The sequence below is a fragment of the Schistocerca cancellata genome, chromosome 1 (assembly GCF_023864275.1).
Source record: "Schistocerca cancellata isolate TAMUIC-IGC-003103 chromosome 1, iqSchCanc2.1, whole genome shotgun sequence".
Lineage (NCBI taxonomy): Eukaryota > Metazoa > Arthropoda > Insecta > Orthoptera > Acrididae > Schistocerca > Schistocerca cancellata.
The window spans coordinates 639,208,859-639,280,947 of record NC_064626.1 but is presented as its reverse complement, the minus strand read 5'-3'; positions in this window follow the sequence as shown (position 1 = coordinate 639,280,947).

Genomic DNA, 72,089 nt, shown 5'->3' with positions numbered 1-72,089 from the left:
TGCTGTCTTTTGGAAATGAAGCACAAATTAATGACAATAATAAAATAATCTTTATTTGTATTTGATTCCAAATATTATTTTCGAGGTCGATTTCCTTTAAGCAGATATTCCTTTATAGCAAGTGAAGCGGGCGGATGACGAATGCAGGTGACACGCCATGGGGCACAGTGCAACCACTGTGGTGCCTCTGAATTATCATTTCAGACGGCAGGATTGCTTTGTAGCAGCGCATTCACAAGGCGGGAGCCGGATGCCGAAATCCCAAAGCCTGCCTACACCCGCGAGCTCGGGATTCACATCATGCTATCGGCTCTGAAACTACAACTCTGCCGGGGCAGTAACCGGCGTTTCGAGTAACTCTGGCGGTGTTTGCAGGCCGTGTGCGTGACCTTAGCTGCAACAGATCCTACCCGAACGCGTATAAAAGCTGTCCGTCCGGCCAGGCAGGGCATGTGGAAACAGCTGGATTTCAAATAGGCATCCGCGGTGTGTTGGCTTCCCCTGTGAGGCCGCCTACTTTTTTCTTACGAGTGACTGCTATCGCTGAGGGGCGAAACATTGTCTTCCTAGACACAAAGCCTGTCGACGCACGTCACTCGTCATAGCAGGGCGGAACACAGCTGCCCTGTCAGCAGCTTAGTACATACAGCCGCCTGATCTGAAGCAACATTGCCGAGGTAAGCCGACCATGCAAGGGCACTAAATGGACTCCTGGGCACCCCGTGGAACACAGACGCTGGGACTCGTTGCCACACAACAGCGCGCACCTGTAGTTGATGTACCTTCTTGCTTGCAGCGACCTTCACCTCGCGACAGCCTTCAGTAGCCTTTGAAAATCGTCATCACCTTAGGACATGGTGTAAAAAAGATCTGAGGATGGTCATTACAGACTGAAACCGGTAATCGTCTAAAGAATTCATTTGTGATCAGAGACTGGAATAAAAAAGCACTTTTTAAAACCATCACAGACACAGTGTTCGCCTTAGAGAACCGTAGCCGTCTAAGCACTGCTAGAATTGTTCTCCCACCCTCCGTAGCGACCATTGCACCCCCGACCTGCTAAAGCTTACAGTACACTTTTTATGTATAATTTACGATAGAAACTTGCAGAAGAATAAAGTGATTCGCCTGAGGATGTGTTAGTGTGTTCAACTTAACTTTTTTTCAAGAAATTATATACTTGGATAGGAACAGCTAAAGAAAATTTATAGACTATACACTCTCTGAATGCTGTCAAATTATTTGCTTGTAACAAATTTGTATCCTCAGTAATTATTAATCTGCTCGCTGATGCTCACTGCGCATATGCCACTTGCTGCAGATACAAATAGGAAATGTGAGGAAAGGCTATCATAAAGCACTTTCTTCAAACAATAAAAACGCTGTTGAAAGTTGTCAGCAATGATGTCTTTTGGAGCCTATCGATGCCTTTGGATATTCGTCAAGGTATGACACTCTGAACGTTATGCGTAGTATTAGTTCGTTACCGCGGTATTTTTTATGTTGTGTTCTTGAAATACGATATTACCCACTACTCTAGAAGTTTTTTTCTTTTTTTGAGTCATCAGTCTTGTGACTAGTTTGTTGCGTCCCGCCATGAATTACTGGGCCAGCTTTTTCATCTCTGAGGAGCACTGAGCACTTGCAACCTATGTCCTCAATTATTTGCTGCGTTTATTAAAATCTTTGTCTTCCTCTAAAGATTTTACCCTCTACAGCTCCATCTATTAGTGTTATTTAAGCACCGATCGTTGTCACATCTGATATTATGTATAGAATTTTTAAAAACTATCGATGTATCTATTAACAAGTGACTGTTTTGGCAGGTTTTTCAAATGAAAAACAGCCTTCGATGAATTTTTATTGGTTAAAATACAAAATTCAAAAATATGTAAATTTTGTTATAAAAATTGCTGTATTTAAGTTCTGGTCCTTTCGTATCTTGCTTAATATACAACATTAAAAGATACACGTTACATGTTTAAATTCTTCTCCTTTAGTCTGTTGCGTTTTTAAGTAATTATTTATCCTGCCATGGAGAAAACCCTCTCTGCAGGAACTGAAGTCGCTGGACACCACAAACATTTAATGACCATTACACGCCACATACTATTAGATTTTGAAAAATATTCTAATACACAAGCTTGCTTGTCTATTACAGGTTTTCAAAATATTGATGTAGGCCAATCATGGAATCAGTGACTGGTGTAACGGCATCAACGTTAAGCTGTCGCTAATTGAGCAAAAAAGTAGACCATCCGATGTCAAAATGTAGCACGTATCAGTAGATGTATTAGCACTGCTCATGGATACTTCTGTTTTAGATATTATTCTTGTAGTTGATGCCATGATAGCAGTATACTCTTTGTAAAGTACTTGTACAACCTTCTCTGCCTCTTGAAATGCCCTGAAGCAAGTTTCTTTAAGCCTAGCATCTAATAATGTCACAAGCATATTAACAGTCAATGTGTTAAATGGTATCACTCTTTCACTGAATGATCTAATCAAGGAATCCAGAATACTTCATCCTTCATTAGTTGTTAAAGTGCTTCACAAGTCTGAAAAATTTGCAGCAATACCTTAAAAGGTTTCTGTTGGATTCCTTTCATGTTAATTTCTCAAATCTGTTGTCATTTACGGCATACATTCCACTTCTAAATTTACTGTGGTGTTTCGGACTCTATGTGGGAGGAGACTGAGCAGTGGAACGTGTTACCTTTACACGTAATCAAGAACGATCTGTCACACTACTACACTTTAAAACACAGTTTATATGTAATTCATGTTACACAGTCTCATACGGAACCTACATCCGCTTTCTTTTATATACTGTATATGATAAGATACTGTCATCCCCCTTCCCTTCTGTGTGAAAGAATGAATGTGCAAATGCATTTGTAGTTGCATGCCTGATGGTAGCAGAGAAGCCTGTCTGCTCGTAGGACCAACGTCGAAACGGGTAGCTACGCTTACTAAAAGCAAAGAGGTTTCTATTCTTAATATGGTCCTGTCCGTCCCTTTTTATGTTGGTATAGGAAGCTGCCTCTCTGGTCACTTCCGTTTGTATCTGTGAAGCACCCTCGATAGGGGCCCATGGCAGTCTGTCTGCGGCGAGCGTCTGAAGTGGTAAGATCTTGGGCTAACCATGTCTCTGCTAACTCCGTAGGACAATGGATTTTTTAAGTTCAGCCAACTGAAAATTTAATCACCTTCATTTCAGGTTTAGATCTAAAATATCTAATGTTATCTTAAATTGCAACGCAGTGTAATTCGAGTTTGAAGTTCAGAATGTCTTCTAGTAGTTGCTTTGTCACTACTTTGTGAGTAAAGTGGAACCACATGTGGATGATCCGTAACTCTAACTAAGATCATCAATCTTAAATGCGAATGTGCGTGAGATTATAATGTCTCGTCTTGACAATATTTTTCAATATAGCAACTTTTCTTTATGTTCAACCCACGTGGGGTGTACTTTGTGAGACCAGTACCACATGCTTATACAATTGTTTGACCCATCAGGTTAATAGTAGGACGATAGTAACCAGTTCGAGGTTTTTCTTTTGTAAGTTTCGTTTCGATGTAATTTATTTTAATTATCAAAATTAATGTGGAGTTACACTCTTTGTGTAAACCAAGTTAACCACATGAAGCATGTGATGTAATCATCAAATTAGCCCTCAGCTATTCTTTTCGGGAAGATTTCACAGAGAGTTAGTATGAATTTAGTATACCAGTGTGTGGTGATTTCATGACGGAGAGGATTGCGCTTTGAACGTAACTTCTTTGGGTGAAATTTGAATCGGTTGGTTCTGGTTAATTTCCTCTTGCTTATGTTTCAACGTTCTTAGTGTGTTATTTTATGAATGCAGTGTTGTATAAAGTCTCCCAATGTTGGCTCCATATTTGATGTGTTCCATAAGATTACAAACTCACATTTTCACAATCCTAAACAAGGCACCAGTTTAGTTATGAATCAAGTTTAATATGCTGAAATTTTAGCGGAACAATGATCAATGTTAAAATAAATGTCCAAATATAAACTGATTTATTTCTTTTTATTTAAATTCGCTTTATACATACTACATCATCGGTTATCGTAAGAAGACTATTAAAAGATTATAACTAATATTAGTCTGATTGGGAATTCGGTAAGCTAGACTGGATACTTGGTGAAACAGTTCCTCAGTAATTTAAGGTTAGCTTCCCCAGATACCTCACAGCTTTTAACCCGCTTTTATTGTCTTGAATATCAGCACCGCTTTCAGAACAACTTAGTACGCAACATCACAACCTCGTATAATAGGTATAATCAAGGAAGCAGTGATGTATGACTCCCCTGAGATTGTGTGTTGTATTTGCTTCAAAAGGTTCATGATTATCTATTATCTCTTGTACAGCTGAGTAATTTTCTGCTGTGAGGATAGGTAGGGCTTTTGAATTTCTACAGATCGCAATTTCAAGCTCTCTTCCTACCTGCAAAATTATTTTGAGAGTGTGGCATGAGCTGTTCCATTGAGTTGGTACCTCTGGTATCAGTCTCATTCTTTTTTGTTTGCTCTTTTTTGTACACTGCGCAGTTTGTGACTGATTCGTGTAGAGTTAGGAAAGAAAGTCACCAAAGGCTTTGTTTTCAATGAAATTTTAGAAAATGTTTCTGCTTTGAAACAATCTTGTACAGCTAATTTGATGCAGTGGGCAAAATAGGGTGAATGTCCAATCCTTAAGATTTAGGCAGCTCTTTCGAAACTGCAGCGTTGTGTTTAATCACTACTACTGTCTTATCACGGATATTGTACTCTAATAAGATTTGATTAATGACTTGCAAGAAAGTGTAATGTTAAACTAAACTTCCATTATGTCTGAAATTTTGAATTATATTGTCAAAAAATTTCTTTTTTCCAGCGTCTTGTTATCTGAAAAACTACTTTCATTTGTAAAAGAAATAATTCTCGTAAAATTCGACCAATATATTACTTGTCAATGTTAATTGAGCTTAAGCGTCTTAAAAGCATGGGGAAGCAAGAAGAAGAAGAAGAAGAAGAAGAGGAAGGTCACCATAAGGAATAGGTATGCGAGAGAAGTGTTTGCTGATCTGCCACGCAATGTTGCTACCTTAGATGTGCGTGCTTGCTGATGAATTGCAGCAGATACGGTATAAACTGCAAATGGGAATAACAAGATTGAAACTGCGTTGAAGATATCAAAGGTGGCTTCTTCACTTATTATTATTTTTTCTCAGTTGAGCAGAAAACAAAAGGGCCATCACTCTACTGCAGTGCTACAGCTGCTACATCGCTGAGATCGGCAGCACTTGTGATCTTAGGGCCGGCCGTGGTGACCGAGCTGTTCTAGGCGCTTTAGTCCGGAACCGCACGATTGCTGCGGTCGCAGGTTCGAATCCTGCCTCGGGCAAGGATGTGTGTGCTGTCCTTAGGTTAGTTAGGTTTAAATAGTTCTGAGTTCTAGGGGACTGATGACCTCAGATGTTAAGTCCCATAGCGCTCAGAGCCCTTTGAACCATTTGTGATCTTAAGGCAGTTGACATGACGTGTAGCTTGACGTTTTGTTGGGGAAGCGCACGGAGCACTATGAAGAGCACCATACGGTAGTAATTAAAGATAAGGAAAGGTGCGGCGAGAGTCAGTACTTCTAACACCCTCACCCTCATACCATTGTATTCCTATAATATACGCTCGACGCTCAAAGTTTGCACTTGACAGAAGCTGATAAGATAGCCTTTCGTCGATTCCACTGCAGTGGTAATACAACAGCTTCCATTACACATTAGCTCAGCTTCCATTACACATTAGCTGAGTGTTTTCCATTGTCACTGGAAACTTCGGATTCTGTTAATAAGACCTATATTTATCATTTGCTATGGTTAGTGTTTTTTGGGCAAGTATGTGCATTATTATGGATGCTTTTCTATAAGCATCGACAGTTTGAATTCTGTTCCGATTCACTAACACAATGGATGCCTTTCCACATAATTCTCCCCAAAAGCAAGTTGTTTATATACTTGGAAGACAGTAGCACAGTAATTGTAACGCTACTTCCAGCTCATTTTCCTATGCTATATTAATTTTGGTTCACACGGTGTTGGGGTTCACGTTCGTTTCTCCCCTGCCGGTCTGGTATCGCACGAACTCTCAAGTGGAAACTGGGGGCGGAAGCAAAACAATTTTTTGAGGTAGTACCTTATAGAGACATCTATGTTCAAATGTGTTGCTTATTTGTAGTAATGAATAAGAAAATGTATTAAGCCTCTTGGAACGCAATTATTCAATGATTTGTTATGGTTAGCAGTGTCCGTAAACAGAACACAAATGACACGATGGCTTCAGATTTCTGTAGACAAGAGGGTGAGGTGGAGTGGGGGCGGGGAGGCGAGGGGTGAAACTACAAACAAATACCTTACGAGTTACGCCCACTTCACTTACACTGACATTTGCCGATCACAAGAATGAAACGAAACTCAGCATGGCATTGACGACTTAAGGAAGGTAACATTTTTAAAAAACGTTAGTTACATGTGTATAGATTCTGCGTTGTGATGACCTTCAGTTTTTATCACTTTTAATATGGATGTAACTAATTTTTCCTTTATTATAAAGTGACAAGTCAATTGCATCATGCCTTCATTCGCCTTGATTTTCCACATGCCCGTTGCAACAAAAATTACATTTTCTGAGATTTTTCTAATTCAGTTTTTATCTCTTCTTATAGGTTATCTCAAACCTGTTTAAGTGTGGTTTTATCTGGCAACTCATATCTGCTGTCTAAAGGCATAAACAAATTTTTTCAAACCTTGATGCTCGGAAGTTGCGTACAGCATCATATCGATAGCAATCACTTGTGCGTAAAGAGAATCAAGTTCTTTTCTTAATCTTGAACTGGCATAGTACAACTGACTTCTGTTCAAATATTTTTTTATAGAACTTCTAGATTCCTTCGGCTGCACCACTTGCACTTGATCTAGCTTGTAAGTTGATCCCTCACCTCTCTCTTCTATTACTAATTCGTTGTTCCTAGTTTTTCACCATGTTTTAGTTTTAGTGGTCTCTTAAATTAGTACTATTCCCTAATCATGTTTATAATCTTTAATGCAGATGGTACACTTTACAAACTGACTATTATCTCCCACTTTCTTGAAAACATTCCACACAGTTAACTGATTTTTACGGTTCATTTTCAGAACAATAACAAAAAACTCTATTACGCACCTCTTACATAAACAAAATAATCTTGGAAGTGGTCGAGCGGCTATTCATAAGCCACACATCATGCTGGTAAATTTCAAACGACGCCTTGCTTAGTGTAAGGAGAGTAAACACTGGACGATTCAACAATGGAAAAACGGTGTGTGGAGTGACGAATCACGATACACAATGTGGCTATTCGATGGCAGAGTGTGGGTATGGCAAATGCGTGATGAACATCACTTGACAGCGTGTGTAGCGCCAACAGTAAAATTCGGAGGAGGTGGTGATATGGTGTGGTCGTGTTTTTCGTTGGAGGAGGCTTACACCCCTTGTTGTTTTGAGTGGTACTATCGCAGCACAGGCCTACATTGACGTTTTAAGCACCTTCTTACTTTCCACCGTTGAAGAGCAATTGGGGATGGCGATTGCATCTTTCAGCACGATCTAGCACCTATTCATAATGCACGGCCTCTGTCGGAGTGCTTACACGATAATAACATTCCTATAATGGACTGGCCTGCACAGAGTACTGACTGAAATCCTATAGAAGTCATCTGGGATGTTTTAGAACCCCGACTTCGTATAAGACCCCACCGACCGATATCGATACCTCTCCTCAGTGCAGCACTCCATGAAGAATGGGTTGCCATTCCCCAAGGAAACTTCCAGCATCCGACTGAACGTGTGCCTGCGAGAGTGGAAGCTGTCATCAAGGCTAAGGATTGGCAACCACCATATTGAATTCCGCCATTACCGATGGAGGCCGCCACGAACTTATAACTCATTTTCAGCCACATGTCCGGATACTTTTGATCACATAGCTACTTCCATTACGACTGGTTTGCTAATGTTACTGAATGAGCACTCGCACATTTGTTATAAGGTTACCACTAGTCGCTCTTTATATCTTTTAAGAAAAACAAAGGCACTTCTGCGAATTTGTAGGAGGAGCTTTTAGCTAAGATTTGGATAAAGCTCAAAACTAAATGAAGAGTTCCAAATCTGATACTACTTCACAGAATCAGTTGTCTCGGATATCGTTCCAAATGGTTACTGCTGTTCGTCATCTATTAAGACTACTTTTTAACAACTACACACGTTCTTAACTGTTCACACACCTGCTCGCAGAAACTCAGCACAGACAACAATGCGACCTACAAACAGTCACTACATATATTAACACTTTTCAGACGCTCGTTCTCGTTAATGATTCAATATTCTTAATGCCGGCCGCGGTGGTCTAGCGGTTCTAGGGGCGCAGTCCGGAACCGCGCGACTGCTACGGTCGCAGGTTCGAATCCCGCCTCGGGTATGGATGTGTGTGATGTCCTTAGGTTAGTTAGGTTTAAGTAGTTCTAAGTTCTAGGGGACTGATGACCACAGATGTTAAGTCCCATAGTGCTCAGAGCCATTTGAACCATTTCTTTGAATATTCTTAATTCTTTACGATTTTTATTGTTTCGGGCGCAACCTACGGGCCTATGCCTTCATCGTACCCTTCCTTCCTGACGGAACACATCCGACAGTCTGCTGTTGCATACGGCAGAAATGGCTACCTATTGAAAGCAGTAGAAAACACGAAATTAAAAATGATGAGTACTAGTTTTCTTAATTTACCGTGACCCCTAATTGGAAGGTCGTACAAATAAAGATTTAAATAAGTATTAGGTAAATATAAGTAAACCTACACTGCACTGATAGCACCAAGTGTCACATAATGTGTTGACTGTTAGCGGGAAAGTTGTATCTAGGTCTGCAATTTCTCTGGCAGTTTTCATCCATACTGAATCCTGTCTGGCATTCAGTTTGAGCGACGCAGGTTAGCAAGACACCTGTCGACTACATACATGTTTCTAAATGACGACGTTATCATTGTCTATCATAATCCTTTACACCTGCGATGTCAGTCAGAGAGATTCCGATTTTGTGCCAGCGAACATTGTACTTCATCGAAATTTCGCTGTGCCTGTTGACGGCCAACACAAATGTCACACGTCAGCAAGAGTTTTAAAAGTCTATTGAAGTGTATGCTTTTTTTGATTCCTCACTATCATAGTTTTAGGAAAGACTGCAAATGTGTCATCCATGGTATAAAAAAGGAAAAACTGCAGTTACGTACTTTTTCCCTACTTAGCACGATGAATTTCGAGAGTTTATTCTGATTGTCAGTTGTAAATATCTACAATACTTAAGCAAAAAAATACTTGGCAATGAGGAATGTCCGAAAATCGTCGAGCAAAGCATCAAAACTACCTAAGAAAGCAGCGTTTCATTATTTAAATCATATATACTTTTTTCCGTATTAATATAACTCGAAACCTAATATTCATTACCTTCGCAGCTGGAAAAGTTGCTCCGGATTAAGGAGCTGAACGGTACTCGGAGTCTTATGACACATCTTTCCATGTTGCGGGGATATTGTATCTTCGTAAGGGGCAAAATAGAAAAAAGTTCTTTTTTTGCTTATAAACAAGTTTTCTAAGGACATTTTAGTCATTAAAGGCTTTAAACATTCATTTACCTCCAGGACAGCACATGTTTCCACCTCCCCCCCCCCCCCACCTCCACCATCTTTTGCCTTCTTGAACTTGAGAAACCAAATCTGATTATGTGTGAAAATATTTCGTGCTCACAGGTGACTGCCCTGTTCGCCAGTTACATTAATTTGTTCCTTGTCCTTCCAGAACCCAATTGAATCATCTAACAGAGCGATATGGTCTAGAATTCCTAAAACAGTATTTGTAGGTAAAGATACACTGAATTCGGGTGTTTATGATGCAGTTCTTTCATTTAATGATGGCACACAGTTTTAATCTGTCTGGAAGTTTCAATATGGGGAGAGTTAGGCTGCTTCATAAGTTAGGCATACAACCTGGGGAAAATAATAATGTGGCGGCATGTTCCGAATTGTACACCGTCCGTGTGAAGAAAGCAGATCATGAAGTACTATGATAGCTAGGAAGGCAAGAATGCACTCAAGGAACGCTAAGAGAGCCAAGGAGGATGAAGAAAATGGAGAAGACCCAGGATATCGTGCAAGAATGTTCTAAGGTCAGTAACAATTTATGTTCATCTTTAAAGCCGGATTCCTGAGATTTTATTTTTTTAGTGATTAGTTACATTTTTTTCAGGAACTTACCATCACAGAACAGTGAAAATTACACATTTTAGAGAAACTGGGCTGAACATCAATGAGGCATTTTTAAAAGACGTTGAGTTAAATATTGTAGAAATTGTGAGTTAATAAAGCGAAAATGTGTGGAAAAAATTTTACAACTTGCAAAAAATTCTCTAAAAAATAAGTTATGCAAGCGACTAATCTATAAAAATTGGTCAATGGGAAGACTCTTCCTCCACCCGCTATTAAAATTTTATGACATCATAAACCGTTAACGAGATAAATGTACCCAAAATTGACAAATTTAACACTGTAAGTACATAATGTACAATCTCCACCTAACCTTCCTGCGCGAATTATGAATCCAAGCTGCCACGTATAGCGATCAGCATTTGAACCCTGTAGGAGCACGTTTCATTTCTTCCCTCTCCACAGATGCAAAATACCTGGGAGTGAATCAGGATAGAGCTCCCATCTACACCAAACAGAACTTCAACATCAAGCACATGCCAGTAGCTCGGAAGAGCGTTGTGCGGACTTGACCGGTATTACCTGAGGAACACAGTCGAAAAACATTTCCGACGACATCCTCACTAGCAGTTCACTATTCTGGTGCTGAAAATACATGTCTGGTATATTGCAGCTGTAGCAAAGCCAGACAAATGGATGTAGCACCTGATGGCACCTGTTGCATCGCATGAGGCCATTTACAAACAGCAACAGAGACGCTGTAGCATGTGGAATCGCTGTCGTGAGATTCGTCGAGAAGAAGTGACAATGAAGGTGAGGAAGATGATTTTAACTTGTTACCAGCTAGAATGTCTACGAAAATTTTCATCAGAACAGTACAGTTTTTTGCTGAGAAACTTTAGCAAGTCTGACTTCGTATTTTTTTATTTTTATTTAACTCTCCTCGCTCCATAGTTTCACGGTATAGGTTGTTAGCGGTAACTGTAACGTAGTTCTTCCAGTAAAATTGAAGATGTAAAAGAAAGTGATTTAAAATCTACAGAGTGCCAATTATTGAACTATATGAAAAAAAAGTAAATGATTTACAAATAAGGCATGCACACACTTTATTCACCAAGTAAATGTCACTACAGATATTCAGATATAGGTTATGACATGTTCGATGTGCCTGCCGTCATTGACGATGATGAGACGCAGACGATTATTGAAATTATGCATGAACCGCTGAAGTGTCGGAACATGGATGCTGCCGATGAGCTCCTGAATGGCTGTTTTCATCTCAATCATTGTTTCGGGGTGTTGCTGTTCATCGTGTCTCTAATAAAGCCGACAAAAAGGAGTCGCATGTGTTGACATCCGGAGAATATGGCGGCCAATAGAGACCCATGCCAGTGGCCTCTGGGTTATGCCAGAGTCAGAATGCGGTCCCCAGAGTGCTCCTCCACGGCATCAAACATTCTCCTGCTTCGAATGGGTTGAGATCCATCTTGTATGAACCACATCTTGTCGAAATCATAGTCGCTTTCGATAATGGGGATGAAATCATCATCCAAAACCTTCACGTACAGTTCGTTAGTCACTGTGCCATCAAGGAACATAGCTCTGATTATTCGGTGACTGGACATTGCACACACAACCAAAATGCGGATTCTCAGTCTCCCAAATGCGCCAGTTCTGCTTGTTGATGAACCCATCCAAATGAAAGTGTGCTTCGTTGCTAAATCAAACAATACCACGCATATTAATTCCCATCATCCCCGCGCCCACCCGTGGAGTCTGAAAGTCTTAATGCAAACCCTTCAGTAGTTATGTCGATTTTATTTCATATAGTTCAATAATCGTCACCCTGTGTTAACACATATCGTTAAGATGAAGTACGAATTTGTTGGAAGATAATCGCGATTTTTTATGACTCATAAGTAAAACATATCTTGCATTAGTGTTCGGTACTGTTGGTGCTGATGATGGTCACGTCTTGTGGCTGTTGGGAAATTTTAAGTTTGAAAGCATGTTCTGGATGCCATCAGTTAAGTAAAAGATTTCAGTCCTTCACAGAATGGCTAACAACAAACGAGAAACGTCTTCCTGACTAATTTTCGTGTACGTACAAACAGCTACAATGTTCTGCGAACATTATATCCTTATTTTAATATAAAATTTGTACCTGCAATGTATAGAATCTGGTTTTAGTAATCCTTTTCTCCGTGTTAACGTGGGAATAGAAATGAGGCTGCAGTTAATTTGAAGATTTGTCCATTTTGTTTGTAAATGTAAAATTCCTGTATGTATAAAAAAACTGCAATTTTCTGCAAATATTATAACTTTATTTTCGAGCATTGTGTTAAGACCAGCTTTCATTAAATATTTGCCTATACATCGACTAAATTATACACAAACATAAACAAATAACGTGCCTGAGCAAAGTATTATTTCTTCTGCATAACGTAACAAGCACAATTGTATTCCACATGCCGAATATATCATTTCTACGGTTAAATGATTTTAGTGATGTTACCGACTGTGTATCACAACGGAAGCTGGAAGATGTGACATGGATACCAATAACATAGCTGCCTATACTGTCACAATCAGTACAGAATTCATCTTTGGATCCAAATCGCCTTGTAAACAATACTCATTGAGATATATTATAGCATGTTCTAGCTTCCTGTCACAGAGCCAGCACGCAGCGTTATGCTTTCAAATAATCAATTAGCCTCCTCTACACCATCTGAAGGTCGGGCTGAAAAGACTTCAAAACCGGGTTATGCAATTAAGTAGACTTTTAAAATATTTACGCGTTGAAGTTTTCTGGTTTTACATTGAATAAACAGTCACTGCCCAATCCTTTGTTATCATCCACGTGTATCGAAATAATAATGATACGGATTATTTTTACGGTTTGTAGCTTTTGAGTTATTTACCGCCCCGTACGCTAAATATAAATATCTTATTGTCATGGGCAAGAAAATTGGCATTTTTCTGTTTGACTTCAGAAAAGATTAAAGCGTCAGAGAGGTAGTGCTGACGTTGCGCTTGATAATAAAAAGACACGAAGAATCACGACACGTTCATATAGTTTGCCGATTTAGAAAGAGCATTCGACAACTTAAATGGTGCAAGACGTCCGAGATTCTCAGGAAAGTAAGCTTAAGCTAAAGGCAAATGCAGGTAATATACTATATGTACAAGAATCAAGAGATAAAATAAACATGGAAAACCAATAACTAAGTGGTTGGACTAGAAAGCTGGTAAGACAGGGCTCTGATAGTCCGATAATGCCGTTCAGTCCGCACATTGAAGACCCAATCTATGACAGAAGGTTTCAATAGTGCGACTAAAGTACAGGGTAATTGGAATTCAGGGTGAAAGGATATTAATGGTAATATTCGGTAATCAGAAAGCTGTAGTCAGTGAAGGTGGTGAGTAATAAAAGACTTACGGAATGAAAAGCGTCTAATGAGAGTAGTATATCGATTGAGAGTAAACTGAAGAATGTGTAGCAGAAATCAAATTAATAATAAACTTAACTCCAACATTGGGACCATTACGTAGATCAAGTGAGGGAATTCTGCTACTATGAATTAAATTGACCCATGGTGACCGGCCGTTGTGACCGAGCGGTTCGAGATGCTTCATTCCGGAACCGCGCTGCTGCTACTGTCGCAGGTTCTAATCCTGCCTCGGGCAGGGATGTGCGTGACCTTAGGCTAGTTAGGTTTAAGTAGTTCTTAGTCTATGGGACTGATGATCTCAGATGTTAAGTCTCATAGTGCTTAGAGCTATTTGAACCACTTGACCCATGGCGGACGAAACAAGGACATCGAAGCACACTAGCACAGACAAATAGGGAATTCCTGACCAAAATGTCTTCTAGTATCAAACAGTCATTAATTTGAGGAAATAATTTCTGATAATGCATGTTTGGTTCGCAGTGTCGTATGGATGTGAATCTTGACATGTGGGAAAACCGGAGCAGAACAGAATGGAGGCGCTTGAGATGTGGTGCGAACTCGAAAACCTACGTTGTCTTTAACGGAGAGTAGTGTAACTCAAATCTTGGAGTAATGTCGGAACGCTGGTCTCAAAAAAATTCTCTAAGCACTATAGGACTTAACATCTGAGGTCATCAGTCCCCTAGAACTCAGAACTACTTAAACCTAACTAACCTAAGGACATCACACACACATCCATGCCCGAGGCAGGATTCGAACCTGCGATCTTAGCGGTCGCGCGGTTTCAGACTGCAGCGCCTAGAACCGCTCGGCCACTTCGGCAGGCCTCATCAGCCAGATGATTGATGACAAAAGGACGTCTCTTTGAACTGAGTACAATTTTTGATATGTTCTCTGATATTGCTCAAATTGTTTACTGTCAAGTCTCTGTATCGATACGTTATTAAATCTAGGAGGACAGGACGTGGGGAATATAATGAAGGCAGTGGAGGAAACGAATAATAAGTAAGCCGCCAAGTGGTCGCCCTCGGTGGAAGCCGACCAGCAGCGCAGCCTGTGGTCTGCAGGAAGACTGGAAACACTCGAGAAACGTGGCTGCGGAAGGGGCTTGGTGTGGTTGGGGGGGGGGGGGAGGAGGGGCGGGGGAAAGGCGCACTGCAGACAGGCAGCACGAGTGGCCGCTACTACAGGATGTTCACTACACCGAGACCCCACTTGTCTGCTGCATGGCGGCTCCACGTCTACACTCTGGCAACCTCCAGAGCTAGCCTCGCTCCCATAAGCTCTCTGGAACCGTTCCTTCACGTTCTTTCACAGCGTATATGGAAGAACAGTACAGAATACAATGGACGTTCGTTGATTACTGCAGTTGTTTACAAATATCTGTATCGTGAACTTTCTGAAACGGTTACTTCGCTTCAAGTACAGTCTCTGAGAATACTGTACCACTCTGTCGTCCGTGTTAGTTCGATTTATAATCCAAACGGCGACATAAGACTAGCAAAACGCAGGTAGGCCTGCGAAGAATTATTATTACGACTTATATATGGACAGGAATTTATCGTAGAATGTAAATGTGTGTAGCGTAATTCACATAAGCAGGTGAAGAGATTCACTGTCAAACAATTGGGAAAAATAATTACACCAAAATGCTTAGGTGTAAATATCCATAGTGACATAAAGTTTAATGAACACCTAAAATTAATTGCAGAAAAAGGCACTAGTACAGTGACAGGTAAACATCATCAACTAGACCTCATATGGATAGTTCCTGTGAATTATTATGGGTGGACGTTACATTCGACACCCGGACTAGGTCAATGACGGGCTCCTTTTACCGACCTAACGACTCAGCAGCGTTAGTGGCAGAACAACTGAGAGAAAATCTGGAATACGTTTCACATAAATTCTCATACTTAAATGTAGACTTTCACGGCCGGAAATATCATGTCCATTATAATTAGCCGGGCTATTATGCCGAGGTCGGTTGATTAATTCTGTGTCAATTCCCAACGTTTCGTCTCCGACTGCGGGAGACATCTTCAAGGGGGTAGGTAGCTCGATGGAAGGTCTAACACACCCACTGGCTCGGGACCCCCTTGAAGATGTCTCCCGCAGTCGGTGACGAAACGTTGGGAACTGACACAGAATTCATCAACCGACCACGGCATAACAGCCCGGATAATTATAATGGGCATGATAAAGTTTCTCAGCATGTTATAGTCTTAGGTGGAGATTTCAATTTACCAGGTATAGGCGGGACACTTAGATGTTTAGGACGGGTGGTAGGGACAGAGCATCGAGTGACGTTATACTGAGTGCACTATTAGAAAATTACCTCGAGCAATTAAACAGAGAACCCACTCGTGGAGATAACATCTTGGACCTACTGATAACAAACAGACCCGAACTTTTCGACTCTGTAAGCGCAAAACAGGGAATCAGTGATCATAAGGCCGTTGCAGCATCCCTGAATATGGAAGTAAATAGGGATATAAAAAAGGGAGGAAGTTTTATCTGTTTAGCAAGAGTAATAGAAGGCAAATTTCAGACTACCTAACAGATCATAACGAAAATTTCTGTTCCGACACTGACAATGTTGAGTGTTTATGGAAAAGTTCAAGGCAATCGTAAAATGCGTTTTAGACAGGTACGTGCCGAGTAAAACTGTAATGGACGGAGAAACCCACCGTGGTTCAACAACAAAGTTAGGAAACTACTACGAAAGAGAACTTCACTGCAAGTTGAAACGCAGCCAAACCCTCTCAGACAAACAGAAGCTAAACGATGTCAAAGTTAGCGTAAGGAGGGCTATGCGAGAAGTGTTCAGTGAATTCGAAAGTAAAATTCTATGTACCGACTTGACAGAAAATCCTAGGAAGTTCTGGTCTTACGTAAAATCAGGAAGTGGCTCGAAACAGCATATCCAGACACTCTGGGATGATTATGGCCTAGAAACAGAGGATGACACGCGTAAAGCTGAAATACTAAACACCTTTTTCGAAAGCTGTTTCACAGTGGAAGATCGCACTGCAGTTCGTTCTCTAAATCCTCGCACAAACGAAAAAATGGCTGACATCGAAATAAGTGTCCAAGGAATAGAAAAGCGACTGGAATCACTCAACAGAGGAAAGTCCACTGGACCTGACGGGATACCAATTCGATTCTACACAGAGTACGCGAAAGAACTTGCCCCCCTTCTAACAGCGGTGTACCGCAAGTCTCTAGAGGAACGGAAGGTTCCAAATGATTGGAAAAGAGCACAGGTAGTCCCAGTCTTCAAGGAGGGTCGTTGAGCAGATGCGCAAAAGTATAGACCTATATCTCTGACATCGATCTGTTGTAGAATTTTAGAACATGTGTTACGCTCGCGTATTATGTCGTTTCTGGAAACCCAGAATCTACTCTGTAGGAATCAACATGGATTCCGGAAACAGCGATCGTGTGAGACCCAACTCGCTTTATTTGTTCATGAGACCCAGAAAATATTAGATACAGGCTCCCAGGTAGATGCTATTTTCCTTGACTTCTGGAAGGCGTTCGATACAGTTCCGCACTGTCGCCTGATAAACAAAGTAAGAGCCTACGGAATATCAGACCAACTGTGTGGCTGGATTGAAGAGTTTTTAGCAAACAGAACACAGCATGTTGTTCTCAATGGAGAGACGTCTACAGACGTTAAAGTAACCTCTGGCGTGCCACAGGGGAGTGTTACGGGACCATTGCTTTTCACAATATATATAAATGACCTAGTAGATAGTGTTGGAAGTTCCATGCGGCTTTTCGCGGATGATGCTGTAGTATACAGAGAAGTTGCAGCATTTGAAAATTGTAGCGAAATGCAAGGAGATCTGCAGCGGATAGGCACTTGGTGCAGGAGTGGCAATTGACCCTTAACATAGACAAATGTAATGTATTGCGATTACGTAGAAAGAAGGATCCTTTATTGTATGATTATATGATAGCGGAACAAACACTAGTAGCAGTTACTTCTGTAAAATATCTGGGAGTATGCGTGCGGAACGATTTGAAGTGGAATGATCATATAAAATTAATTGTTGGTAAGGCGGGTACCAGGTTGAGATTGATTGGAAGAGTCCTCAGAAAATGTAGTCCATCAACAAAGGAGATGGCTTACAAAACACACGTTCGACCTGTACTTGAGTATTGCTCATCAGTGTGGGATCCGTACCAGATCGGGTTGACGGAGGAGATAGATAAGATCCAAAGAGGAGCGACGCGTTTCGTCACAGGGTTATTTGGTAAGCGTGATAGCGTTACGGAGATGTTTAGCAAACTAATGTGGCAGACTCTGCAAGAGAGGCGCTCTGCATCGCGGTGTAGCTTGCTGTCCAGGTTTCGAGAGGGTGCGTTTCTGGATGAGGTATCGAATATATTGCTTCCCCCTACTTATACCTCTCGAGGAGATCACGAATGTAAAATTAGATAGATTCGAGCGCGCACAGAGGCTTTCCGGCAGTCGTTGTTCCCGCGAACCATAAGCGACTGGAACAGGAAAGAGAGGTAATGACAGAGGCACGTAAGTGCCCTCCGCCACACACCGTTGGGTGGCTTGCGGAGTATGAATGTAGATGCAGAAGTAGATCTAAAGGAGAGGAAAAGGAATACATGCAAGTGATCAGCCCCAGCAAACAATCCCGCACGAAAATTTGGGCCATACTGGCAGCAGTCTTCAGTTAGGATCTGAATGTAATGCATTCTTGTCACTTGCTCGATCCCCGCTGGAGCCACTTCATCCACGACAGCGAAGTTTGTACAGTGACCTGAGTACGACGTTTTTGTTTGTAATATCTGTGAAGCAATCAGCGATAGTCCGGCACCACAAGGAATGGTACGGATAGACTGTCAATCTGCCAAGTCAAAAAACGGTAACTCGTGAAAGTCATGACTAGTAAACATAATCATACGTGTCTATTCGACTACCTTTTATAGAGGGCAAATGAAAGTGTATGGGGATTTCTCTGTGCTGTTATTTACATCTTTCAGTTCTATTATAACTACATAGAAATAACGCTGCTATTCCACTTGCAACCTCCCCCTTTGTAATCGGCCTACTGGATTGCGATATAACTGACCATGATCGCATATGCCTAATGAATTTTTACAGTGAATAAGGCTATCGCTATCGAAGGAAAATAACGGCGGTTAGTTGGAGGAAAGTGTACAACACACTCTTCTGAAGGAAGAATCTATTCTAAACTTAAGCTAAATAACTGATGATAATTTTGAAATGGGTTGAATATAGTGCAGTCGCTCACGAACTATACAGGGGGAAAAAGGGTACCACGTAATATTTACTACAAAAATCACTAATAACACAAAGAAAACACTGATTAGCTAAAAAGAAGCGATATTGAAACTCGATAGGCAGTCAATCTCCAGAATCTTGAGAAAAGCAGTGGCAAATAAATTTAAGCCAGTAAACACTGGCGTGGCAACAGAAGGTTGTCAAGCTTTCCATAGCACAACACTTCACGAGAAAATAATGAATCAGAAAGCACTGAGTTTGCTTTTACTTATTCTGAAATAGTGAATCGTGAAAGAAAAATTAAATGAAGCTACTGGTTAAATGAATAACTGGCTTACCTTAAACTCTGTTGTGTAAAACAATTAATTTCAGTAGCCTCACTGTAACGTAATGTAAAATTTAGACAGAGACAGGCAAACTACTTTTGATTATTGAAAGAATGAACTGAATTTACATCAAAGAAATGAGCAATTGATTTTACTTGTAAAATAACAACAATAAAATACATACCAAGCCATCAGAATAAATCATGTACCTATAGTTATTAGTTTTGATAGCGAAATTTTACTTTAAGTGCCCCTGTTACGCAATATAGGAATAAGCAGTTACTGAGACAGAAAATTTAGTCTGAAACTGGTCATTAGCAGACACACAAAACTAGCAGGAAATAAATAATCAATTTTCACATTCTTACGACACTCGGTGATTGCATAGAAAGGAAAGGGACCCACTTGGTAATAATGTATGAAGACTATGACAACATAGCTGCCCTACAAGTTTTAACTATTGCAAGTCATTAATCAAGTTATTCATACTCTGTGAAACAAAAGTTGCTGGGCAATGCAAACGTAAGTACATAATTTTTCACTTTACAATCTTATGGTGTTGTAGCGGTGCTGACGACGAAGAATGTAGCTGACGACAATGCGGAGCTACAACTTTTACTGCTGCTGCTTTTCCATGAGAATCCCGAGTCGTCTCCAGAGCCACAGCTAATTATGGGAGAGGCAACAGTTGGAATGCAGACTCCTTCGCCTGTCCACTCCTACCGTGCGGTCAATACTTGTGTGTTAACAAATCAGCCGCGTCTACCTTGGTACGAGCACTGCAACACATAGCGCCGGAGGAAGCGCCCAAGAAACACTTCCGCACTCTTCCATGACGCACGCTGCTCTGACTCCTCTCTGCTCGCAACACAGCAGAGAGTCTCCATACACAAAGATTAACAATGGCACAGCTACTGCCATTTAGTCGTTACTATCGATACATTAAATAAAGTTCCCTTGGCTCTTAGCCAACAGTTGACAATACTTTCACTATAATTACAATCAGTTATATACATTCAGAAAGGAACACACTACTACATGGAGTACTTATTAAATATAGTTCTGTAATACCGCTTAAAGCTTCAGAATTATAAATACAGTACAGATTATCAACGCATATTAAACGGCAAAATTTGTTTCATTTTTCGATGTTACACACTGCATGAAGATTTATGAAAACAGAATGTTACAGAAAATCAGGAATAAGGCAGACACATTTAAGAGAATAGCAACCAGAATTTCGACATAAATAAGGTACAGATGCTACATTCACAGCAAGACAAGTTGCAGAAAAGGAATTTGAATTTGGGGAAGACATAGTAGTTGCATTCAAAGAAGTGTGCTCTCGCCATTGCTCTTTAATATAATCATGGACGACTACATAGGGAATTTTCGCCAAGGGTCAACAGCAGATTATATGGAAGTGATAGCATATGCAGACGATGTGATGACTCAGGAACAAAATGAGCAAAACTTGGATGAACTAAAAATCTGGCAGAAAGCAATTGAAGAACACGCATAGAAATAAGATTAACGAAAAATGAAGTAATGAAAATCAACAGGAAAGATACAAAACATGAAGGATGTAAATTTAAATGGAGAAATTAATAAAGAAGTATGTGCTTTCAAGGATCTAAGAAGCAAATTCATCGAGAAAAGAAATATAGTTCATGAAATTTTGGGGATAACTGAAAATTGTTCAAAATTTTATTGTTGTTGCATCGTACATCATTGTAAAATGCAAAATACCTGGCAAAGCAAAGAGGATGTACGCAATTAAAGATAGCAAGTATCTTTTCTGTTACAGTAAGAAAGAAAATTTCAAGCATACCTGTGTCATACAGTTTGTTATGTGCAATATGATCAACACAGAATTTGTTATGAATGAGCCCTTTTAACACGCTTCTACACCTGCAACGACTAGCCCGCAGTTCACATTTAAGTGCTTAGCTGAGAGGTTTTCCAACCACCTCCACACTATTTTTCTACCATTACAGTGAGTAACAGCACAGGGAAGAAATGAACACAAATTTTCTGTATGAACTCTGATTCTCTCATTTCATTATTCTTCCTGCGTAGGCTGGCAACAATAAAATATTTTCGCCTTGAGAAAAGATAGGTGGTGTTTGAAATTTTGTGAAAACATCTGGTGGCCTTTGTGTTAACGATTCTCACCTTAACTCACTAATCACATCCGTAACAATCTCCCCCTATTTTGCTATAATACAATATGAGCCGCCCTTCTGTTGATTCTTTCGATGTCCTCCAGCCATCCAATCTGGTAAGGAGCCCATAGTGCACATCAATATTCTAGCAGAGGATGGACTAATGTAGTGTCGACATCTCTATAGTAGACCTGTTGCATCATAAGAGCTCCATCCATGGACGTATAATGAGGGGAGATGGCGCCACTGTATAATGCTTTGAATCGGGCGCCGCCATTTTTTACTTCAAAATGTTAGCAGACTAATGTTTACAATTGTTTGTTGTTTTTTACTTCCGTCGTGTGCACATGACGGTTATTTCAAATAGAAAATATTAAAGTGCTTTCGTGGATAACATAGTGTCAGGAAGTGATTTTCGGAGTTTTTCTGATCTTACATGCATATTTCATTCAGTAACGCTACCAGTTTGGCCTCCGTAATAGTAAGCATCCAGTGGCAGTATTTCTGCATCAAATGGTAATCAATGTGTTACTTTACTTGATCTAGGCTAGGCAAAGCTACATGTGTGGGACAGTGCGTTCTGTACCTGATAAAGATGTCGAAATCTCGCCATTGAGCTCCCAGAAGCCAAACAGACGTACACACACACACACACACACACACACACACACACACACACACATATATATATATATATATATATATATATATATATATATATATATATATATATATATATACTCCTGGAAATGGAAAAAAGAACACATTGACACCGGTGTGTCAGACCCACCATACTTGCTCCGGACACTGCGAGAGGGCTGTACAAGCAATGATCACACGCACGGCACAGCGGACACACCAGGAACCGCGGTGTTGGCCGTCGAATGGCGCTAGCTGCGCAGCATTTGTGCACCGCCGCCGTCAGTGTCAGCCAGTTTGCCGTGGCATACGGAGCTCCATCGCAGTCTTTAACACTGGTAGCATGCCGCGACAGCGTGGACGTGAACCGTATGTGCAGTTGACGGACTTTGAGCGAGGGCGTATAGTGGGCATGCGGGAGGCCTGGTGGACGTACCGCCGAATTGCTCAACACGTGGGGCGTGAGGTATCCACAGTACATCGATGTTGTCGCCAGTGGTCGGCGGAAGGTGCACGTGCCCGTCGACCTGGGACTGGACCGCAGCGACGCACGGATGCACGCCAAGACCGTAGGATCCTACGCAGTGCCGTAGGGGACCGCACCGCCACTTCCCAGCAAATTAGGGACACTGTTGCTCCTAAAGGTATCGGCGAGGACCATTCGCAACCGTCTCCATGAAGCTGGGCTACGGTCCCGCACACCGTTAGGCCGTCTTCCGCTCACGCCCCAACATCGTGCAGCCCGCCTCCAGTGGTGGCGCGACAGGTGTGAATGGAGGGACGAATGGAGACGTGTCGTCTTCAGCGATGAGAGTCGCTTCTGCCTTGGTGCCAATGATGGTCGTATGCGTGTTTGGCGCCGTGCAGGTGAGCGCCACAATCAGGACTGCATACGACCGAGGCACACAGGGCCAACAACCGGGCTTCATGGTGTGGGGAGCGATCTCCTACACTGGCCGTACACCACTGGTTATCGTCGAGGGGACACTGAATAGTGCACGGTACATCCAAACCGTCATCGAACCCATCGTTCTACCATTCCTAGACCGGCAAGGGAACGTGATGTTCCAACAGGACAATGCACGTCCGCATGTATCCCGTGCCACCCAACGTGCTCTAGAAGGTGTAAGTCAACTACCCTGGCCAGCAAGATCTCCGGATCTGTCCCCCATTGAGCATGTTTGGGACTGGATGAAGCGTCGTCTCACGCGGTCTGCACGTCCAGCACGAACGCTGGTCCAACTGAGGCGCCAGGTGGAAATGGCATGGCAAGCCGTTCCACAGGACTACATCCAGCATCTCTACGATCGTCTCCATGGGAGAATAGCAGCCTGCATTGCTGCGAAAGGTGGATATACACTGTACTAGTGCCGACATTGTGCATGCTCTGTTGCCTGTGTCTATGTGCCTGTGGTTCTGTCAGTGTGATCATGTTATGTATCTGACCCCAGGAGTGTCAATAAAGTTTCCCCTTCCTGGGACAATGAATTCACGGTGTTCTTATTTCAATTTCCAGGAGTGTATAAATATATACACTGGCTGTCGAACATCGAAACGGCGAATGTCAGCTGTACTGTGGGCCTTCCACGTCACAAAACGGAGTTTTTGTTACTTCCGCCGCCATCACTCACCGAGTAATAAAAACAAAAATCCTACTTTCAGTTCACGTGCACTTGTCTGTTAGCTTACCATACCTAGCAGGCAGCTTTCATCCATTTAATGCAGTACGTTACTGATATTGAAATGTGTCAGAATTGATTCAGCAACCCTCCCACAACTTGTCAGTACTCAGGTACTCAACTACTAACTTACAGTACATGTGTGAGACTATATGGAGCTTGACGTCTGCCTCACGGACACATATCGGACGTATCTTAGCGTATAGAGGTCATGATTGAGCACTCATGGGGCAGGAGGGATCCCGAACGCTTTCATACCATAGCGTTTTGTTGCTATGTGGCTTAAGGACGTATTACATGCTACTAGGGTGGCGTCACTAAATAAAATATTTATGAGTCCTTCAAGAATGACTTCAGGTACATGTTATATCTGTTCAATGATTTCAATACGTGCTCTGAATATATGCTTCAGAGCGAAGTATATATTATTATTTTACAGAACATTTGTATCTCTCTGAGTAATAGATAGTACACAATCGACATCGCTTGTAACCAGTGGACCGGATTCCCGTGACCCAGTGTTATTTTCAAGCTGTTGTATTATCTGCACAGTCTCTAGCCATCTGGCAAAGATCTTGTCTTGAAACATCCCAAATCAGTTGTGGATACTTTTATTTGCGAATACGAAATCTTTTCTGATTCGCAATGTTTTCGCAAATTTTGAATACGATTTTACTCACAACATATGAGAATTTGTACCGAACGTTGACTCGAAACCTGATTTCCTGATTTACTCGTGTAGTCGCTTCAACAGCCACGGCCATCCGATCACGCCTCCAGGACCGACCCAACCTTCCATATGTCGTAGTGTCTACGTCCCTTAGTGCTCGCATACAAATCAAACCTTTTCCGCACAGGAAGAGACGTTGTTGTGCTCGTCAGATTGCCTCGTTGTGGCATAAAATATAGTAGGATAGTGTCTGTATTTTACAGTGTCTGCATGTTCGACGGAACATTGCACCAGACAATAGAGGCATTGAAAAATACGGACATTGCCCTACTACATTCAGGTTCGTTTCGATAATTTCTGGAGTGTGATTCGCGAGTAAATTTAGCTGTATTCTTGTCCACAGTGCTTTTGAGCTTCACATCTCGAATGAAAATGTGGGCATATTGCCAGATGAAAGGATTGTCGATCATTTTTGTGCAATAAAATTAGGAAAACACTTGTACAAATGCTCGGTGCCTTATCATTATTTTTGTCTTCAAAATCATGTTTTGAGTGCTATTTGAAGTTTAGGGAGCAGTGCAGATATGCTTCAGTGTCATAGCGACAGATACGAGAAGTAAGAGAGCAGGAAGCCATTATCATTGTTGCTTTCCATGAGCTACATGGGTTTCTTAGGCAGTTTACAATGCCGATAAAACGTCGTTAGATTTACTCTAGAGCATGATAAATATTTCGTAAAAAGAAAATTTGTAGCCATAGCTTTTTTTATCTATAGTAATGACAAAGCTACGGAAAATTTGCTAGTGAATACGAATGCATACGTCTAGACGGATGTGGGGAACGGTGCCACAGAGGTGCTTTCATCCATTACAGATGATCGAAACGTGCTTTTCTGTTAACACGGTGGATGCATTTTTTATGACAGGGTCACCACTGCTGCAGCCGTAACTTGGGCCCAGAGAGCGAGGTTAAACTGGAGTTACCGCGACTCACTGTCCCTCAGTGTATCACGCAGCATCCTCTAGCAAATTAAAATTGTAAATAGGCACAATATGAGTGCTGTATTTCCTTCCACTCACCCGTCTATTTAATGTTAAAATACATGCGATCAAGTCAATCTGACAGGGAGAGTATTTTGTGTTAGTTGTCTTCGTAGCCAATAGTTAGAAACGTGAACTGGCCACATGGTTGTTTGTCCCTAAATACCGTTAATTGCTGACATCGGAGTAATTTTTTTAAATTGGTGGTCTTATCTCCTTGATTTATCGAAAAATTTTCTTTGACTTTTTCTTCCGAACATCATCACTTCATTAATATTTACCGTCAGTAGAAATACGTTTATTGTAGTACACCTGAGATCTCTACGTCATATGACAGTCATAAGTAAGTATTTTACTCTTCAGTATTATTTAGAAACTTCTCAGTACTTTGCTTTGTAAGCTAATAACAGGTCCCGGCGGAGGTTCGAGTCCTCCCTCGGGCATGGGTGTGTGTGTTTGTCCTTAGGATAATTTAGGTTAAGTAGTGTGTAAGCTTGGGGACTGATGACCTTAGCAGTTAAGTCCCATAAGATTTCACACACATTTGAAAACTTTTTTAAGCTAATAACATTGTTAAGACTCTTCTTCCAACACCTTAATTCAGTGACCTATCTTTTTCTGTTCTTCTACAATAGATATTAAATATTACTTTCATTAATTTTCTGAGCTTTGCAGGAAATTTCTCCAAACGAAATGACCTCAACATATAGTGCTGTAATTTCAGCTTATACTTCTCGCTTTCAATAGTTTCATCTTCTTAGACCACACTCGTATATTTCTGAATCCAGCCACCTGGTGACATCGATGAAATTCACTTGTTTATTGCCTACATTCTAAGCTGGCAATTGGTTTCAAGGGCTCTCCAGTTTGATATCTGGTGGTTACTGTTCGCGATTTTCCACACCCCAAGATTTACATTTTTACCTTCTTGCACTGATGAGCCAGAAAGTTATGGTTTCCTGTTTAATAGCGTGTTGGTCGAGTTTTGGATCACAACACAGCAGTGAATGTGCGCAGCGTGGATTCATTAAGTCCGTAGCATGTTTCTGAAGGTAGGTGAAATGACGTGTCTAAGCACAAGTTACCCAATTTCCGCAAAGTACGGCCGGTTGTTACTGGCCCTGGACTAGCGCCCGATAGCTTCCCCGATGCGTTTCAAATGATTCGGGTAAGATGAATTTTGTGGCTATGACATAAACGTGAATTCAATATCGTGCATGTTTCGAGCAGCCGTTTACCTTGAATGAGGCATATCTGAAAACAATCGCAGGTTTGGTGTAAAAAGATTCATCCTGTCAGTCCCCCGCCCGGGAACGTATCATACCAGACTAGCGTAACCTCAAATGTTTTCGTGGAAGAGGAATTATGATGGACGCGTACGCGGAGCCAGTGTTTGCTCAGCAATCGCCGACATACTGTAACTGAGGCGGAATAAGGAGAACCAGCCCGCATTCGCCAAGACAGGTAGAAAACCGCCTTAAAAACTATCCACAGGCTGGCCGGACCACCGGACCTCGACAGAAATCGGCCAGGCGGATTCGTGCCGGGGACAGGCACGCCTTCCCGTTCGGGAAGCACACGTTAGACCGCGAGGCAAGCCCGGCCGTCTCGCTTTTAGTGTAAATTCTCTCGCTTTTAATTTCACTCAAAACTGTTTTGACCTTTCGGTATCCGGTGTCAATACTCCTGACAATAATTTCATTTTCGAGGTATTCCCATTTCCTCTGCAGGTATTTCGTCTTACTTTCCTTGCACTTCCTATTTATTTCACTCCTAAGTACCTGTATTCCTAGATCTCTCTGAACACTTTTGTACTTCAATCATTCGTCGATCAAAAGAAGTAGCTGATCTGTTACCCATGGGTTTTTCATTATTACCTTCACTGTACCTACGTACTTCTTCTTTTGAGATGTCCATTCCTCTTCTAATAAACTGCCTAGTGAACTATTCGATACTGCAGAATTTATAGCCTCACCATACTTCAATCGCTTCTCTTCATTCCTTAGAAATTCCGTATCCCACTTCTTTTTTTGTGCATAGTGCCTTCCTGACTAGTCTCTCGAACTCCAGCCTCCTCTTCATCACCTACTCCAAGGTATGCCTTACTGTTCAGTATGTGATTTCGGAATCTGTACCCGACGATGACGTAATCTCACTGAAATCTTCCTGTATACCATGGCCTTTGCCAGATATACCTTCTCCTCTTGTGTTTTTAAACAGAGTGTTCGCGATTGCTAGCTAGTATTTGTTGCACAACGCAGTTAGTCTTTCTGCTTTCTCCCTTCTACTAGCAAGCCCATGCTGTTCCGTAACTCTTTCTTGTACTTCTTCCCCGACAACCGCATTCCAATACCCTATGATAATTACACATGGAAGAAGCCTCGAGATACTGACAGGTTTCAGACAGATAATATAATAGCAAGATAGAGATTTAGGAACGAGGTTTTAAATTGTAAGACATTTCCAGGGGCGATGTCGACTCTGACCACAATCTATTGGTTATGAACTGTAGATTAAAACTGAAGAAACTGCAAAAAGGTGGGAATTTAAAGAGATGCGACCTGGAGAAACTGAAAGAACCAGAGGTTGTTCAGAGTTTCAGGGAGAGCATAAGGGAACAATTTACAGAAATGGGGGAACGAAATACAGTAGAAGAAGAATGGGTAGCTTTGAGGGATGAAATAGTGAAGGCAGCAGAGGATCAAGTAGGTAAAAAGACAAGGGCTAGTAGAAATCCTTGGGTAACACAATAGATACTGAATGTAATTGATGGAAGGAGAAAATATAAAAATGCAGTAAATGAAGCAGGCAAAAAGGAATACAAACGTCTCAAAAATGAGATGGACAGGAAGTGCCAAATGACTAAGCAGGTATGGCTAGTGGACAAATGTAAGGACGTAGAGGCTTATCTCACTAGGGATAAGATAGGGACTGCCTACAGGAAAATTATAGAGACCTTTGGAGAAAAGAGAGCCACTTGTATGAATATCAAGAGCTCAGATGGAAACCCATGTCTACGCAAAGAAGGGAAAGCAGAAAGGTAGAAGGAGCATATAGAGGGTCTACACATGGGCAAGGTACTTGAGGGCAATGTTATGGAAATAGAACTGGATGTAAATGAAGATGAAATGGGAGATATGATACTGCGTGAAGAGTTTGACAGAGCACTCAAAGACCTAAGTTGAAACAAGGCCCCGGGAGTAGACAACATTCCATTAGAACTACTGACACCCTTGGGAGAGCCAGTCCAGATCAAACTCTACAATCTGGTGAGAAAAATGTATGAGACAGGCGAAATACCCTCAAACAAGAATATAATAATTTCTATTCCAAAGAAAGCAGGCGTTGACAGATGTGAAAATTACGGAACTATCAGTTTAATAAGTCACGGTTACAAAATACTAACGCGAATCCTTTACAGACGAATGGAAGAACTGGTAGAAGCCGACATCGGGGAAGATCAGTTTGGATTCCGTAGAAATATTGGAACACGTGAGGCAATACTGACCCTACGACTTATCTCAGAAGGTAGATTAAGAAAAGGCCAACCTACATTTCTAGCATTTGTAGACTTAGAGAAAGCTTTTGATAATGTTGACTGGAATACACGCTTTCAAATTCTGAAGGTGGCAGGGGTAAAATACAGGGTGCAAAAGGCTATTTACAATTTGTACAGAAACCAGATCGCAGTTATAAGTTTCGAGCGACATGAAAGGGAAGCAGTGGTTGGGAAGGGAGTAAGACAGGGTTGTAGCCTCTCCCCGATGTTATTCAATCTGTATATTGAGCAAGCAGTAAAGGAACAAAAGAAAAATTCGGTGTAGGTATTAAAATCCATGGAGAAGAAATAAAAGCTTTAAGGTTGTAATTCTGTCAGAGACATCAAAGGACTTGGAAGAGCAGTTGAACGGAATGGACAATGTCTTGAAAGCAAGATATAAGATGAACAACAACAAAAGCAAAACGAGGATAATGGAATGTAGTCGAGTTAACTCGGGTGATGCTGAGGGAATTAGATTAGGGAATGAGACACTTAAAGTAGTAAAGGTGTTTTGCTATTTGGGGAGCAAAATAACTGATGACGGTCGAAGTAGAGAGGATGTAAGTGGAGACTGGCAATGGCAAGGAAAGCGTTTCTGCAGTAGAGAAATTTGTTAACATCGTGTATAGATTTAAGTGTCAGGAAGTCGTTTCTGAGAGTAATTGTATGGAGTGTAGCCATGTATGGAAGTGAAACATGGACGATTAATAGTTCGGACAAGAAGAGAATAGAAGCTTTCGAAATTTTATGCTACAGAAGAATGCTGAAGATGTGATGGGTAGATCACATAACTAATGAGGAGGTATTGAATAGAAATGGGGAAAAGCGGAGTTTGTGACACAGCTTGACTAGAAGAAGGGATCGGTTGGTAGGACATGTTCTGAGGCTTCAAGGGATCACGAATTTAGTATTGGAGGGGAGCGTGGAGGGTAAAAATCTTAGAGGGAGAACAAGAGATAAATTCACTAAGCAGATTCAGAAGGATGTAGGCTGCAGTACGTACTGGGAGATGAAGCAGCTTGCACAGGATAGAGTAGCATGGAGAGTTGTATCAAACCAGTCTCAGGACTGAAGACCATAACAAGAATATGATTATTATGATTTCATCTCTCTTTATGTTCTAATCCTACTCGCGTTGTACCATTTTCTGCTGCTCTTGATATCATCATCCACTCGCCTGACCAGAAATCCTTATCTCCTTGCAATTTCACTTCAAGAAATCTCCCAATGTGTCTAGATTGTGCCTCATAATTTCCATTTTCAGATTTTCCAACTTCCCTATTCCTGTCAGTGCGACCCCTGACTCGTAAACGCTACCTTTACGTCGGCTATTCAATATTTTCCTCATGGTCACCTGTCTATTGGCAGCCCCTCACGTAATTAAAAGTTGGGTCTGGTCCGGAATATTTTGCCAATGGAGGGATCATCATGACGCTTTATCTGTTACAGTCCACATATCCTATGAATCCACATTATTTGTCATTAATGCAGCGTTTCCATTGCCTTGTGCACCCTCATGCCCATGATCATTGCCGATTCGTCCAACTTTTAGGGGCAGTTTCCCACCCAAGGACAAGAAAGTGCGCTGTACTTCTGTCCGCTCGTTTGCCTTGTTTTACACGGCCATTGGTAGACAGAGATTGACTTCTTATGTTGTATTTTTATTGATGATGTGTTTTATTCCAAGTTTAAGCAGTGAGGGGGTTTGTACCCAGGACCGAGGACGTTCTGATTACTAGTGAAGGACGCTACTCGTAGGTCATAGTGTAGACATATCCCTAGTATTAAGCAAACGCATCATCTGACACAGTAGCAAACGCTCCCATCAATTGAGGAAGTATTTGGCACTGCAGCCCGCTAACTAATCGAGCTTCTCTATGCAGCCAAGCACAAGCTCAGCATCTGATAACGCAGTTAGGACTGCGTTATGACATGTCCTTACTGTTCACTTTGATAATCAATAACTGCAGCTGGATAGTCTAATACTTCTGTTCATCATGTTCATATCTATGTAGCTCATTCCTCATTCGATAAAAGAGAGGCAATAATCGCAGTTCTTGTACAAGCAATGAATTTGAGTTGCTCAATTTTCCCTTTTCAGTGCCTTATGGAGCACTGGCTTTGATCAGGGGTATTCAATGAATGGCAGGGGCTACTCTTCGACCTTAGGTCTTGCATCGGCGATTCTCCACCTACAATGTTCTTTACATTGAGAGAGTGCAGGGCTGCCTCACTTCTGACACAGTGTTACGCTGTGTAATGTGCTAAAGGAATATGATCATTATTACTTGGTTGCTATACTTGGGTACGATCTGACTTCATTCATATGATGAAATGGTTGGCAGTAGTTAATGCTCTTGCTTGTATGCTCTAGTGAAGGAATAACGGTAAGCTTTACCTGCGTTCAAGGGAAAAGGGTTCCAATTTAAATGACTGCAGTAAAGGCGTACAGCGGCTGAGGGCCGAGGGGCGCGTTTTTTTCGGCAGAACCAGGGTGAAAACTTTGCGGACTCCCCAGCCCCTCTGTCTCATTGTGCAGACATGTTGAATGGCGTTGGCCTGGTGGTGCCCGCATCCAGGTAGGCTGACTAGCGCCAAGGAGTCGCCGCTGCTATGGGCAGAGCACTGATCACCAGCAGTAAAGCAGTAATGGGCCCTTGTTAGGGAGGAAGCTGATGACACGACTGTGTGTTTCTGCGAATTTCTGTGGGACAAATCACTGGCGCACAGACGTCCAGACTGTCTACAAAGCATACTTGTGAAGGCATGAGGCTTTTAGGGAGTTTATGGTCGTTCTTTGGAAAGTTCAAAATGGATGCAACAGGGGTGATAACGATCTTCTTATGAAGCGCTGTGGTTCCATTCGGGTCATGCTATTAGCAAAAGACACGGCATAAACACACGGGAGTGAGGCCGCAAAGCTGAATCTCTCTTTCGTTTTCTCCTAATTAATTTTTAAAAGTATCTGATTGGTCAAATTTGTGTATGCAGAGCAGGGGCCGGTCCAGCGACTTCGAGTGCCGTACTCCAGGTCGTGATTGGCTGGGGCTAAAGTGGGAGTAGTCAAAGATGTGAATGTGCTAGGCTACCGAGCTGGCGAGGAAATCTAAGAGGAAGAGAAGAGGACACTCTTGTACTGGCACTTCGTTAGTGAAGAACTGCAGGTCTTTACCTAAATGGTGCATTTTAGAATCACGAAGCAGCCAGAAAAGAACTGCAAACTATTGTTCATGAAAATCACAAGACCTTGCCGGCTAAAACTGACTCAGTTGCATCTACCGATTCGGTTACACAACTTGCAAAAACTCAGGAAAACTTAAAAGACACAGTAGATACTCTAAAACTTGGTTCAGGAAAACACACGGTGGAAATCAGTTCATTATCGGAGCAAGTAGCCGAGCTTGCAGATCAGTTCACTAACTTATCTACAAAGGTAGATGATGATCTGAATGACACAAGACCCGTAGTCTACACTGACTCAGAAGAGTATGAACAAATTAAGAAATTTAAACAAAATCAGAATCAAATTAACGCGCAACACAAAAGAGAAATCCGGGAAGTACAATATCAGTTGGCACAGGTAGTACGCCCGCCGGAGTGGCCTTGGGGTTCTAGGCGCTACAGTCTGGAGCCGAGCGGCCGCTACGGTCGCAGGTTCGAATCCTGCCTCGGGCATGGATGTGTGTGATGTCCTTAGGTTAGTTAGGTTTAGTTAGTTCTAAGTTCTAGGCGACTGATGCCCTCAGAAGTTAAGTCGCATAGTGCTCAGAGCCATTTGAACAAGTAATACAAGAATTACATATTTCAGAGGACACTCGCGCTCCGATACGGGAAGAGGGACATAGAAATACAGAAAATCCACAAAATAATAACACAGGGCGTTTCGGAATTTATGAGAGAGACAGGCAGGGTGCACCGAGTTTTGAGATGGAACCGCCGACACTACGTAACAATGACCGATATGCGACTCGCCATCTCGATGACTTTGACTATAAGCTGTTCATTACTACACATGGATTTAAAACATTTAACAATTCCGGCAACGACATTCATCCACAAGCATGGCTTCATCAATTATCTCATTGTTTTCCTCCCAACTGATCATTAGAGCACATATTAGAATTTATGTGTGGCTACTTAGAGAATGAACCAGCTTTAAGAATGCGATCGGTCATTTGCGATTGTCACAGTGAAGGAGAATTTTATCATGCCTTCCTCTCAGCATACTGGTCTCAAGCTACTCAATACCGAGTAAAACACAGCATCATAATGATGAAACACTTTGAACAATCTGAATTTCCCAATCTTGCCCAATATTTTGAAAACATTTTGCACAAGAATCAATACCTGTCAAACCCATTTGCTTAATCAAAATTCCTGAACATTTACAACATATTACTTTGGCAGGACGTTGCAATGACGACAATGAAACTTTTCAGGGACTGTTACAAGAATTGGAAATTGACACTGACAATTGCGGGACGCGAAACCAGGAGAATAAGAATTACAGGCCACATCTGTCACAATACCGTGACGACAGAAAGAATCACTGGACACGACAAGGCTATTCTTATAGCGCAAATCGTGGCCAAAACAGACACCAACCGTATGACAACCGTTGGCAGAATAGTAATAATTATAGGGAAAGATAACCTCTCTGCGGTAATGACTAATGACAATCATAGAAACAGACAATATGAGAACCAGAAGTATTATTATCAAGGGAGACAGAATAACTTCAGACACAATGGTCCACCATGCAGTTACAATTCAGGGAGAAATTCTCCACTACTTAACAAACAAAAAAGAATCTACAGAAACTACCGACATGACGCCAGACGATATAATCATAATGACAGATCTGAATTTAATCAGAACTGGGAGGATTCAAACAGGGCAGGGCCCTCTCAGCAAGGTGAATTTGTAGAAGTTAGGTCTCCTAATCCCAACAACGATGTGTGCCTACAAACAGAGAATAGACAATGACTCGAACCGCAGGCAGACACGTACACTGGCTGGCTCAGAGATAAAAACATAGACACTAACCTTGAGAAAAATTTGAGCATTCTTTACTAACATATACCGCATGATGATTGCCTTCAAGTTGAAACTCTGTGTACTAGGAAAAGTAAAGTATTACACCGCATTTCACTTGTAAAACCGTTTATTGAGAAATAATCTGCTTTTTATCTTACTCTTTGCTATCAAATTTTTCACTTCACGTAACTAGCATGCTTTGTCACACTTAGAAAATGTTAACATGCAATAAAGTTTTGAAGTTAATTATCCAGTCAAGAACCGAAAGAACTTATTTAGACAGTAATTACGAATGCATTGTTATAGTGATCAGACAACACAGTGTTATTGTGTATACATACTTGTTTGGTAGTTGCATGATTACATAACGACCATAATGCTTACATATTTGGAACTTATACTGCTTATAAGATTTTAATGTAACATTATGGTTTACTTGAAAAGACATTCTTTATTTAAAGTACTCTCTGTGAAATTACAGATGACTTAGTATTTGGTTCGTTTTACTTCATATCATGATACCGTTCATGAGTGTGTAACCTCCCCCTCACTTATCGACCTTAATGACAGTGAAAATGAAACCACGTGTACCTAATGGGAATTTGGGAAAAGCAATCGTCACCGAAGTTAATTTGTCGGTAAAGAGGGAGGAAAGGGTTACATCTAAATGAAAGGAAAAATGCTAATGAAACTGGACGAAATTAATTTTGAAAAGGGGTAAAGTTAATAAAGAAAGTAAATGTGCGGCCGTTACGTTAACAATTAACTAGCGGTAATTAGATATTTAAGATTTGGGGCAAATTACGGTCGCCAGTCCTAAGGACAATTACTATAGTAACTGAAAAAGAAAGGTTATTACACATATAATTAGCACTAGAAGTGTGGCAACTGAAGGTTGACACATGTAGTGTGAAAACTGAAAGTTTGTCAGAAGTAATAAATTTCGCTACACTCTGACTTAATTTAGCAAAAGAATTAATAAAACCAGAAAATCGAAAGTTAATTTAGTGACTGAAGTTAATAGTGAGCTTTCTTTCTGAAGCACATCGAAATTCAGTAAAATACGGTTGGTCTTGGACTACCTCAACAATCATTTCAAAAGCTACTTGAATCTACGCAATTTAGAAGAAGAGATTTAACTTTGAACTTGAATTAAATGATTCTGAACAATTAACAATAGTAAAATTTAGTACGTACCAAGCTGAGCAGCAGTCACAGGTAAGCTAAAATACGGTAACAAAACTCGTACTCTTAATTTGTGCATGTGTAATCTAAATATTGTAGCCAGCTATGAACACTTTAACTGAAATTTGAAATTAAAGCAGCAAAATTGAATTATATTATGTTAATGCTGGAGTTTGAATTTCAATGACACTTGGGTTCATTTCGGAAAAGGAAGGGACCCTGCTTGGCAATGCAATTGGGACAATGAGCAACAAAGGTTCATGCTAAGTTGCTGTAATTTTGTGATGCAACAATTTTAAAAGTTTGAAAAACTGAGGTCTGCCATACAGTTCTAAAACTTTACGTGCTTCCAGTCTTCCTTGTTGGTTGATTGAAGGTTTGAAGCCGTCGATCGAGGAGGTGGCGACAGTCACTCATTGTCGGCCGTCGCTGTTGCAGAAGCTGGATGTTGGCGCGCCTTCTTCTCGACACGGTCACCAGACGAAACGGGCTCTTGATGTGCGCCAGATAATGCTTCCTGTCCGCGACGCCATGTCAGAAACTATCATCGCAAGTCGAGCGCAATTACATGCTGCCAAACCCCGAAAGAGCGGCAACTCGCGGGAGCTTCACACAACACCTGCTCCACTGCACTACTCCCCAGCCAGACTCTCTCTCTCAGCCCACGCTCCACGCGGCAGAGTTAACACTACCAAAGATCCTACACACTTTGATTCTTCACACGACCTATCGATGTAATCGTTCAATAGTATAGTTTTCCCTAGGCGAGACCCAGCCTAAAATACAAATAATATTCCCAAAGAAACCAATTATACATAGACATAAATATATATATATACAAACAGTAAAGCAATTACAATATATAAAGAGACAGAAATATCTTCAGGTAACTAATTAAGGAAAAAAATTTGCAATGCAATAGATGGAAATAGGAGGATATGCATTTCCGGCGTTACACATGCCCCACATAGTCTGAGGATATTCGTGTAACCTAAACATACTCAGAAAATGTCCCAAAAAAGAAACAGCGGAAATGCATATGCTCAATACATCAACAAAATTTAGCGTTCGTCTAATTAACCATAAACCAATTTTTAGACGATAATAATTGAGTGGAGACACTCGTAATCTTATTCCACTCTGTCATCATGCACAAAATAAAACAGGTTGACAACATATTAAAATTCATAGAAAACATAGAAAATGGTTTAGCTATTCTAAAAATCAAAATTCCTAGCAGTATCAAGAAATGGAATACTATTTACAAAATTAATCAGAGTACATGGTCATAAAAGAGAAGTATATCAAAACACGCAAATTAATAATTAATTGCATAGAATACACATTTTATATAACCTTTTCATAATTAATACTCTCGCCATGAACGTCCACTGTCGCTAAACAAGAAAATAATATACAGCAGATCGACTGAAACATAAATATTGACAGCAGAACTCTATCACATCAGCTGTCCGGGAATAAAAAAACTCCGCCTTCCGTACCCGCAAGTACAAAGAATGCCGACAGCGGCGCAAGAGCGGACAGCGGCTTCGCCTCGCCACTATTGTTGCGCCCGCCACTGCGGCACGCTTGATCTCACTCGCCTGTGTAACGGCATTTCCAGAACGTCCGTTTCACTGAATTCTTTCGGAAAAACTCACTCCCGAGTAATCTCAAGGAGTCCATTAACACTATCACAGTGGATAACTCGACACTGTCCATCATCACACGCATGTACTAGCCTGAAACTCAAAACAGCGTCTAAGTACATCGGCAATAACTAGTAAATTACACATTCATTAAATCTTACAGCGAGTTACTAAAGCATATTTACATTCCTTAATCTAATGTGACTCAGCTGAATACTTAAACTAGCAGCTTGGATTTTTCAGATGATTAATAATTAGTTACTCTTAAATCATTTAGTCAAAATTAATTTCTTATTAATTACAACTTCTTTAATGTCCTCATGGTCAGGCAAAAGCATGGAAATCTAGCAAATCGTGAAATATTACACTCTATATTTACATACTGTACAAATTACCCATTCCGTGGTATTAATCAATCCTAGGTTGGTACAATTTCAAGTCTACAGTGTTCCGTGTACCTAATAGTTTTCCAGAGCTTGGATACTCTAAGCAATAAGCATTTGTGTGAGGTATACCAATGACTTTATATGGTCCATTATAAACAAACTTAAATTTAGAGATTTCATTGTCTGTCTCGCTCGATTCCTCATGAGCTTCTACGAGTACAAAGTCTCCGATTGCAAACTTAGCAAAGCGCGCTTTAGCGTCATGACGACGTATGCGAGCATCGGCTTTTAGCTTCATTACTTCTCGCAAACGATCTTTTTTCACACCAATACTAATGTCAATCCGTGGAGGGAATTTGATTATCTCTTCCACAAGTCCCGGTTTGTCTGAAAACACACTCTTAGTCCTCATTATTACTTCATACAGGCCTCGTCTTTGTTCGTGTGTTACGTTTGACACACCGTCTACAATACTTTCCATTTCACTTTCTACACTACTGTCAATGCCGAGATTCCTCACATTACAGTAGTTCAAATTCATACCTACGTCAATACCATCCGGCCAGTTAACAATGTGTATAGGCTGGTATTGCCTTTGCACACCGTCTCCAGTCTCGTCAAAGCTAACTACTATTGTTTTATCTTGTGAGGTACATGTCAAAGTTTTGCTTTCGCAATTAATCACTGCACGGTACTTTAATAGCCAATCTAGCCCGATAATTACTTCTGTAGTTAAGTCTGGTACGACGACAAACTCTTGTTCAAATCGTGCCCCACATATCTCGAAGTTGACAAAAATCTGTTTTGTGACCGGTTTACTGGCCTTCCCAGTAGCACCGATAATTTTCACTCCTGTTACTGGCATAACTACGATGCCGGATCTCTCTTTCAGTAACTCAAATATTTTCCCAGATACAGCACTCAATTCTGCACCGGTGTCAATCAACACGTTTAGTTGTAGGTCGTGCTATTAACAGACACTACTATCTGTCTACATTTGTCCTCGACTGTTTCCTTATTTTCCCACAGTAAATCCCTCGTCTATATCCAGGTCATTCCAGAAAAAAACCATCCGGCTTTGATCCTAAATCCTGCTTATCTGGCGGCTTTTTCAGCCTCTGTTCACATACAGTTTTAATTTCAACACGTTTGTCCTGAGGCTTAGTCTGTAGCTTCGCCTCCAATACCGAAACCTTTTCCTGTAACTCGTCAACTAGTGAGTGTTGCTTTGCTATCAATTCACTAATTGTCACCTTCGTTGATTCCTCTTTGGTCAGATTGATCTCATCTGCCAATCTACCTGGAGAAATGTGCCCAGTAGTATCTGCAATTACTTCCTCTAGATCTGCGCAGCCCACACTGCTACCGTCTGACCGTATAACGTCAGCTCTAACCTCATATATGCTGTAATCTACGTGCTTTTCTAACAATCGTGTCCGGCTATCACTAAAATTCTCGTAATCTTTCTCCTTAATACTGGAAGTTTGCGTCGGATGGGTCGGCTACTTCTACCACTATAACTTTCGGTAAAGTCTGCCGGTTAGGGCCAGAAGTTTCCGTTACTATTTCCACATCTAACTCCTGCGGGGCGAAACACGACGAACCTTGCTCGTGCTACCCATTAACATCAACTATTTCTGGTAAAGTCTGCCGGTTAGGGCCAGAATTTTCTATCACTTCACAAACACTATCTTCCTGCGGGACGAGACGCGGCAAATCCTGCCCGCGCTCCCCATAAACACTTCTCCCGTACAGGCCCCTATAATTTCTTAGTTCGTCGTATAAGCGACCGAACTGCCTTAGCCAGACCTCATCACTCCCTGCATCCCTTCGCTCGATGACGGACGTTTTATCCGACATCTGATCATCTCTCAACACTTGCGAATCATTCTTAAACTCAATCTCCAGTTCCGCTGTGGGTATTACAGCTGCCACTTTATAATCGATTACCGGAACACTACATAAATTGTTCTCACTGACAGTGAATGTACTTCCTACTGCCGTGTATACAGCTGATCTACTACTTGTGGGCGCACTCCTTTCTCCTAACACTGGCACACTCTCCCGCCGTTGATTATTCCACACGGAATTTTCATAACGACGACACCTGGGTTTTCTCCTGTTATTGGGCCGCCAAAATTTCTCCACGCCCGGTCGGCCCCTCACCGGCGCGGCTAATGGTTTCCCTGTCTCGTCCCAGCAGATCTGCTCCCCGAATGCTGCTGAGGCGGCTTATCGCACCCTCTGGCGTTATTACTATCCTGTGAAGCCCGTATCACGTTAGTATGATACTGGTTTCCGTCATTCCTGTTAATATTTGCATTGTACCGATTGTTATTACGGTCCGAACCACTATTGTTATTGCTGCCAAAGTTGCGGTATGCATTATTCCCACGGTCAGCGTTGTTGTGGTTGCTGTGGTACCCGTTGTTGTTACCACGGCGTCTACCACTGTCGCGATTATTGCGCCAATTGTCCTCGTCCTCAACTCTTTCCAGGAAATCATTGATTGTCTTGTAATTGCTTCCTAAGTATCGTTTTGTATCATCTAGAAAGCTTCTTGTAGAGTTCCCAGACTATTTCGGATTCCGTGCGGCGATCACGCAAATATTCCAACTTGCGGATCCAGCCCTCACGAAACTCCTTCATCGAGCCGCGCGAATTCGCATCGAAAGGCCTCGATACGACAAATTCGCACCAGACACTTCGTTGTTTTTGGTCTGACCAGTATTCAGCCAGAAACAAATTTTTAAACTCGTCAAAAGTCAGGTTGGTAATGTATTGGTTTAAGCCCCAACGCTTGGCATCACCAGCCAACACGTCAATAACCGCATTAATTTTCCTCTCATTAGTCCATGATCTGGGTAAAACTCTTTCACAATTTTTAATGAAATCCGTCGCGTGTATACCGCCTTTTTTCAAGGGGTCGAACCGTTCCTCTTTCGTCAACAATTCCGAACTATGTGCACATATTGGCACATACCTCTGTTTTTCGTCAAGTTTCTTTTCTAATTCCGACACTCTCGTAATTACTTGGCAAGTGGTTGCCGCAAGCGTTTCCACTTCCCTCTTTTCCTCTTCGCAGGTACTAGCCTGCTTCGTCACTTTAGCATCAACATCAGACACTAAAGTCTTTAAAGTTTCCACCCTCTGTTGATCCTCTTTTTTCACTAATTGAATTTGTTCCGTCACCTTATTTTCGATGATCGGAGCAACTGCCTCTCCTACACTTTTCTCGATTCTGCTAATTTCGGAATTAAAAGGAGTATTTATGCTCGCAATTTCCGCCTGAACGCCTATCATTTCCTGTTTAAGATTACCCATTTCGGTATTAATCACAACAATATCTTCTTTGATTTTATCAACTTTTGTGTTAACAACTCCAACATTGGTGTTAATAACATTAATAGCTTTGTTCTGATTGTCTATATTTCGTTCAATTTTTTCAGACTGAGCTTCTTCCTTGGCAGCCTGAGCTTCTTGCTTGGCAGCCTGATCTTCTTGCTTGGCAGACAGAGCTTTAATTGCTGCCGATTGACTGTTGATTTCGTTAATGAAAACATTCAATAAAACAGTTAATCTCCCGGAAACTACCGGTTTTACTTCCGTAGCGGCTTCCTCTTTAATTGTCCCCCCGTATTCGTCATCAAGGGATTCAGATTTGATTTTCACTTCCGATTCCGAAACCTTTTCTAAAGTTTGGAATTCCATTTCTGCTCTTTGTTGCGTTTCGGCGGTCGCGCCTTTCATGCTAGCCGCCTGCCCCTGAACAACGGGTTCCGCGGTGCGCGTTTCCCACTGTTCGACCGATTGTTCCGTATCCAAGTCTACCAAATTTTGGTAATTGTTGCCTTCACTCATTTTAATAATTTTCAATATAAATGCCAAATCTCAAAGTTCCTCCCACTACTTACTCTCGCTGACGTAAAGACCTGTTCGTAACAAGTACTTTGTTACGAGATTTGCACAATGCAAAATTCGTGTCCAGAACAACCTCAAATCCGAAGATTGTCCTGTCACTAGGTCGCCACGTGTAACCTCCCCCTCACTTATCGACCTTAATGACAGTGAAAATGAAACCGCGTGTACCTAATGGGAATTTGGGAAAAGCAATCGTCACCGAAGTTAATTTGTCGGTAAAGAGGGAGGAAAGGGTTACATCTAAATGAAAGGAAAAATGCTAGTGAAACTGGTGGAAATTAATTTTGAAAAGGGGTAAAGTTAATAAAGAAAGTAAATGTGCGGCCGTTACATTAACAATTAACTAGCGATAATTAGATATTTGAGATTTGGGGGAAATTACGGTCGCCAGTCCTAACGACAATTACTATAGTAACTGAAAAAGAAAGGTTATTACACATATAATTAGCACTAGAAGTGTGGCAACTGAAGGTTGACACGTGTAGTGTGAAAACTGAAAGTTTGTCAGAAGTAATAAATTTCGCTACACTCTGACTTAATTTAGCAAAAGAATTAATAAAACCGGAAAATCGAAAGTTAATTTAGTGACTGAAGTTAATAGTGAGCTTTCTTTCTGAAGCACATCGAAATTCAGTAAAATACGGTTGGTCTTGGACTACCTCAACAATCATTTCAAAAGCTACTTGAATCTACGCAATTTAGAAGAAGAGATTTAACTTTGAACTTGAATTAAATGATTCTGAACAATTAACAATAGTAAAATTTAGTACGTACCAAGCTGAGCTGCAGTCACAGGTAAGCTAAAATACGGTAACAAAACTCGCACTCTTAATTTGTGCTTGTGTAATCTAAATATTGTAGCCAGCTATGAATACCTTAACTGACCATTGAAATTAAAGCAGAGAAATCTAATGATGCTGGCGTTTGAATTTCAACGACACTCGGATTCATTCCGGAAAAGGAAGTGACCCTGCTTGGTAATGCAATTGGGACAATGAGCAACAAAGGTTCATGCTGAGTTGCTGTAATTTTGTGATGCAACAATTTTTGAAAAGCTGAGGTCTGGCATACAGTTATAAAACTTTACGTGCTTCCAGTCTTCCTTGTTGGTTGATTGAAGGTTTGAAGCCGTCGCTCGAGGAGGTGGCGACAGTCACTCATTGTCGGACGTCGCTGTTGCAGAAGCTGGATGTTGGCGCGCCTTCTTCTCGACACGGTCACCAGACGAAACGGGCTCTTGATGTGCGCCAGCTAATGCTTCCCGTCCGCGACACCATGTCAGAAACTATCATTGCAAGTCGAGCGCAATTACATGCTGCCAAACCCCGAAAGCGCGGCAACTCGCGGGAGCGTCACAAAACATACCTGCTCCACTGCACTACTCCCCAGCCAAACTCTCTCTCTCAGTCCGCGCTCCACGCGGCTGAGTTAACACTACCAGAGATCCTACACACTTTGATTCTTCACACGACCTATCGCAGTAATCGTTCGATAGTATAGTTTTCCCTAGGCGAGACCCAGCATAAAATACAAATAATATTCCCAAAGAAACCAATTATACATCGACATAAATATATACATCTACAAACAGTAAAACAATTACAATACATAACGAGACAGAAATGTCATATCTTCAGGTAACAAAATAAGGAAAAAAATTTGCAGTGCAATAGATGGAAATAGGAGGATATGCATTTCCGGCGTTACAAGTGACGCAATTGATATTATTGCTTTTGCGCCGTATCTGTTTTATATCTGTGCAGTTTTTCTGTATTATTCTGGAAAGTAAAACATGTTTTAGAAGTAACTTTGTGGTATAGCTACAATGATACAGCCTTTTCCGTAGCACAACGATACATTACAGTACAGTACTTTCTTGGTCGCGGTAATGTATAAAATAGCTTCGATATCTATATCCATAGCATTTCATTTTTGTTTTTGATGAGGTAAGTACATTGTCTTTTGCAGAATTTTACTTACAGAGGACTATAATTGCGACACTTGGCACATTTGTACCGTCAAGTAATGACAGAAATTATCTTACAGCAAGATGCACAGTTTAGCGCTAAAGGACACGCATTTAAGTGATTAATTTTTGTACTTAAAACATTAATTTTTAAAAATTTTTGAATTACAAAGATACAAAGAAGGTTTTCGGTAATACATTTCATTCTATTGCTGTAATCTGCAACATCTGAGGGTATAATTACACTTATCCTCAGGGGGTACATGCCTACTTTGTGTTCTAAGCGTGTGGCACGTACTAGGAGCCCTAGCTAATATGTTATTTGCTTATACAACTTAACATCGGTACCATATTTCTCTAACACAGAATTTGACAGCTATCTATTTGACACAGAGACAAACATTTATTTGTTAATATATCAGTGACATATTTGCATAATTACATAGTTAAATTAATTTGCTCTTATTAAATTGTATTTTGTCTGTACTTTGTGAGCCATTCAAATTTTTTGGGAACCATAGTGATACTATGAAAGCTTTGAATTATGTATTTGGTAAGGGATCATGATTCTTGAAGTACGTTTGCGATAGTTGCACTACTGAAACGGACAGTGAGCACTTTTTTTTAGGTTTTGGTATTATTGAAAGAAGCTGCGACGATTTTGATATGTGATTGATCTGTTATGATTATGTTATTGTGACGGCGATGTCTATTATGCTGTTGAGATATGTTTATGATCAATAAGATGATGCTATATGAGTAATGTGGTTATGTGGTTATATGTATATGAATAATGAGTAGTGGTTAGGGACTCTGATTTGGGAAAAGGATGTTGGAAACAAAGAATCGTACTTTAAGAGCTATGAAATGTGTGTACATGTGTGAATGTATCACAACACTGCTATTCATGAGATTTCGTTTCTACACATTTCTACTGTAATTTTTCGACCTTCGAAATTTCGTAAGGAAGGTTGACTTTGATATAATGCATTGCGGGTGCCCAGCTGCGTAACAGTTGCCTGCAAAAGAGCCATTACATGGAGAAAAAGAGGCCATTAACTTAGCTATTGACATATCTTTGTAGAAAGCATCGCAAATATTACATAATCATACTTGAAGACATATAATTACACTTTGGAGCTCATGATTGCTGATATTTACTGAAATGCAATATGGCTAGTGAATGACGTTTCTTGCTTTGGCTAATATATACACTTACTCATATCTAGTTTCTAGTTGCACTGCAGCATTGTTTAAAATAAAATTTAATAGATGTACCAATATAAATATTTTATACCAACAGATCCAGTAAATAAAAATTTTATGATCTACTTATTTTAAAAAAAAGGGAGCACCAATAGACATTTCCCTTCAGAGGAACTGCATACATAATTTTTCAGTGACTTGGAAACTTGTTTTGTAGAGTAAGATATTGTTATGCATCACTCTAGTATTAAGATGTGACAAAGGTATATGCATTTCTTATCTTTACTGTAACATTTTTTCTGCTTGAGCTTTGTCATGTTTATGCATAAGTTACTGCATTTGCTGCTGCTGCTTGTCATGCATAGTTCTACTGAATTTTATGTTGTATTAAGCCAGTTTTACTAGTGATTTATTTTTCTTGTTGCTGCAAACTAGTTCATATTAGTTGTAATGTTGCATGTGCTTTGCTAGTTTAGATATACTGCTGTTTGCTTCACCAATTTGCATTTTTTGTCATTGCTGTTTGTGTTAATTGTATTGTGCTGCTGGATTGCCTTGTAAATTTGTAAGACTGGATGTCATGAACTGATATATATATATTATGACTTTTGAACACTATTAAGGTAAATACATTGTTTGTTCTCTATCAAAATCTTTAATTTGCAAACTATGCCTATCAGTAGTTAGTGCCTTCAGTAGTTAGAATCTTTCATTTAGCTGGCATTACTGGCGCTCTCTGTATTGCAGTAGTTCAAGTAACGAAGATTTTTGTGAGGTAATGGATACGTGAAACGTATAGGTTACTGTTATTCAGGGCCATTGTTTTGTAGGGATTATTGAAAGTCAGATTGCGTTGTGCTGAAAAATATTACGTGTCAGTTTAGTGATGATAAGAATAAGTGAAGAGAGAACTGTCTGAGTACGTCCAGTTTAGCTCAGCTGTTTGAAAATCAAATAACGTAAGAGATTTAACAGCGCAGTAATACATAATTTTCTAAGGGGACGTTTCAATATGTAGTTACCAAGTGGTAGGTTTTGTTTTGTGTAATCTATTGTCTACCTTATAAATCTATCGTTTCTCGGCATACTTTCAGCAGTATGGCACCAACTGGTCATTTGCACAACTGTCAGGAAACGTTAGAAATATCGTTGTCGCCCAGATTTCCAGAGGCCCTGGGACTCGATTTAGATCCCTTCCACTGCTTAAATTCTTCCAAAACTTCAACAAAAATAGGGATTGAAAACTACAAGTATAAGGAATGGCCGTCGTTCTGTCAACAGACCTGTAAAAGTGGAAAGAGAAGCTGACACAATTTAAAGGGAACCTCTCGCCCTTAGGACAGGAAATTGAATCATCATGGTGAATGACATGAGGATCATTAAAGACACAAAAGGTATATCCACAAGACGTGAGACCTCTAGCTGAAAAATGTCATGATGATGTCTCCATTGCCGAAAGATTCCGTATCAGAACCCCACTGAGGCCTTCAGGAGGGAACTGCCAATGGGAAGTGACCATGAGAAAAACATTAAACAATCGCGAAAACGGTAAATATCTACGAATTGGGGCTTGACACATGATAGGGGAGGAAGAAAAGTAAAAATAGAAATGCATAAACTCAATTTAAATACAGCGTCACTCAGTGAAGTGAAACGGAAAGACGTTAAGGATTTCTAATCAGACGAATGCAGAGTTACATAAACAGCAGTATAGCGTAGAAGGAGTAAAATTCATTATGAACAGAAGGACAAAGCAGAGAGTAAGTTACTGTAGATAGTCCAGTGATACTGTTACTACGGTTATTCTCATTAAGGATTATCAGTAAACTAAAACGAGCCACAAGAGGTGAGATGTAAAGTTGCAAACGAAAGATGAAGGCATACAGAAAGTATATTAGGATACTGAGCGGGTAGTTCAGTTTATAAATGTAGGCAATAGCATAACAATTATGGGGAGCGGAACTTGGTTGGTGAGGAAGGAACAAAAGAAAGAATTACTGAAGAACAGCGGGGAAGAAGACTAACAATAAATAGTAGTGGGGAAATACTATTTAAAAATCACCAGAGGGGGAGACATACCGGGAAAATGACTTGAGACACGGGAAGAGTCCAGCAGGATTACATCACTGCTAGACGGATTTCGAAATCAGATTATTAATTGTATGGTGTACCCAAGGAGAGATACAGGATCTGAACACAATTTTGTAATGATGAAGAGTAGAATCAAATTTAAGATTAACCCCTGAAAGATAAAGGGTGGAAATAAGAGGTCTATTGAATTACCGAAGAATGGCAGGATGCATTTCAGTTTCTCTAAGCTGAGGAAACTGCGATAATGAATATCGCAGCAGAGTTCAGTTGAAGAGGGTAGAACATCTCTGAATACAACTATCACAGAACATGGACAGACAGACATAGGTACAAGAAAGGTATCTACGAAGAAACGTCAGAGGACAGAAGAAATACTTCAGCTGATCGGTGAAAGAGGGAAGTACAAAATCTTCAGTAAACTACGGAATACAGAAACCTAAGTCAGTTACTAACGAAATGAATAAGAACTGCAGGGAAGCCAAGGCGAAATAGCTGCTGGGAAAATGTGAAGAATCGAAAAATGAATGGTTATCAGAAATACTGAGTCACCATCGAGGAATTTAAAACCAAATTTTCGCTGAAATTGGAAACCAGAGTGGGAACATTAAGCGTGCAAAGGCACATCCACTTTTTAATGCAGAGGAGAGAGTGGAAGCTTGAAAGGAGTGTACTGAACGCATCTACAAGTGGAATCCGTTGTGTGATGAGGTTTTAGAAGAAGTGAATCGATGAGTAAATTACAGAGATTCTAGCAACAGAGACAGAAATAAAGGGTGATTTGGAAGACTTTAATGATATAAACGGTAGATAACATTCCTTCGGAAATTCTGTAATCATTGGCGCAAGTGGTAACCAAACTAGGACATATTTTGTTGTGTAGAATCTGTGAGACTTGAGCCAATGGATCACTGTCCGCTGGAATCTGAAGCACGGCCACTAATAGTAATGGGTAGAGTTGCCGACCGCTGTGGTGGCTCTTGTGGCAGTGTCCATGGAGCTATGGATGGATCCTGTAGAAGAGGTTAGTCGCCATAGTGCCGCCGAAGAGGGTAGAAGTTACTATCAGCCGGTGTCACCTGCCACGTTGCGGGAAAGTATAGCTTCACATTTTATTGTTGATGTCAGCATGATTGCTTTCCTGGCGTCCTTTTGAGTGAAGGAGTGCACTGACTGACGCTGAGTAAAGGCCAAGTGATCCTTTGGTGTTTACGGACTGTCGTGACCAAAATGTATCAGGGAAAGTTGGCCACCTTGTTTAGTGCTTGCCTCTGCGTGAGGAACGGGCTAGCTGACTTCCATGAGAAAGAGGTAAATGTGTGATGGGAGCACAGTGACGTCACATCTTTGAAAATCGAATTCTGCTTGGTGTTATTTCTACAATTACATGACTGGTGTTTCGCACTTGCTGTATACTTTTATTGTCGTATAAAAACAGTTGAATGGATGTAAACTAGCAAAAATATATGTACTACCGAGTTTAAAAAAACATTACAGTGCCATCTACAGTGTGTTAACTGTAAGACGGCAGAGTTGTGAGGGGTGGTGCTGGGAGAGGAGGAAGCAAGCATTGGCTGGCGAGGGGAGAGGAGCCGTTGGGGGGGACAAGGCACGCCTACCAGTTGCAGTGCTGGCACTACAAATTGCGCGTCATGCTTACACGAAAGCAGACGAAAGGCTTGGAAGTAAAACTCGCTTTAAATGTTGTTCGTAGACGAAACTGAAATCGTCATGTACATTAAAATATATATATATATATATATATATATATATATATATGTATGTTTGTCTACTACGCGCTTACAAACCAGTCATCCGATTCCAATGAAACTTTGGTGAGTTGTTCTCCGAACGCCCGAAAACAGTAATGGGCACTGTATCTACAGTTAGGTCACCGTTTTATGCGTAGCGCAATTGATTAGGTAAAGGCTTGTCACGCGTTCGATTCCCACTACTCGCAATTTTTTTCATTTTATTTCATTCCCCGCAATGTTAAACTATTAATTATAAAATTTAAATATCCTTAAACAGGTCATATAGTATAACGTAACTGTCAATCTCTATATATAAAAATGAATGTATGTATGTCTGCCCTTTGTTCGTTCCCAAACCATTCATCCGATTGCGATGAAATTTTGGTGATTCCTTCAAAGTGATCGTGAACAAAATATCTGAAATGGAAACTCACCTTTACTTGCCAGGCGTTTGTGGTGATACGCCAGGATGATTCTTGGAAAACTGTTTGAATCTTCCAATGCTACGCATGCTTTGTCCTGTGTATGTAGCAGCTCTCACTGAAGATTTGTAAATGGGGTGAAGCAATTTTTTCTGCTCCCTTTCCCTTTCGCAGCATTCAATCACACGCAATATAATTTTGCGAGCATCGCTACATAATACCTGTCTCCTTCTAACCGTAGGCCTACCGGTAGGGGTTGTTGGTGACTCCCGAGATGGGCCAGCAACTGCCTCTTCACTTATTTTGATAATGTTTAGCACAACTGCACAATAAAAACACGCAGAACTGTACAGCGCAAAACAATAACGAAGCAGACGACAATGGCTACCTTGTACAACACAGTCAGCTACGTAATGTTGGCAGCAGTCTAAACTGCGTGCCTACCGAAGCCTCCCGACGTTTACCGACTTCTGCCGATTCAGGACTGGGGAGAGGTCTGCCATCTAAAAGTTTACACACTGTATTGAGTCTGTTGCGTTAGTTGAAACTAACAGTGCCATCTATTGGTTCTTTGGTGTACTATATCATGATGATATACACGAGCAGATGATTTATTTTGGGTTAATAAATTATGACATAATTCCTTTCTGTAATCTGATTCTGATGAAATAAAGCCTTTGTGTTGCCCCAACCTACGCTGAAGTTAACTGTGAAAACGCCATGACGATTCGTGAAGTAGTTTTCGAGAATAGCGTGTTCAAACAGACAGACGTGATGGCTTTAAAATTTTACTATTAGTACCGATTACGTCTAAAGTCACATGCGCTGGGTGTGCTTTTTATATCTCTTGCGAACAGAACCCAGACTGTCGCGTCTGTCTATTGTTTTTCTGCTTCCTGTGTGTTTTATTAGCTTCATCGACCCTGTGTTTTATGTTTTATGCTCCAGAATTTTCTGCCATTTTTACCTTTAAGTCACCGATTTTATCGCCAACTGTTATTATTTTTTATTATCTTCATCTTTTTAAAACAAATTCTGTAGGCTGAAGAGCGGCGTAATGAGCTGCTGCCAGCCCGCCCCCTTTAGGGAGAATCGAAACCCAATAAAGAAAAAAAAAAGAAAGTCACATGCAATGTGAAAAGCTTGGTGCAATGAACGGTACTCTGGAAGTGATTTCGTAGCTTAGAGATTTCATTCACTTTAGGTAGTAAATTAAGTAACGCACTCGTCCGACTGTGGAGCGCGGCGAGAGAGGAGAAGAAGGGCAGCCGCTCATTAGGAGAGAGAGTAGCACTGCCGAGACGGAGACACAGCGCGGAGGAGGCTATGGGATAGTGAGGGCGGAAGAAATGTGGCAGCGGCAGGAGGCTACATCGCATCTGGGCGCAGACCCTGGGGAGCGGCGGGCGCGCTAACTCGCTCTAACTCGATAAAGGCGGCGAGTGGGCACCTGCCGCACAAACTTGCCGGGGCAGGGGTTGTGGGAGTGGAGGGGGGAGAGGGAGTGCGTGGGCGAGGTGGGGTGCGGGGGGGGGGGGAGGCCTTCATTGAGCCGGCCCGCTACCGGCCCCAGAGGGCGCTCGCTTCCTCCGTAATCGCACCGCTCCGCAACTCGGACGCCTCCCCGGCTAGTCCCTCCCTCTGTGGACAGTGCAGGGATCTCCCGCCGACACAGCCCCCCAGGCTGCGTAATGCTGTATCAGTAACTCTCCCCGACTGCTAAGAGACCTCTTTCTCAACAGCCTACAATGAAGTCATCCGCAAAACGGCCAAACAACACCCATACAACCGAATATTGCGATCCTACTTTCCTTTCGGTAATGTCTATTCCGATTTTCGACTAAAGAGTAAAAGAGTCATCTTACTCTGATACTTAGGCAACACTCTGGTGCATTTCCGAATTTTTTTCCGTTCCAAATTGGTCCATAAGATTCATAATATAACGCTGCAGAAGCTACGGATGCCACATGTCTTGCTTTACAAAATCTTAGATTCAAAACAGAGTATGCACATATGCTGTGTACATCATAGATGTCTGTAACCGTACAGTTTCATTTGATTGAAGCACCTATGTTTGTGTTTCAGATAGGATCCTCCATCTCGTTCGATGCCAATACAGTGAAAGATCCTCTGCAATTATGTTCGAGTTTACGGGGGAAATACCAGAGGTATGAGGTGTAGATGGGAATTTTGATTGAGGAGGAAGGCGTGCTAGGATAGTCCATGCAGTTATGCAAAGCCACTCTGCCAGGGTGGCCAGAAGACCAAGCTTCGAATCTAGGCCAGGGTACAGATTATCATTCGTCGCTTCAGTCCGGGTATATATGTCATATGCAAAAACTAGTAGAAGCCAACCTCGGGCAAGATCAGTTTGGATTCCGTAGAAACACTGGAACACGGGAGGCAATACTGACCTTACGACTTATCTTAGAAGAAAGATTAAGGAAAGGCAAACCTACGTTTCTAGCATTTGTAGACTTAGAGAAAGCTTTTGACATTGTTGACTGGAATACTCTCTTTCAAATTCTAAAGGTGGCAGGGGTAAAATACAGGGTGCGAAAGGCTATTTACAATTTGTACAGAAACCAGATGGCAGTTATAAGAGTTGAGGGACATGAAAGGGAAGCAGTGGTTGGGAAGGGAGTAAGACAGGGTTGTAGCCTCTCCCCGATGTTATTCAATCTGTATATTGAGCAAGCAGTAAAGGAAACAAAAGATAAATTCAGTGTAGGTATTAAAATCCATGGAGAAGAAATAAAAACTTTAAGGTTCGCCGATGACATTGTAATTCTGTCAGAGACAGCAAAGGACTTGGAAGAGCAGCTGAATGGAATGGACAGTGTCTTGAAAGGAGGATATAAGATGAACAACAACAAAAGCAAAACGAGGATAATGGAATGTAGTCGAATTAAGTCGGGTGATGCTGAGGGAATTAGATTACGAAATGAGACACTTAAAGTAGTAAAGGAGTTTTGCTATTTGGGGAGCAAAATAACTGATGATGGTCGAAGTAGAGAGGATATAAAATGTAGACTGGCAATGGCAAGGAAAGCGTTTCTCAAGAAGAGAAATTTGTTAACATCGAGTATAGATTTAAATGTCAGGAAGTCATTTCTGAAAGTATTTGTATGGAGTGTAGCCATGTATGGAAGTGAAACATGGACGATAAATAGTTTGGACAAGAAGAGAATAGAAGCTTTCGAAATGTGGTGCTACAGAAGAATGCTGAAGATTAGATGGATAGATCACATAACTAATGAGGAAGTATTGAATAAGATTGGGGAGAAGAGAAGTTTGTGGCACAACTTGACCAGAAGAAGGGATCGGTTGGTACGACATGTTATGAGGCATCAAGGGATCGCCAATTTAGTATTGGAGGGCAGCGTGGAGGGTAAAAATCGTAGAGTGAGACCAAGAGATGAATACACTAAGCAGATTCCGAAGGATGTAGGTTGCAGTAGGTACTGGGAGATGAAGAAGCTTGCACAGGATAGAGTAGCATGGAGAGCTGCATCAAACCAGTCTCAGGACTTAAGACCACATCAACAACAACATGCAAAAGTAATCCAGTTTTGATTTTTTTCATATTACTCATAACTAATGCACGACAAACTTAATGTAAGTAGCACTAAACAAAACATTATTGGTCACTGAAGAAAGAAGCATTATTATATTCCAAAACCATAGCTAAGTTCTTCAGATATACCCTGTCATGATGTAACATGTACACATAAACAAACCTTGTGACATGGCATATTTTGACAATTACTAGATTTTTTTTTTTCGCCGGCCGGTGTGGCCGTGCGGTTCTAGGCGCTCAGTCTGGAACCGCGTGACCGCTACGGTCGCAGGTTCGAATCCTGCCTCGGGCATGGATGTGTGTGATGTCCTTAGGTTTAAGTAGTTCTAAGTTCTAGGGGACTGATGACCACAGATGTTAAGTCCCATAGTGCTCAGAGCCATTTAATTACTAGATTTATTTTAGTAGCTATACAAGTATCTTTCGATTCTGAAACTCCCTGGCAGATTACAACTGTGTGCCGGACCGAGACTCGAACTCGGGACCTTTGCCTTTCACGGGCAAGTGCTCTGCCAACTGAGCTATCCAAGCACGACTCACGCCCTGTCCTCACAGCATTACTTTTGCCAGTACCTCGTCTCCTACCTTCCAAACTTTACAGAAGCTCTCCTGCGAATCTTCCAGAACTAGCGCTCCTGAAAGAAAGGATATTGCGGAGACATGGCCTAGCCACAGCTTGGGGGATGTTTCCAGAATGAGATTTTCACTCTTCAGCGGAGTGTGCGCTGATATGAAACTCCCTGGCAGATTAAAACTTTGTGCCGGACCGAGACTCGAGCTCGGGACCTTTGCCTTTCAAGGGCAGAGCACTTGCCCGCTAAAGGCAAAGGTCCCGAGTTCGAGTCTCGGTCCGGCACACAGTTTTAATCTGCCAGTAAGTTTCATATCAGCTCACTCTCCGCTGCAGAGTGAAAATCTCATTCTTGACCTTTCGTTTCTATTATATTTTTGAGAATTTAGCAGCCATTAAAAACATAATTCTTACTAGATTAACAATGGTTCCAAAAAGCGGAAGTTGCACAACTTACTAATTTGAAGCAGTGAAATGTGTAGCACATTTTGGGAGCAAAGCTGTTTTACATACAGGAGAATGGCTTGAGCTGTTTCAGCCTTACATATCTGGTCTTCACTGTCTAATTTCAGTCTTCTTCGCACGAAAGTTTGACAGCTGTTGTTACTGGAACAAGGGGCAATTATTTCAGTTTCCTGGATGTATCATCTTTTTTCGCTAAAGGTAAGTTTTTCTTATCTTTATTCAGTGTTAATTCCATCTATATACACACAAGGAAAAGTTGAAGTGGTTTATAATTTTGATCGATATTCGTCCCAATAACCACGCTATGAAATTTCTCGACATTTCCTTACTTTAGGCTATGTTAACCGTTACTGAAATGGGATGGAAATTGTATCTTGAACGAGCTGGTGATTGTGTACCATTATCATGTCTTAAGGTACTTTGCAACAGACATTCATGAATATGGCAATAGAGATTAACAATACCGAAATGCTACATAGGCTTAAAACAGTAAAAGTAATCCGTTGCTTTTAAATATTTATTAACACGAATTTTGAAATGTAATTTGTTAATTCGTTGTCATCGGGTTCTTACGTATCAGTATCAGTCTGAAGCGAGATGCTAGCCCTCTGTCTTGATTTCAGCATGGCTTCATTATGGATGAAGAACCAGTTTACTGGAGTCAGTAAAGTTACACTTTGTTGCTCGATTATTCATAGTGAGCATCTGCCGTTGCAATCTTATAGAGCTAAAAGTGTGATGCTTGTCGGTTCCAGGAACATTTCAGCGGCGCCTCTGATGGCGGCTGCTTTTTATTATATGAGGAAATTGTGTTTCTCGTGATAAATTTCGTTTAAAGGTTTTTATTCTTCAGTAATAATTTTGTTAATTTTTTTTCTTTTCAGAATCTAGTTGTCAAACAGTTTCTCGCTCCTTAGATCAGGTTCACAAATTTTGTGATCTTGTGTAAGTAGGTTTCTATTTCACAGACGTTCCGGTGACAGTTTAAACAATGGTGCTGCTATCTATCTTATATCATTTTAGTTATATACTTTTAAATTATTTCAGACCTCTCTTAAGGGTTTTATCCTTTACTTATTTCTAAGAATAATTTGTTTTAGGTTATAGGTCTGCCTCGAGCACATCTTTTGGGCTTCATTGAAGGGTTTTGAACCGAGGTCATTGTATTGTGGTGTTATAAGCTATCACCTCTGTTTTATAAAAGCTGCTATTCTGGAACTGTATTTTATGTTACGTGCCTGAAGGCGGCTGCTGTTGACAGTATGTCCGTATGTGGGTATGTGGGCTGGTCGCGCCCCTTTTCTTGTAGTGAAGATGGATCAAGATTTGATTTTGCGGTGTTCTTGATTCAAAAATGGTTCAAATGGCTCTGAGCACTATGGGACTTAACATCTTAGGTCATCAGCCCCTAGAACTTAGAACTTCTTAAACCTAACTAACCAAAGGACATCACACACATCCATGCCCGAGGCAGGATTCGAACCTGCGACCTTAGCAGTCCTGCGGTTCCGGACTGAAGTGCCTAGAACCGCACGGCCGGCCCAAGTGTGCTAGAGTATTGCTTGATCATTATTTGTAATCTAAGCGTATATATATATATATATATCGGGTTTAAGGTTTATTTTTTTTTATAATCCTTTGGAGAAATTGTTCAGCAGCGTCTGCTATGATGGCAAAAATAAATTCATGCTCACGGTACAACAAGCCCATGCCCTATACATCGAAATGGCCATGAGAGCACGCACTTTTTGTTACGTCTCAGTGTGGGTCAGTCAGGCTGTGATCTGTAAGAACTTGTACTGCACACATAATTTGCCTTTTGTTTCGAAAAAATGTTACGTAAATTTCTCTCCTGTGAGTAATAATTGTATGTTGTGATTCTGTTAACAAATATTATTGTAATGGAAACATGTGATGAGGAATTGTCGAAATAAAAGCGTCAAAGTTAAACCTCAAGAAAGTGCTTCTGACTTTCATAACAAAAAGATCAGATGAAACTCAATGTCGTGACGAAAGTTATCTGTAATTTTCCTCTGGAGGCTGACGCCTTTTTGAAGATTACTACTAATGTGACATCTTCTCTTAGAACATTAAATATTAAATGCAACATTAGCAACAGTCACTAGGAGTGGTTGTATGATGCTTTAGTCTTTAGCGGTATAACCAAAAGGTGAGGGGGGTGGGGGGTGGATGAGTGAGATACAACTTTCTTCCTTTTTATTTATTAGGGGAGAGTATGATATAAATATTCTGAATGGTCTCATGCGACGAGCTACCTCTCCGTTGCGAAGCTCTTCATTTAAGAGTAGTTCTGTTCTGTCTACATTTATATTTTAAAAAATCGAGAGAAATAAGGTGTGTTACACCAGGAAGAACCAGTGCGATGTTACATGAATTCGGCTAAGATATTCAACACATAACAGATATTAAATTGTTGAACTCTCATTCTGTTCGAAACTAAAGTCTGATGTCAAAATCATCCTGAGTAGTGACCCATACAGGCACGAATACACTCTTCGCTGTCCTATGGAAGCGAACGGTCTACAAATGACGTCTAGAGCAATATGTAGCCATTCCTGAAACACGTGCTGTGACATTTCATCAAGACTGCTGGCTGGAGGCCAGTAGGAAAGTGTACATCTTCGAGTCACATTCCTGATGGGCTATTGGTATGACAAATCAGGAGGCTGGGAAGATCGGTCAATGATCCGTACATTCCTTTAGGTGTTTGTGGTGTGATCTTCAGTGTTGGTATCCTGTTCAAGAAGGCTACGACAACAGCTTTTACTATTCTTGTCGGGTGCAGGGAGGCATTCAGCCTTATTTACCAAGTCAGTCCTGTTTGTCCATTGTGGTGTAACACTCTGTCTGCTATCCGCTTTGAAATATGGATTGAGAGTGAACCGAAGAAAGGCGAAAATAATAAGCAGTAGCAGAAATGCTAATAGCGAGAAACTCTACATCAAAATTGATCATCACGAAGGAGACGGAGCTAAGTATTTCTTTTGCCTTATAAGCGAAGTAACCACGCCGAACGGAGCATGGAGAGCATAAAAAGTAGACTAGCGCTGGATAGGAGGCAACTCCTGGCCGAGAGGAGTCTATAACTATCAAACGTAGTTCTTAATTTGATGAAGAAATTCCTGAGTATGTACACTGGAGGACTACATTGTGTGGTAGTGAATCATAGACTTTGGGAAAACGGGAACAGAAAAAAATTGAAGCATTTCAGATGTAATTAGTATAGACCTGTCATATAGATATGGATGCGAGACTATGTCTGAACAATAACTCGTAGAAAAATAGTGCCAATGGACCTAATTCTTCCTAAAAAATTCTATGTATTATTGAGCTACCATTTCGACGCTTCATTAGTGTCATCTTCAAGCATAGGGACCTGAAAACGACGCTAATGAAGTGTCTAACTGGTAGCCTGAATAGCAAAATTTTTTGGAAGAATTACAGCTGTTAGTATTTCTTTCAATGAATATTTGATGCAACTGAAGCATGTGGAAAATTTGGCGAATTGACAAGGGAAGGAACGAGAAGGTTCTCCGCGAAATCCTAAAACAAAGGAACTTACGGAAAACAGCCACAAGAAGAAGGGAATACTGGAGGGAGCTGTAGAGGGTAAAAACTGTAGGGGAAGGCAGAGACTGGAGTACATCCAACAAAAATTGGAACGTTGATTGTAGGTACTACTCTCAAATGAAGAGGTTCGCACAGAAGAGGAATTCTTGGCAGCGCATCTAACCGCTCACGAGGCTGATGATTCAAAATAAAAGAAAAAGAATGAGATGATGTCAGTGTTGGATAGGAGGTGGAACAAAATAAGAAAACAACAAAAACACAACACACTACCATGGCTAATACGGGATAGGAGAACTGCTGGCATTCAAAACATCTACCAGGCAACTCGGGATGCATTAATTCAGTTCCTGTATGGTTTTCAAGAGAACCTCTTAAGATTACTCCAGCAAAACAGCGGCATGACCAGGTAACTATGATAGAAGTGGATAGCGATCACCCAAATGTGTTAGGATATGTAGAATGCAAAACCTCGGGTGAATAACCCGTCTGTCAGGCAGCGGTAAGAGGTAAATGGCAGGAGAGCGCGGGAAAATGCGCACGGGCGCAGCACGGCACAACGGGCTCAACAGTAGTAGGTGGAGTTTGGCATTCGTTTGAGCAACAACTTCTGGAGCGAGGAGGCTCTCCTGGAAGACGTAGCTTCACCGAGCCTCGGGTATGCCATTCCAAGGTCCACACAGCGTGGCAAATTTCCATAGGCACTAAATGGAAAAGTATTGCGACGCTAAGAAGAATTAAAGTGCCGATACATCAAGAGCCATAGCTGTGGTTGTGTGTGTGCTCTGTGCCTCGCCATCTCGCCGCCCGCCAACCGCCGCATCGATACTAGCAGGTTGAAACTTTTAGTACAGTATTCGTATGGATCAGAGAGTGAACTGTGCAATAATAACCTAAATTTTACCAGAGCTTTCCCATCATTTAATTATCCTAACAACTAACCTAGACAGGATCCTTTCCAAATGTTGTGCAATCCCAGTGTCCCGAAATGAAAATTAAAATTTTTGTAAATAATAATTATTTGCAGAACTAGATATGTTAGAATGGTGTTTAAAGAAATTTTTTGTTAATGAACCAGTAAATGAATAACGAAAGTCTAACAAAGTTGAAAGATAACTTTAGTATTGACATAGTAATGAAGTTTATTATTTCGAGACAGATTTAAAGGCATTTAAATGAGCAGTAAATAAGATGAAAATAGTAGTAACTTCTATACTGGAAATCTTGAACGCATAATAAATTCAGTAATCACTTTTTTCTTTTTAATACAGCTATCATAACAGTTTCAGGGTGTCCCCCTCCCCTCTTTTATTCATTTGAATTTTGAAGTGTTCTAAATTCGTTTGACCAGCAAAAGTTAAGTCAATATAAAGGAGAAAATTTATCAGTGTTGTATCTTTACCAAAATTGACATTTTGTGTGTGGTACGAAAGTGCTATTTCTAGGGTAACCTATGCCCGATTTTAATCAGATTAATAGACAGTATAAAGTTTTGTAGTATACATTATAGCCGGCCGGTGTGGCCGAGCGGTTCTAGGCGCTACAGTCTGGAACCGCGCGACCGCTACGGTTGTAGGTTCGAATCCTGCCGCGGGCATGGATGTATGTGATGTCCTTAGGTTAGTTAGGTTTAAGTTGTTCTAAGTTCTAGGGGACTGATGACCTCAGATGTTAAGTCCTATAGTGCTCAGAGCCATTTGAACCATTGTACATTATAGTGTAGTGTTATGTATTCTTGGTTTATCCATATCAGTACAGAACGTGAAACTATCAGTTAAATAGATTTTCTGGTTCTAAAATTCTACTATATTATGCAGTGTTACTACTTGTTGTTTTGCATGAATATCTACCAACTTGTACAGGGAAGAAACTCAGTGAATGCCTAATTAGGCTGGCGACCGTATTATTATCAAATGGGTAGCAGCTTCAGTGTTGCTTTTGGTCCATCCTGACGTGAAATTGCATATCAAACTTGCTTGACGGATCATTGTTATTACAGAGTGGGTGTAAGTCTGATTTGCCACTATTCAGGTAGACGCAGTCGATTTCTATACGCAAATCCTTTCTCATAAGTTGAACCCCGCTCACTTACCATATCACAGGCTTCAACGAGTACTGTGTCACGCGGAGGTTACAAGTGTCGACTGTGACAGGACTTCCAGTTGATTTTGGTTCACAAATTAACGTGAATATCGAACACTGGATGTTCATTGGCACGAATTGCAATAATATTTAGTGAAGTAAATAGCAGTGAACGTCAAGTACGGTGGTGAGGTGTAACTTGCGTTCGGTATGGACAATAATGTAAACACAGTAGATGCGCCGAGCGTAATGGAAGATACGGCTTGCAATGACTGAAGTTTACGCGGCCAGATAACAGATGGCGTTAGTGGTAGACATTTGGCGTACATACAATACCACGAACATTTTGACGAACAGATTGAAGTGTCGAGATCGCCTCGATTACAGCAAGGAATAAAACAGGAAATAGAGGGTGACTTTGTAGATGATAGTGGGTACGTGAACGAATCCACTGACATATTTGATTCACCACAGATAAAGAAAGAACCGAAAGAAAATTTTGAAGTAGGATCGGAACGCACCGATTCCGTAGAACAAGCCAGTGTGAAAATTTTAAGCATGAAAGACTTATTTGAACAATTAACCAAACAAATTGCAGGACAGAATAATCAGCTTCAAAGACAAGTCAGTAATCAGGTTAGTCAGCTTAAAACACACGTTGACGAGCAGCTTAAACACAAAGTAATCAGCTCAGAACACAGAATGATCAGCTTAAAACACACGTTGGCGAGCAGCTTAAAACACAAGTTGGTCAGCTTAAGGCACAGGTCGAAGAACAAGGAATTAAAATTAGTAAACAAATAGAACAGAAAGTGGGTAATGTAAGCTCTGCAGTAAATAGTATGAAGTCTGAAATTGATACAATTAATAAAAATATGAATACTATGCAGGGGGAAATTAATGACATTAACAGTAGGTTTGATGTTGAAATTCTCAACATCCAAGAGAAAGTAGAGCCTCTAGTTGAAACAAAAGTAGACCAAAAAGTTTTCTGTCTTAAAACTGAGATCGTAAACAAATGACAACATACAATACCACAGCTGAAAAAGGCAGCTTCAGATACTGAAAGAAATTGAGGCGAAAAAGTTACTGGATGTGAACAAAAGTATGAACAAAATACATCGAAAATTGAAGGCAAAATTTTCGATCTCGAGAGTAAAATCAAAGATAGGCCTGGTGTTGCCTGTAATGGCACGCCACTTACGAATCTGTTGGAAGGTGCGGAGCGCTTCGATCCCGCCAAAAAACATAACGGATGGCATCCGTTGGATTTCATCAAAAATTGCGAGAGGATATTCCCTAAACAATTGTCTCGTCAGGAGAAGATAAACGTAGTAATTAGCGCCTTAGCAGGTGACGCTAAGCGCTGGGGAATTAACTTGAATAACGAACTAATGACGTTCAAAGAGTTTAAACAAAAGTTAACGGAAGAATATTGGACCGAACAAAAACAGGATCATTTGTGGCGCGAGTTTATCATGGCCAAACTTCATGATAACAGGGACAGGAATTCTTTGAAAGATTTCTGCCGAAGACGAAGACCACTGGCGCGAAAGTCGTGCCAATTGTCAGAATTTTAGTAACAGGAATAACCGCAATAATGACGATTGGAATGACGGCGATGGGTTTCGTGTCAACATGATTCAGCGAGGTAGAGGCAGAGGAAGAGGAAGAGGGGGTTATCCAAGTCGCGGTAGAGGGTACGCGGAAAACTGATTTCCGTGACGTTGTGGTCCAAACGGAAGCAGACAGAACATACCGGCCCCAATTTAAGAAACATTACCGGACTGACAGTGAAGTTATCAGACAGCTTAGAGACAGGCGTGGAACGACGTAGCGTTTTGTTGCAAAACAAGCATTAGGTGCGCGCACAGATGATTCATCTTCGCCTTGCAGTGCGATACATGTTAACAGGCGAGTGGAGCATCAAAGGGCAACGACCCAGCCTAGCAGATCAGCTGTTCAGAGAGAAGCCGCTAGCAAGGCGGCAGAATTAGGTACGGACATTGCCCTAAGAGCTGGCAAATACATTACGAGTGGTAACTCCGTGGCGAAAGAAATAGTAGATGGAACAGTGGATACACAGAAAGGTGCGGTTAGCAGTGTTAGCAATGAAGTAAATGGCGAGAATGAATCAGCAGAAGTAACTGACTGGCGTGTGTAGATCGATGATCTGTACAAGGACCTCAAGCAATGTGAGTGGGAGGATTTTAAGACGGAATATGAGGCAAGGAGGTTAATTAGTGAAAAAGGAAATAGTAGGGACGTCGATATAAGGTGACGTGGCCCGAATTTAAGGAGAAGGGAGTAAATAGCGCCACGCAAAGTACGCGTGCTGCCGATAGGACGATGGTTAAAGATAGGAAGGAATTGGAGGATGAAATCCTAAGCATCGACGAGGAAGTAACTTCTGTTAACGATCCGCCAACAGTACAAGCTGTTACCAAAAGGCACCGTGGGGAAGGGGCAGGTAATTACCTACAAGTAACTGAAGTTCACGAGGATTACACTAAATATGAAGTAACAGTGGATGTGAGTAATGCTGATAATGAGGTCGTTTTGTCAAAAGAGGATACTGAGTTAAAATCAAAGCATGACGAAAATGCAGAGGAGAAACTTAGTGCCTGTCTCAGAAAAGCTCTTATGTTAGAACCTGAAAGCGATCCAGAATGGTTGGACTCTGACGATAGTTCAGATGACGAGTATTTCGGTACTAGTGAAAATAATGGGAATACAGCTAATTGCAAGATTGTACCTACTGATGACGAAGTTTCAAAACAAAACCCAGATGTTGAGACTGAACACAGAAAGAAAGAGCCACCTGACAACTCAGTGTCTATTTTGCAAAGAGTTCAAGTAAGCAAAGACTTTGAACTCCAGAAACCGAGAAAGCCACCAGATACAAATGGTTCACAGGTCAGGAACGTATCTTGTGACAATGTCACAGTCGACCAAGCTGCGCTGTGGAAAAAACAGGAAGGGGCATGATTCAGAGCCTGTCGCAGATTTATATCAGACTTTGAGAATGTCATGAACACCTTACATCATGAGTCTACTGGGTTCCTACTGGAAGAAATTTTGTTAGGCAGCAGAAGTAAAAGTTTAATTGAGGAAAAACTAGAGTTTACACCTTGTACGAGGTTGGGGTTGAGTCAGAATTAGTCAGAAAAAGGGCAAAGCAAAAAGCTGAATCTAGATCTAAAAGACATGATAAAAACCTGAATATTTCATAATTTAAAATTGGGGATTATGTTCTTTTAAAAACCCACGAAAAATCTAGTGAACTGAACCATGAAATTTCCAAATTTAAATATATTTATAATGGACCGTATATAATACAGAACATCCCACATGATAATGCTCACTACCTGATCTATCCAAAGTCCAAGAAACCTCTAGGTGTAAGAAACGTTGTGGACCTGAAACTATATGTTCCTAGGAGTGAGTGACCTAATTACACTCAGAAAACAATCTGCAGTAAATGTGCTGTGTCGATGAAACTATTTTATTCTAAATGTAACAAATCTTTTTAAATGTGTGTATACTAATGTCAGTGTGCTAATGCACTTATGTAAGTTTCGGATTACCATATGTACTATAAATATAAAGGTGTATGGAAAAAAGGGCTGAAAAGAAAAGGTAAATGCTGCAAGTCAAATAAAAGATGGGACTGACAAAAATCAAAGTGGGTCATTATGTAAAGGACTGCCAAACGCCAAAGGGGGCAGATAAATAGTCAAAGGAGAATTGTATGTGTGGTACAGGTGACGTGATAAAATGATGTGAAATGGACTGCCCAAATCTGAATAATAGGCAGCAAATATGTGTAGTAATTTTTTTAAACAGTATTGTGTGTTTATTAGTAAGTAAGGAAATGGACTGGCATTCAATGCAAGCAGCAACAAATTGTTTTATAGTGTATATAGGTATTTGTATATGCTTTGTAGATAAGTGTTTGTGTTCCAAATTTTGATTTTAATTTTCTAATAAATTTAATACTGATAAGTAATTTGCTACTCTAATCATGTTGCGATAGGTCGTTGGACTGTGCCAAAGGCACTTAAGTAAATGATAGGTAAATGTTCTCGATTTGAAAACCCCTGTATAAATATAAAGTTCAGTGTTCCCATCAAATTTGCACTTAGTGAAATTTACTGGAAACAGAGGCATGTGTAACAACAACGACGCTGTACTACTGTACATATAAATAATACTTTTTTCTTCTGATTTTTCGATAAACTAGTGTAATGGATGTTCTGATTTAACCGTGGGACTGCTACGGTCGCAGGTTCGAATCCCGCCTCGGGCATGGGTGTGTGTGATATCCTTAGGTTAGTTAGGTTTAAGTAGTTCTAAGTTCTAGGGGACTTATGACCTAAGATGTTGAGTCCCATAGTGCTCAGAGCCATTTGAACCATTTTTTATTGTTCTGATTTCATTCCTTTTTTGTTTCATGTCATTGTATTAAGAAAACTGTAAACAAGTTTCAATGTGAATATTAATGTTTATGTCAAATGTCAAGCAATATTGTAATAGAATTGAAATGTAACAAATGTTGAGACAGTTGTAAGTTGTTTAAAATTGTAACTGTGAGTCTGGTCCATACGTACGCAATGTGTTAGGATATGTAGAATGCAAAACCTTCGGGTGAATACCAGGTCTGTCAGGGAGCGGTAAAAGGTAAATGGCAGGAGAGCGCAGGAAAATGCGCACGGGCGCTGCACGGCACAACGGGCTCAGCAGTTTTGGCACTCGTTTGAGCAACACATTCTGGAGCGAGGAGGCTTTCCTGGAAGATGTAGCTTCACCGAGCCTCGGGTATGCCATTCCCAAGCCGACATAGCGTGGCAAAATTCCATAGGCACTAAATGGAAAAGTATTGCGACGTTAAGAAGAATTAAAGTGCCGAACATCAAGAGCCATAGCTGTGGTTGTGTGTGTGCTCTGTGCCTCGCCAACTCGCCGCCCGCCAACCGCCGCATCGATACTAGCAGGTTGAAACTTTTAGTACTGTATTCGTATGGATCACAGAGTGAAATGTGGAATAATAACCTAAACTTTACCAGAATTTTCCCATCATTTAATTATCCTAACAACTAACCTAGACAGGGTCCTTTCCAAATGTTGTGCAATCCGAGTGTCCCGAAATGAAAATTAAAATTTTTGTAAATAATAATTATTTGCAGAACTAGATATGTTAGAATGGTGTTTAAAGAAATGAATAACGAAGGTCTAACAAAGTTGAAAGATAACTTTATTATCGACATAGTAATGAAGTTTATTATTTCGAGACAGGCATTTAAATGAGCAGTAAATGAGATGAAAATAGTAGTAACTTACATACTGGAAATCTTGAGCGCATAACAAATTCAGTAATCATTTTTTTTTTAATACAGCTATCACAACAGTTTCAGGGTGTCCCCCTACCCTCTTTTATTCATTTGAATTTTGCAGTGTTCTAAATTGGTTTGACCTGCAAAAGTTAAAGTCAATATAAAGGAGAAAATTTACCAGTGTTGTATCTTTACCAAAATCGACATTTTGTGTGTAGTACGAAAGTGCTATTTCTAGGGTAACCTATGCCCGATCCGATTTTAGTCAGATTAATAGACAGTATAAATTTTTGTAGTATACATTATAGCCGGCCGGTGTGGCCAAGCGGTTCTAAGCGCTACAGTCTGGAACCGCGCGACCGCTACGGTCGCAGGTTCGAATCCTGCCTCGGGCATGGATGTATGTGATGTCCTTAGGTTAATTAGGTTTAAGTAGTTCTAAGTTGTAGGGAACTGATGACCTCAGATGTTAAGTCTTATAGTGCTCAGAGCCATTTGAACCATTATACATTGTAGTGTAGTGTTATGTATTCTTGGTTTTTCCATATCAGTACAGTACATGAAATTATCAGTTCAATAGATTTTCTGGTTCTAAAATTCTATATTATGCAGTGTTACTACTTGTTGTTTTGCATGAATATCTACCAACTTGTACATGGAAGAAACTCAGTGAATGCCTAATTAGGCTGGCGACGGTATTATTACCAAATGGGTAGCAGCTTCAGTGTTGCTTTTGGTCCATCCTGACGTGAAATTGCATTTCAAACTTGCTTGACGGATCATTGTTGTCACAGAGTGGGTGTAAGTCTGATTTGACACCATTCAGGTACATGCGGTCAATATCTACACGCAAATCCTTTCTTATAATTTGAACCCCGCTCACTTACCATATCACAGGCTTCAACGAGTACTGTGTCACTCGGAGGTTACAACGTCACGACCATCTGTTGCAGCTGCGCGTGTGAAAGCAGTGAGGTAGCGCTGGCAGGCCATTTACATTATACGAAATAAAAATATTAATAACTACAAAAGGAATAACCTGAGGAACGTCATATTTGATGTAAAACCTTCTGTTGTGAAAACAAGTCTGAGATCAAAAATAGTTGTATTTTGGAAGTTAGTAATATTCCATAAAAAAACGTAATTTTCCGACAGTCAAGAATTGAAATAAATACAGTGATGTAGTAGTTCACCTTCAGTGACTATGTACGATGATATGATAACACTTTCAGTGTTCATATATAAATTTGGAAAGTTTTTAGTTTCAGAAAACCTCTGTGACTTTTCTATAATAATAATGTCAAGAATTTTAAGTAAATATGTATATTGTGTGTTAGGGGTGCGTGTGAATGAGAATGCGTGCGTGGGAGTATGTGGGACGTTCGGCATTATTAAAAATCATTCATGTAATTCTCTACAGGGACTGGCAAGTGTTCCAACTCTGTAACGTGGGAGCGAATCCACTAGTGGTTCCCCTACTAGTGAATGTCGGATGTCCAAGTATGTGTGCTTATGTGTAAGACAGCCAGAACATTCGCGACTACATCAATAAATTTCCAGATATAGAGTAAAGCTTATAGTTCATTTTGCTTTGTTTATTTAATTAGAGAGTATTGTGTTACTTAATTTGATGTCGTCAATGAGCCTATAGAAGTGATTGGTGCTTGCTAGATTTTGGGGCGAGCCGCGCCCTAGAAGTGAGTTCTCATTGTTCGTAAGTGCTGACAGCCAATGAGAAGCGAGACGGTTGGCCGTCTAGCGAGGAGATATAGTTTTGAGTGTGGGAGAGTGAGAGGGGAGGCGCGAGCTAGCTTTGATTGGAGGCGGTTATGCTGGATATGACTTTTCGCATTATCTGTAAGCTGAAGTCTTGGGATGACTTCCGCGTTATGGTCCAGTGTAAATGGTATCTGGTAGTGACCAGAAACTGTTTATGAAAACTTTAGATTGTTGTGATAATTCGTTGCGACGAAAATCGCGAGTGAATTTGAATTATATAGCGTGGCGGTACTGAATATATTCTCACTGATATTTCATGGCGAGCATAAACTTCAACTAAAGACAACCACTGAATATCGTGTGCAGAAGTAATTGGCCGATCATTGACTGTGTTACAAGTAATTGGTTTCTGGATTTTGGATAGTAAAAGTTCTGACTGTTTTAGGTATGGTGATAACTGTGAGCAGAAACTTTAGTAATTTTCCTAAATGTGGGCTGATGATCTTGCTTAACGGCAATAAAGATCTATTGAACTTCATGTTTAAAGTACGAGTGACATCCACTTTCCGAATCATTTCTTTAAAGTACATAGACAATTTTCAGTAAATTTTACTTTTAGCGGCCTCAGGCGTGGAGGTATGAGGTTACAGTTTCCTCAACACTGCTTTTATGTGATCTCGTGAGTAGCTGCAGTCAGGAGTTTACGTGCGAAGATCTACCGCTGTAAAGAGGTAGGTGAACAAAAATTATAAAAGAAATTGCATTGCAGCAGCAACGTACTCGTATAATCCGTCGCAATTGGTGCATCGCAAGCACGCACGTAAACGTTGTCTAGTGACTGTATTTCTACCTGTGATATCTTTGTTTTGTATCTAAGACAATTTCGTTTCATCCTTGTTCATCTCGTTGTGGTATATAAGGGAAAGTCAAATGAGAACGACAGAGATGGAAAAAAAGTAAGGAAGCTATTTATTATTTCAAACGTATGCCCCAAAACTGTTAATACATGTACCACACTGTGAGACAAGGCGATCAGTGTCATCATGGAAATATGTTTACGGTTTCTACGAAACGATGACTGTAGCCAAGGCGAAGCCAACCAAGAATATGGTTGGCAAAAACAAACTTGGAACCCTTAGCAACCGCCCACATGTTCGTAAGGTTACTTCGAATTTACTGTAGAAGTTTCGCTGCGAAGACATCCTCCATACAGTCCCAGTTTCTCCCGACGTGAACTGCACACCTGGATATAGTCATGGGTCCGTAGGCAATCGCCAACATTTTTCAAAGGAGGCATTGACCGTTTTGTCTCACAATAGAGTAAATGTATTAACAGTTACACTAATAATAAACAGTTTGCTTACTTTTCTTCCAATCTGTCTTCTTTTCATTCGACTGGCACTTATATGCCCACTATGCTTGTCTTTTTTGTTGCACATGCCCGTAATGGTAATGCATGTTGGTTGTGCACTATTACCGCATCTTGTTCTGAGATTCAAACTTCACTGATCTAGTACTTATGTCACTCTCACTAACGTTACAAATTATAATTACAGAGAACATATTAGCATGTGTTTCATATAATTTTTTATCGTTGCTATCGTGGGGAGATTGTGCAAAGCATGTTTTTGTACCTGTTTTCAAATAAATTTCCTTGGTGGTATTTTGTATGGCTCGATCTCTCTTGGAGTTTGGTTGATGGTCACTACTCATTATTTCATCTCTCAGTTCTTCAGTTCTGGCAATCAGTCGGGTTTGGAGAATAGCACTTTGAAATATCTGTGCCCTGAAGTCTGTGGCAAGTTCCATTGACACCTGCCCTTGGGTAAATTAAATGTCGATGTATTCTAACGGTCTAAATAGCTTTTTGATTTTAAGGAAAAAATTGTTGGGGAGGAAGGATACTTTATTATACATTTAATTTGTCGATAATATTACCAGACACTATCGCTACGCCACTGCGCGTCGCCATTTCATAAATACTGAAGACGGGTGTGCGTAAAGTGAGGACTGTTTCAGTTTTAGTTGAATAGGTTGAAGTCTAAAACAAGTTGATGTATTTACTCTCCATATTCTATCTAAAAAACCTGCCACTGCAAAAACATTGAGTCTGTCAACCATTCTTACTGTCCTTGTTCCTTCGCTTACAATAATGACATGGTATAAGTCCAAATGACTCGTTGCATTCATTTTGTGGTAACCTGTTTTAACACAGTTGCCAGATGTCTGATGCCCTATGTCACGATGTTTTGTTGTCTGGTTAAGTTCACGGTACTTAAGACATGGTGGAACTGAGTTAAGTCCTTTAATGTAAAGTGGCTAAAACAATATAAATATTAGTTTGGCACGTAAGTTTGTAGCGTTTTTGTTTATCATGTTGATATTCCTGTTGCTATGGATTTATTTATCGATTGCCAGTTTTTGTTTGTAAGAAAATGATCTTGTTTATGGTGTAGCTACAAGTTTCGCCGTTTCAACGGGCCATCGTCAGTCCGTAGTTGATGCTCAAGGCGTTATCAGATCCATATATACACTGCATTAGTGGCCAGCATAAATATTTTACGCAGCCCGTTTATAACTGTGGTGTCAGCAGACAGTCTGCGTAAACCAGTTATATTGCTTACTGATTCAGTGTATATATTGATCGGCATCAACTACGGCCTGAAGATGGCACACTGAAGCGCCGGAAGTGGTAGGAACACAATAAATAAGATCATAAGGACGGCTGTAGGCTTTCATTTTTTACAGTATCGAATGGCCGTGGTCCCCAAGGCCACCAAACAAAAGGATGGACATCCCAAAACTTTTTTGTTTGTAGTTCGCTATTGCTATTTCAGTTTACATATTATTATATTGTAATTTGGAGATAGTAAGTCGAGCTGTGGACGCTAGAATATGGGGTGCCAAGTCGAGAAATCGGAACATTTCAGACATATTTTTCTGTTTGAGTTCAGTAGAGGGGTGACAGCAGCAGAAGCAGCCAGCAACAGTTGCGCTGGGGGAAATGCCACTGTTCAAAGTACGACAAGAAAATGATATTCTCGTATTAAGATGTGTCACTTTGACATTAGTGACTCTCCGCGTTCAGGAAGACCTTCGGGGTAGGATGAAGATTGTTTAAAATCATTAATCGACAATGATCTGCGTCAGTGTACTCGAGAACTGCCAACAGTGATGAACTGTGATCACTCCACCATCGTGCGACATTTGTGAGCAGTGGGGAAGGTTCAAAAATCGGGTGCATGGATACTGCATGCCTTATGTGAGAATCACAAAGACCAGTGAATGGCCATAGTGTGCATCTCCGCTTACTCGTCACCAAACAGCTCGTGAACAACATCGGCCATTCCAAACCTGTATCATTACTGATGAAACACGGTGTCTTTATGCTAACATGAGGAAAAGAGGAAAAGAAAGGAATGGTTGAGCCCAAAAAAAGCACCAATTCCATGTACAAAGACCTGCACGCATCCACAAAATATAATGTTATGCATCTGGTGGATCTGCGACAGTGTGGTGTGCTTTGAATTGCTTCCCGGAGATGTAGCTATCACTGCTGACATTTTCTATCTACAGCTGAGACGTTTTGCAGACGCAGTCCAAGAACAGGCTCCAGGAAGATGGCGCGAAATGATGCTAATGCACGATAACGCCCGCCTGCATTCCGCGGGACTGAAGGAAAGACTATACAGCAATTGTGTCGGGAAATCGTTCCGCACCCATCTTATTCAACTGATCTCGCGCTCTTAGGTTTTCACCATTTCCACTCTCTGTCGAACGACCCCCCGAGGAATGTTCTTACGAGATGAAAATGCGCCACAAACATGACCCAACGCAATCTTCGCATCAAAATCACATGATCTCTACAGTCACATAATTGAAAATTTACTCCAGCGTTGGCATCTGTTGTAAATGGTGATGGAAAATATATTATTGATGCCTAAAGTCTCTGTTATGTGTATCTCTTGTGTTTGCTACATTTAAGAGAAAAAAAGGCTACGAACCTGATGATTTTTCTCTATCCAGTAGTTCATTCCTAGGACGAGGAGTTTTGCTTCAGTTGTAAGACGGAATCTTCCTCTCAGTTGCCGCTAATTTTCAAGCAGTCTAAAGTGTGCTCGACGGACACTGTCAGGGAGCACTGCACTAGGATTAAAGACACCTAATATATTTTGCATGGAGCAAATTCTATCGCCGCCATCTGTCTGTTGCTGCAAAAGTGACATCCGCCTCTGAGAAGCTTAATCTGACATGATGATTTGTGCTTTTCTCAGGAAGCAGAATGAAAACTACAAGATAAATTACGTTTTTGCAGTTGTCTCCGCCAGTCGAAAGACGCCTTATCATGCAGTTCCACCGGTTAAGGCCCTACAACAGTCATGGACGACACTTGTTTTGTGGAACGTGAAAATCCTAACACATATTGAATTTCATACGTTTTCCCTTCATTAGTCTGGCGAAATGAGGAAGATCGAGTTCATGAACTGATTTTCATAATTTATTCTACTCATACTTCCCAATTATTTACTCACATACTTAACAAGCCTCTTAACAGTAATTTCGTACAATTTCTGTACATATATTTTGCCGACAAGGCTCTTACTATTTACCAATATTATCAGTCACATGTGTTCTACCACAACAACATTAGACTCCCATTTCCGTTAGAGGAAGGTTGTTGCCTAAATGTAACAAGCTGACAGAGAAGTGACTGCGAAAACCAAAGTCTGTATGTAAATACTTTCTTTGTTCAAACGAAGAATCAAAATCAGTGACTGTGGAATATTCTGTCGTTTTCGGAGGACTGATTGCATGTTTTTTAATTGAATAGGTGATTAATACTCTGACAATAATTCTCGCTGTTTTCTTGTGATGATAAAAAACATTTGATTAAACTCCACAGAGAAACAGTCGTCTATCATCGCTGGCAACTGATGTCGACACTGGTACATTGGTCCTGTGTATCAAGTCATCGATTTATTCCATATGCACATTCATGTACAATGGGCTGCCAAATACTGCCTCAGAAGTAAAATAAAAATATTCTCATCCTATAGTTATGACCAAAGTTTTCGGTATCTTTGGCTTGGTTATGCAGCAAAGCCCTGAACTGAAGATAAACCTTGCCCCCCCCCCCCATACCTAATAATCTTAACTAGAAGTCCCTCAGCCTCACCACTAACTTGTCTGGTGTTTGGCTGCAAAAGACTGCTCTACAGTCGGTAGGATTTCTAATAGCTCGTTGTATCTTACGGTGGTAGAGGATATGTACCAAAAGGTAGTAGGAGTAAGATCAGTTACTACATGGCAGGCTAACTTTATTCAGTAATACTGTATGTCCTGTTCATGTTCCATTTCTCATCACCTTCCGTATAAAGGCCTTTTTCAGAATTTTTACTTCTTTACAATCTTTAACTTTTCACATTAAGGTTTTGTCCTTCCTCTCTCTTTGTGCCAACATGCCAGCATATTAGTTTTATAACGATTAATCGTCAGGTGTACTATCATACTTCTACACAGGTTCAGCGTCCTTCGTCAAGTTTCTTCTGGTTTCGAAGCATACAAGATAATATCTAGAAACGAAGGATGGTTCAAAGAAAATCCATTTACTAAGTTGAAATACTGTTCTAAGGCTGCTTAAAGTTTTAATGGAATGAAGTCCCCTTTGTGATGCAATTACTCAGGCTGATAATAATAAATTTGGCACAGTACATACGTCTCCCATTTGCTTGGCTTTACTCCCTAGGACCATTCAAATGTTATAGTCGCCACAAAAACTGATACAGCTGCTTTCAATCAAGCATACCTTACAGTCAAGCCGCACGCAAAGAAATTCACCCCGAAATTATGTAACGCTTACTATGTCATATCAATTTCATTTTTCCCGTAACTAAACAAATGCGAATATAGGTCGTTTCACACATCCCTCCAAAAGCCGCAAAAACAGAAGTAAAACTAATCAATACAATACCCTGTAAATAATTTTCCACAGCAGAATAACGCAGCATAAACATACATTGCAATGCCCATCCGAAATATTCAGGAAAATATGCGGTAACACTA